We start from the raw sequence: 72,089 nt of genomic DNA on the forward strand, positions 1-72,089 counted from the left end.
GTGAATGGATGTACAGAATATATACTTTATATATAAACCTCTTTGACTCATTAATAAATTCATATACATTTTTAAAAATTCTTTCATTTTTCGTCATTATAATTAGTGATTAAGACATGCAAATTTAGCGGAGAGTTCTCTGGTAACCAGCATAGATTATTAGATAGTTTGATTCGTATATTAGCATAATTAGGACATTACAAAAAGAAGTGATATTTATCTTTCCAGCTTTGCCCCACAGTGACAAGACGGATCTGAAATACTATTGACTCGGATAAGACCACTGTGACAACTCAAAAAGGGAGCTGAGCATGAGTAAATCAATTATGTTGACGGTTTACGATTTCCAAATTCATAATGTTTAGGTACTTGGGCTTTTGGATTCAGTTTAATATTTTTTAATTCGGTTTTAAATTTATCTAAAGAGCCAATGTTGCGTGTTATCTCATTAAAGTTATTCAACAGTCGTACAGTTGAAGGTATAAAAGGATATTTGGGTCAATGACAAAGACCAAAGACATACATAGTGGAGGGTCTGGGTGGGGTTCACAGAATAGAGAATACATGATGGACTAGTACTATAGAAAAATGGGCCAATAAAATAAAGCAAAAAAAAAATAAAAAAGATAAGAAAAAGAATAGAGGACAGTGTAATATCGCAAGCATATGACAGAGCATGTACAATTCTTTAACACTGAACATCTGATAGAATATGATTACCCATGCACATACCTGTTATAAAAAGTATCCTTTTCACTATCGAAAGGAAATATTACGGAGTGCATATTTAACCTCAGTTACTCTGGTAAACTTAACGATTAAATATGTTTCAAACTATAATATTCAGTACGGTTATCTTGAAGTTAAAGATCATATATCTTTGATACAATATAAAGTGAAACAGTAAGCTGCAAGAATATAAGAAGGCCGTTTTTTGTGTAATTTTTAAAATAATGATACTACTTATTTTCACTGCTGTTATACCTTCTCATTTTTTGCTTGATTTAGATGAATGAGTGATTTTCGTCAGTTGATACAATTTAGTTGCGGATGTCAAAATTGTTAATAAGAGAAGCTGTCTACATACTGCTATCTGACGGTTCATAAACAATCATTAGTAGTAAGATAGTTTAAGAGAATAACTGAAATTTTTCATAGGGAAAGGAAGAAAAGTAACGATTTTTTTTGTATTAATCAATTTTTAAGTGTTTTTGACTGTCCATCTAGAGCATATGCACCTTCGATATATGATGTTTTACGATTCAAGATTAGCTATAAGGATCTACCGGCATATACAATACAAGGTTGTCCTATAAATAAAACTATTTTCACCAAATCATTGACATAAACTTATATATCGAATTGAATTTAAATACGTAATATGTACCCGCTATTGTCATACTGAATAAAATGAACGGAAATTAATCGTTGTGAAAGTAAAATATTGAAGATAGGTATTTAATTGCCTTTCAATTTAGTTACCGTAAATTATCTAAGAATCACAAACCAATTCGTGTCGATTACGGGATGTCGGTTGTTCTATCCGACATGTATACCGACTGGGCATTGTCTGCTGCAGACGGATAGAGGCACAGGTACTTGTCTCTGATTTTTTTTCTCCCTATATACCTTAATATAACACTGTGATATATAGGGGAAAAATTCCGAATAATGTATCCTGCGAACCTTGTCAGGGCTAGCGTGTTAGTGTGGTGGTCTAGAACAATGCAGGATTCATATTTATATCACATTAATATATTCTCGTTCTGAATATGGTAAAAGGTCGTTCGCTGGAGGTTTATCAGACACACCCCATCTTTCCATATATAAGCATTCACAATTACTTTGCCTTAAATTTGATAATATTAAACCGATTAACATTTTTCATGAACATTGAAAACACCTGAAGTTGTTAATAAAATATTTAATCAAATAAGATCAAAATCATGTTCAACCCGAATCTGAGACTACTATAACACATAGTAGTCTCGGACCCGAATAAATAAATAAATAGAGATAAGGTTAAATCAAAATCAACTTCATTAACAAACAACCATTTCTATCAACTACATTTATAAACAGCAGTGAATAATTTTATACCAGATGTATGACGTGGCCAGACATTTTCCTCGACATTTTTAGTACAATTGTATGGAAAAACATTGACTTGTTTACAATCGTCATCTTTCATTTATACGATCGAACTTTGTTTACTATTTTGGAACTATTTCCATGAAAAAGAGTGCACTGAATAATTGAGGACTGTTTAAACTTTGATGAGAATGCATATGGAAAATAAACATTTTTCACAAATAACTCAATAATTCCAGTTGTGACATGCTTTAATCAGGTTTAATCACACATTTACGGTAAGCTACTCTTTTGATCGCACGTCAATACAACTGATTAACTCTTTCAAAAAGTTTAAATGGGCTTCTAAATATTTCAATTTAATTTATTATCAACAAAACATACCTATATTCTTAAGCTTCAAGGGTGATTTATAAATGGCCACTGTCGTTGAAAGTCCCGTATCTTATGACAACAGCATGGACGTTTCCCGTATTGGCAATTCTAGTCTACAAGAAGAGTGTCTGTTGAAGTTGTGGAACGAATATATTACTGAAAGTCTAATAGAATCTACACCATGTGAGATCGGGATTTATGAATGGAAAAATAACAGAACTATTGTTACTACTAAAAAGTTTAAAATTTCTGCTGAGGAATTAGACCATATCAAGGATGGAATGGAATGTCCGAACATTGTATACAGGAAAGGTGTAACTGTGGACGGTTATCATTATAACGTACAAGTAGCTGACGGGAAATATGGGATATATGCTCGAACATTAGATAAAGGTTGCACCGTTTGTAAAACATTTAGTATGTTGATTATCGCTACCAATGGGAATGGCGTGAAGTCTTCCGAATGTAATGAAGAAATCATGAAGTTGGGGGACTATTTACAGAGACTAGGACTGTAGAGAGAAACGGAGTATTTCCACTTATTTAAACAGTATTAACCATCATCTTTTGTATTTCTTTTGCTCACACATTTATCAGCTTTTGCATTTAAAATGTGATTTGCCTACCATAGTGAGATTTTGTTCGGCTGATGTGGAATAAACACTGCCGTCTGGATTTAAAGTCTTTCTTTGTATAATGTGATAAATCTATGTGCAATGCCTGGTAACTGTGTTATTTCTATTGTTAAACTTTTATTAAATATTTATTGATAAAAAAGGCTTTATAATTTAAATTCCATGAATATACAACACACGCTGACTACAGATTCTTGTTAAATTTCTGAAATTTCTGTAGATCAATATGTAGTTCTAGATTTTGACAACAACAACATTCCAAACAATGAACAAGACTAATGACTTCTGCAAAGACATCTTAGATGATACTTTTACTTAGTTTTCCCTTATTTTGATTAAACAAAAATTAAATAGTATATACATACAGAATCCAGTCAATTGATATTTTTAAATGTCTGGTATATTATATTGTATAGACTTCATACAAACGAATTTTTGCTGATTTGTAAATTGTTATACAAATGTACCAGTTTACAGAGATTCCGGTCCGTTGAAATTTTGTGGCTATTTATAAAAATAGACCTAATTAGCATCTCTAATAACAACAATGTTTCCCGAAATTTTCTTGAAAAGATTACTCTCAATGGACAGATTCACGGTATAACTTTTATAAATGAAAAGTGAAATAGCCGATGTCAACTTAAATGCATTCGTTTTGCGCTAATATGAACAGATGATGATGTGGAGTAAAAGACAATGAGACAACGACACAACGACACAACAATTATGGAACTATCCCATCGAACTTGAGATAAAGGATACAAAAGATATGATACAGTTACAGCCTCATATCTTGATTTGCATCTAGAAATTGACAATGAGGCTCGGTTTATAAACACAACTTTACGACAAAATAGATGATTTCAGCTTCCCAATTGTGAACTTTCCATTTCTATGTAGCAACATTCCAGCATTGCCTGCATACGGAGTGTATATCTTCCAGTTGATACGATATTCAAGGGCTTGTATTTCCTATCATGATTTCCTTTATAGAGGGTTGCTGCTCACAACAAAGCTATCAAACCAAGAGTTCCAAGTGGTGAAGTTGAAATCATCCCTTCGCAAATTTTACGAACGCCATCACGAGTTGGTTGACCGTTATGGAATAAAATTGAGAATGGAAATAGGAAATGGGTCAAAGAGACAACAACCCGACCAAAGAGCAGAAAACAGCCCAAGGCCACCAATAGGTCTTTAACACAGCGAGAAAATCCCGCACCCGGAGGCGGGCTTCAGCTGGCCCCTTCAACAAAAATGTGTACTAGTTCAGTGAAAATGGACGTCACGCTAAACTCCGAATCATATAAATGAACTAAAATTAAAAAAACATACAAGATTAAAAGGCCAGAGGCTCCTGAATATCTGTTTCACAGATGACAACGGATATGTTCCAATTGTCGTAACTACAATCCCGTCCCCTTTTCCCCGAATGTGACCTACCGAATTAGGCTTATCACCGGGTTTGAACTAACATGGGCAACACGACGGATGCCAGATGTGGAGCAGGATCTGCTTACCCTTCCGGAGCACTGATATCACCCCAGTTTTTGCGGGAGTTCGTGTTGCTCAGGCTAGTTTTCTATGTTGTGTTTTGTGAACTGCTGTTTGTCTGTTTGTCTTTTTCTTTTTTAGCCGTGGCGTTGTCAGTTTATTTTCGACATATGAGTTTGAATGTCCCTTCGGTATCTTTCGCTTCTCTTTTATGATGTTTTCACTGATATATTCCAGTCTAGACATCCTTGTACTGTATTTATATACCTTATGCACGCTTGATTTTTTGTCATGCGCTTAGTAATAAAGTGGAATTTTCTTAATATCATCCTCTTACAAAACTTACAGAAGATTAGAAAATATAAATTGATTAAACCTTACATCTTATATTTATTATATCATTTCTCACACGCAACTCTATATGTCACAATGATTTGACTTATCTATTCATGTGGTATCACCATGACGTAGCACTTTTCAAGTGAAATGATAGTGCGTCACTCCATTTATGATCATTTATAGATTTGAAAAATAAAATGAAAATAAAACTTTAATAGTGATTTTTTTTGCGTCCGAAGCACTTTGTAGTTTTACTTACACGAGGAACGTTCTTATCCATTAAGATGGAAGATGACGTGAAGAGCTATATTGACCAAAAGTGAAAGGTTCACTTCGGTAACCATACCGTTCAGCTATCATGACATAGAATATCCTTCATAATGCATTGTGTAAGTTCCAAGGGAAGAAATAGTCTGTAATATTGTTTCAACTGGAACAAATATTACAGAATTTGTTCCCTACGGAATAAAGGGTATAAAATACTTGTTCCAAAAGAAACAGATATCATTTTATGGCATTGTTTATAACAACATTTCAAGGGTAACATATGTTAGGCAGAGCAAACATACGTTTACAAGCGATTTTACCTGTATATATACACCATTTGAAAAACCATCTGTCAAATTATGCAATTGAAATATACATACGAATGCATATTGTCTTATTTCCACAATCTATCGAGAATATAACTTATCAGTGCTTTTAGTTTTGTCTAGTGTTTGTAGGAATCTGTGTTATGAATTAAAACACCAATCATTACTTTTCCATTAGAAGCTTCGTCCGCTATAAACCAAGTATTATACATTACCCCGAGATCTGCCTTAATATTCAATTGAAAATATAGTGGCAAAAAATTACCTCTCTTACAGTTCGGAAATTGAATTCTTCATACCCCAAACTCCTATATGTTGATTATAAGTTCACAAAAAACATTCAAAATTCTGCAAAGATTAATATTTTTTAAAACACCAGTGTAATAGCAATTCTCTCGATACATAATGAAATAAGACAATATGCATTTTCATGTATATTTCAAATATTTAAAAAAATGAACGATTGTAATTTTTAGCCTTTATCATAAGAAGAGTTACTTTTCCGTATCGATTCGTTTCGCCAGTTCATACAGTCAATCTTCATAGTTAGTCAATCTGAGAATTACTACCTGAGGCGTTTATTCTTATCGAGTATAATTATTTGGGCCCCGCATTAAGGATGCGGTTGCCCTGTAGTTTTCACTGTGTCCGTCTGTCTGTTAACAATTTTTGTAAACGCAAAAACTACAAAAGTATAAGTAGGAGGCCAATAAAATTTTGCGCCCAGTGGTTGTGCATACTATGCAGATGTGCATATTATATTTTGGTGAAACTCAGTTCATTAATTTTGGAAAAAAAACTTATTTCTTATATACAAATCACAAATTTTATCATAAACATATGAAACTTCTTTCTATGCTAGGATTACAATGAAACTTTATAAATAGGTATAGTATACTATACCAAATTGATTTCATGTGTAAACTTTGCAATTAAAACTTGTATTGGGCCAAAATAGAATGGAATTTTATCTGTCAGGCACCATTTTTAAATTTGTGCCAAAGTATATAAATTCAAGGTTCTTGGATTTTGATATTGCAAGCTTATTATTTTTTTTTATCATTTTTTACTATATGCACTGTAACTTGGCTTTGTTAATTTGTTGCTTGCCATCCATTCATGTAAATAGAACAAAGTTGAAAGTGTGTGATGACTCTTGCCTGCATAGCTGGTTAAATGTATCTGAACCATGATACACAAATACCTTGTTAACCTTATTTTTCACGAATTTATTAATTTGTTTATTTTGGAAGTACATTTTTCTTCAACTTTTGTGGTTTATGAAAATGTCATTAGTTCATGGGATTTATAAATCACGATTTTTAGATTAATACATTTGATCTCAAAGGGAAATATGTATTTCGTGAGGTGCTTTACTTCATATCTGCTTCACAACAAATTCTAAGAAATATTGATAACCCACAAACATGCATTGCTTTGTTTGCATCAGTATAAATTATTTGCTTGTGTACCCCACATAAGTATACCAGCGGGGACCTTGCTGACGTGTCAGTTTTCTAGTTTTGAAACCATACAAAAATGAAATTATTCAGATTTCCTGAATCTATACATATAGTCTCCAACTTCAACTCCTAATAGCATGTATTGGCTACCTGGCGTTTTAGCATACTAGTATATCGACTCATTTTTTTTATCTATTAAGAAAAACTGCATTCTCTATTTTAAGTCCGCCCAACATGTAATTTTGATGGGAATATACCGTCTTTGTTTATTCTGGATTGGTCATTAGTTAGTGAGAAGTCTTTGGTATGGGTTCATATAGTTTTCTTCACTAGAATGTGTTTTATCCAATGATGAGATATTGAGATAACTCTGTTATTGTCCTTCTTTTGTAGATGATTTTGATTATGATTTTCAGCTGTAGAGTATAGTTTGTTCTAGTACTATTAAGATAATCGGAGTATGATTTCTTACTTAAAACTAGTTCAACATGGCCACATGATAATTTGTGTGCCGGTCGTGAATCTCAGGGCTTCTCAGCGGTTGCTATTGCTTCTTTCGTTTCTTGTCTATTAGGAAATTTGGTGCTGACGTCGAATCTTTGAAGTTCTTTTACTTTATTCAAATCATTGACAATCTATCTGGATTTGAGACGATTTAAAGGAAAGTCTCATATTTTTTACGGTTCCGTTGTTCAAGGTCGCGTATTGTCCTCTAAATATCCACTTCGATCTTTTCATGAAATTGAGCTGTTGAGTTGCTGTCTGAACAAAATTTTTCAACATCCTGAATACAGACTTATTATGACTAGTTAGTAGCCAATGCTTTGATATTAGCATGATTTCAATGATAAATCTTGTCTGTAAATTTCTAGTAAATACAATTTTGTAATTGATACAAAATGAAGGTTTTAACGTCATCTTGGCCAGTTTGGTCTGTAAGCTCTCAATCCGGATTTAATCCCGACATATGTGTAGTGGTCACGATAATCATTCATATAGGGTTTTTTCCGTTTTCTTTGTCTTTGCCCGGTGAGGCGGAATTGATTTATAAAGATGGTCAAAGATAAACAACCGAAACTTGTATTTCCTGCTTAATCACTTTTATTTTTTTATTTCCTGTCAAATCTTTGATAACTGTTTGCTATATATAGGATATGTTTAAACATGGACAGTAAACAGAATGTTATAATGATAAATATATTTCTTTTATGTAAGTTTTAATTTTATATACTTTGATTTAAAAAAAACATTTGCTAGATATTGCTTTATACATAGAACTATATTGTTCTTGATAGTGGTTTGTAACAGTTGTTATAGGTTGATATGTGTGAGTTTAGTGTAAAACAATATTTTACTAGTATTCAAAATAAATTACTAGAAAATGAATTTAATTGGATTGTGCAAAAGGCTTAACCACACAACAAGGTACACTATATTACATTCCGACGAGACCATTCTTACATTATGATACCACAGAATCAAAACTACCTCATAATTGACTGGTAGAATGCTTCAATTAAAACCTTTTTGGCGCGTTAAAGAGTCATAGATATAAAGTAAGATATGAGTGAGTGTTGCTTATGATGACAAATTAACAAAAATCCGTCATTCTTCCTCGAATATGGCTACCCACAATTGTAACTTATTAAATTATTATATGACATAGACAAAACGACGGACAAATATAGTGGCACAGGAACTACCAACCTTTCCGTTATTCCACTCCAGGTTAATGGTGTTCCTATTGCCCAAATCTTTAGTCATATGTATAGTGTTTTATAAACTTTGTATTTATCTTTTCATCTATTTTCGTTAGAAAATAATGTTCCCTGATTTTTTAAGACAAAGTACCCCTTGGTATCTTCCTGCTTCATTTACAATCTTATAATGAACATGCTAAGAAGTATACAAAGTATCCAGCAGAGTTTTTGCTTCATAATTTCTACAGTTTTTCAACAATAATTAATTTTTCAAAACAAAACAATGAATAATTATATCAACAGTGACAATACCCAATATAAAACTGATACAAGAAAATTATTTATGTATTATGCAGGTTTCCTTTGCTTTGGAAACATACTTTGCAACTATGTATGCAATAACCAGACAGAATGTAACTATAACGCTGGAAATGGCGTGTGTGATGTAAGTACAAAATATCCAGACATTATGTAACATCAAATCTGACAATGGCATATGTAAGGTTAGTACAAAATAACCAGACAGAATGTAACATAAAATCTGGCAATGGCTTATGTGATGTAAGTACAAATAATAAGACAAAATGCTACGGAAATCTGGCAATGGCATATGTGATGTAAATACAAAATAACCAGACAGAATGTAACATAAAATCTAGCAATTGCATATGTAATGTATGTACAAAATAACCAGACAGAATGTAACATAGAATCAGACAATGGCATATGTATTGTACGTACAAAATAACCAGACTAAATGTAACGTGAAATCTGGCAATAGCATATGTAATGTAAGTAAAAAATAACCAGACAGAATATAACGTGGAATCTGGGAGGTACTTATGAAATGTAAGTACAAAATAACCAGACAGTATTTAACGTAAAATCTGGCAAAGACATATGTATTGTAAGTAAAAAATAACAGAATGTAACGTAAAATCTGACAATGGCATATGTAATGTAAATACAAAATAACCAGACAGAATGGAACGTAAAATCTGGCAATGGCATATGTATTGTACGTACAAAATAACCAGACACAATGTAACGTGAAAGTACAAAATAACCAGACAGAATGTAACGCGAAATCTTGCAGTTACATATGTAATGTAAGTACAAAATAACCAGACAGAATTCAACGTAAAATCTGGCAATGATATGTTTTGTAAGAACAAAATAACAGAATGTAACGTAAAATCTGACAATGACATATTAAATGTAAGTACAAAATAACCAGACAGAATGCAACGTAAAATCTGGCAATGGCATATGTATTGTACTTACAAAATAACCAGACAGAATGCAACGTGAAAGTACAAAATAACCAGACAGAATGTAACGCGAAATCTTGCAGTTACATATGTAATGTAAGTACAAAATAACCAGACAGAATTCAACGTAAAATCTGGCAATGACATGTTTTGTAAGTACAAAATAACCGGACAGAATTCTAACGTGAAATCTGACAGAGATATATGTAATGTAAGTACAAAATAACCAAACATAATGTAACATAAAATCTGGCAATCATATATGTAAGGTTAGTACAAAATAAGCAGACATAATGTAACCTAAAATCTGGCAATGACATATGTAAGGTTAGTTCAAAATAACCAGACAGAATGTAACGTAAAATCTGGCAATGGCTTATATGATGTAAGTACAAAATAACAAGACAGAATCTAACGTAAAATCTAGCAATGGCATATGTAATGTAAGTACAAAATAACCAGACAGAATGTAACGTAAAATCTAGCAATGGCATGTGTAATGTAAGTACAAAATAACCAGACAGAATGTAACGTGAAAGTACAAAATAACCAGACAGAATGTAACGCGAAATCTTGCAGTTACATATGTAATGTAAGTACAAAATAACCAGACAGAATTTAATGTAAAATCTGGCAATGACATATGTTTTGTAAGTACAAAATAACAAGACGGAATGTTACATAAAATCTGGCAATGGTTTATTTATGGTTAGTACAAAAAAAAAACAGACAAAAAGTAAACTAAAATCTAGCAATGGCATATGTAATGCAAGTACACAATAACCAGACAGAAATTAACATGAAATCAGGCAGTGACTGATGTAATGTAAGTACAGAATATACAGGCAAAATACATCAATGACAAATTAAACCAGGTGGATAGTTGTCTTAATGGCATTCATACCACATGTTATTTTATAATGAGACAAATAACGATCTTGCTCATTGTTAAAGGCCAAATGGTGATACTAACATCTCCGTAATTTGGTATCTTGTGGATAGTGGCCTCATATGCAATCATACCACATCTCCTTATTTTATATATAACACATCTATAGGGTATCATTAACGTTAAAGCTGGCAATGAAATGTGTGATGATTGTACAAAATATATGTAGATTTAATGACATGTGCGATGCAAGTGCAAACTACTTTCATTAGACATATTAATGTATGCAGTTTCATATTGGTATGAATGCACTTTTTTGAACTAACATAATTAGTTTGCTATAGGTTGAACTTTCGTATCATATAAAATATCAAAATGTTAAATTTGGAAGAACGATTTACATACTTTTTTTGTATGCGTCTTTTACTTGGTAGTTAATTTAAACTGTTATAGGAGCATGCTCTTCTTCATTTCAGTCAAGCTGCAATAATCTGAACTGTAGTTACGACAGTGGTGATTGCGTAACAAATAACAACCCGTGGAGTAAATGTACTGAAGCAGCCAGATGTCAGTCTAGCTTTTATAATGATACATGTGATTCTTCATGTAACAATGAACTGTGTTTATACGACCAGCTAAAATGTAAGCCTTCTTTTACGACTGACTGTTTCGCTACCTGCTTGAATGAATGGGGTAATGGCAATTGTAATAGTTCCTGCAATAATGTAGAGTGTGGATATGACGGTAACGACTGTAATGTTGTCGGCAGTACTGTATCAGGTACCATGTTAGTTTATGCTAAGTCAGATATGCCACGACCAAGCGACACGGCAAGGTTCATCGGATTTAGCTTGAGTCTAGCGACACGGACTATTGTATCTATGAAGTTAAGTGTGAAATACAATGGAACAGTCCCAGAAATTGAATCTTTAGGCGATCCTGGGTAAGTACCGAACATTCATATATTCATACAAGATTGTAGCGTTCTGCATAGGAATCTCGTTTTATCCAATCTTATGTAAATTAAGGCGATAGCAGTTAACTATTGTTCAAATAATGGTTGGTGCCAGAAAAAACGATTTATAGATTTCATAATTCATAATATGTGAATAATATATTCATTTTGAAATGTAGGAAAAGTCTTAAAATTACTTCTAGTAATGAAAACCCCTTTGTCATCGTCCTCATGTTCTACAACACTTACAAATCATTCTATTTAAACTTACAATTTTTTTTGTATTTTGCAGACTACGAGTTTTATACCAAGTCCAGAACATACCAGACTGTAATACAGATAGCCATGCAGTATGTTGGAACAGTATGAATCAGCTGGCAATGTATTGTGCCGCTTTCAGCAAAGTCCTGAACAATTTTGTTCACTCTGTAGGTGTCAACGTGACCATAACAAAAGTTTTAGGTATATGCAATCTCTTAACTTTAAGTAAAATGTATTAAGATATGATGTTTATATTTTTCTTATCGAAATGAAGAGATATAAAAAAAAAATTAATACACAAAGTACAAGAGCAATTAGAAAATAGCCAGTTTTCATATGTTTATTGCGTACAATCATGTTTTTTTTTTGTTTCAGCTTGTCAAGATGGTTTCTATGGAGAGGACTGTAACCTGCCATGTAATATCAACTGTAAATCTGGTTGTTACCTTTTTGATGGATCGTGTATTGGTGGTTGTCTAGGCAACTTCAATGGCGATATGTGTCAGTTCCTGTGCAGTTCTAATTGTAGACTGGGTTGTTCCTCTGGTAGCCTATGTATAAGCGGTGAATGTAATGCGGGATATACTGGCGCTGAATGTACAACAGGTAGATTGATTATGTATAGTAAATTGAGTGCTATTTGGTTTTGTAAAAATGGGTAACAACAGATGTTCTTCACTCTGAAATTTTTTTTAAAAATCACTTATTATTTACAAAGGCAACAAAAAAAATAAACTGTTAACACAGAGATATGTCTCGCCTTTTTTGTAATTTTGATAATGCAAATGTTGAAAGTAAAATAGCAATACTTTAACTTGTAAGTTATGCAAATATTCAAAGTCAATGAACCATGACTGAAGGTACAAGGCTAAACAATCTCCATGGATATGAGTATGCCAATGCTAATACAATTGCATACCAAATACCATTGACTTATCATAAGTCATTCCCTTTAAACAAACTTAAACACAAACAGTAACTTGTAAACTATGTAAAAGTTTCAAAGTCAATGAACCATGATGACGGGGTGGGACTATATAATCTACATGGAAACGAGACTTGCAAATGCAAATACATTTGCATACCAAATATCATTGACTTAACATTAGCGGTTCATCTTCAACTGATCTAATCACAAACTAATACATGTAAACTAAGCCAAAGTTTGAAAGTCAATAGACCATGACTGAGGGGGCGGGGCCAAATATTCTCCATGGAAATGAAATGTCTTAATGCTTATACAACTGCATGCTAATTTTTATTGGCCTAGCACTAATGGTTCCCCTTAAACTGACCTAATCACAAACTAATACTTGTAAACTAAGCTAAAGTTTTAAAGTCAATAGACCATGACTGGGGGAACAAGGCCAATTAATCTTCTTGGAAATGAGAGGTGCCAATGCCAATACTACTGCATACCAAATATCATTGACCTACCACTAGTGGTTCACCATAAACTAGACATAATCACAAACTAATACATGCATTGTTGACGCCGCCGCCGCCGGAAACAGCATACCTATGTCTCACTTTTTGACTCGTCAAGGCGAGAAAAAAATCGGCAATAGAACATTTGTATAAATGTCCGCCACAGAGCTGACTTAAAATAGACACATTGAACGATGCGTATCATACGTGTGTGTGTCTTTCAATACTTCATACGGTCGAGCCCTCTGAAACAAATACAAAACAATACACATAAATACAAAAGTGTATGAAATTTAAAAGCAACAACTTGCGATTCCGAGCTTCGTTCAACCACCAAATGACAAATATAGATAATATTTGGCTTTTAAACTTTTTTTTTGAGTCGAGCGTCCCTGATGAATCTTTTGTCAACGAAACGCGCGTCTGGCGTGCAAAAAAATAAGCCTGGTTTCTATAATGAGTTTATAGATGAAAAGCACCAAACAAATTCTTGCGCAAATATATGCATTATTTAAAAAAAACTGATGTTCAATACTCAAAGGAACAGAGAACTTGTTTTTTTCAAGTACGTTCAACGGCGGACTAGATTTTTTTTACAGTAAAATATTTCCATTTATGCTTTCGAATTGTAGATTCTTGCATGAATAGTCTATGTGGGGACTCATGATGTATTCTCTTTTTTGACATCTGAATGAATGATCTATAGTCTGACACAACAGGAATTCCATAGCAAAATACACAAATAAACAAAATATTAAAACAGAAAACAAACATGTGCCCCTTTAATAGCAGACTTGTTCCTATACTGTAATGAATCACAGTTTATGGCCAAACTCAGTAAAGACCCGTCTAAATTCCATTTAATTGATAAATTCAACAACACTTACCGTTTCTTGATGATATTTTTTTGTTAAATAATCACGAATTCTCGAAATATACTGAAGAAATTTACCCAAAGGAACTTTCTTTAAATAAATCAAATCATGATTAACAGCAATAACTGTCCTTTCCTAGATTTGGACATTTCAGTTTTACACCAGAAACTCTGCACAAAAATTTACGACAAAAGGGACGGTTATTCTTTCCCTATTGTTTATTTCCTTTTTTTGGACGGTGATGTTCCTTTGGCACCGTCTTACGGTGTTTATATATCCCAACTCGTTCGCTATGACCGTGTCTGTAGTGATGAGCGTAATCTATGTATTACTATGTATTACTGGTATATTATTAAGTCAGGGATTTCGTTACCATAAATTACTTAAAACCTTTACTAAATTCTTCCATAGATGTGGATGTTTGGCTGTACCTGTAAAAAACTTATTTCAAACGAAAAAGCACTTCCTAATTTTTATTTCCCAGTTGATACGATATTCCAGGGCTTGTATTTCCTATCATGATTCCTTGATAGAGGATTGCTGCTCACAAGGAAGCTATTAAACCAAAAGTTCCAAGTGGTGAAGTTGAAATCATACCTTCGTAAACTTTACGGACGCCATCACGAGTTGGTTGACCGTTACGGAACATCTGTTTCACAGATGATAGCGGATATGTTCCTAATGTCGTAACTACAATCCCGTCCCCTTTTCCCGAATGTGACCTACCGAATTAGACTTATTACCGAGATTGTACTAACATGAGCAACACGACGGGTGCCACATGTGGAGCAGGATCTGCTTACCCTTCCGGAGCACCTGAGATCACCCCAGTTTTTGGTGGGGTTCGTGTTGCTAATTCTTACGTTTTCTATGTTGTGTTTTGTGTACTATTGTTTGTCTGTTTGTCTGTTTCTTTTTTAGCCATGGCGTTGCCAGTTTATTTTCGACTTATTAGTTTGAATGTCCCTTCGGTATCTTTCGCCTCTCTTTTACGATGATGTTGTTTACCCTTAGTTTTCCCCAATTGAATTGTTTCATATTTTCCATGTCGGCGCCTTTTATAGCCGAATATACGGTATGGGGTTTTCTCATTGTTGAAGGCCATACAGTTGCCTATAATTGCCTATATCCACTTCATTTGAACTTTGGTGGATAGTTGTCTCATTGGCAATCATACCACAGCTCCTTATTTTTATATCAACTATATTATTCCAAAAGGACCAGGGATTACCATGCCCTTTTGTCCTTAATTATTTAATGTTTTCCGTTTTAAGTGTAGTTTAATATCATTTGTTTGTTAAGATAACTCTTAATTCTTTGAGGGAAAAAAAAACCACTTACCTGTAGGATAATGTTGACAAGTTTTCTAAATGTCACTGCATTATGATGTCATTTTTATGTAAGGAAACACAATTACAGGAATATAAATAACATTTATCAAACATCGACTACTTGAATAAAAGTAACTTACAATGTTGAGTTCTTTGAGAACTTCTATAAAAAAGGTCAAAATTGTTTTTTATCTGTTTTTTATTTTACTTAGAATGTAGTAGTGGAACGCATGGATCTAACTGTGAAAGTAACTGTAGTTTAGGATGCTTGGATGGTAATTGTAATGTATTAGATGGATCATGTAACTGTAGAAGTGGATATAATGGTACTCAATGTGAAATAGGTAATTGCTACTTGTAACACCACTATATACGTAATCCCTCCTCTGGAAAACTAATGGGATATTGTAATAGACCAGCTGGGTAAATAGCAGAGACCGAGTAAGGTAATTGAGAATTTAAAAATCTAAACCTAGAGTATATATTTACCCACAATCGATGCAAATAAAAGACAATAAAAGGAGAATATATTTGTAGGGAAGATTAGACCATGGCTTTCGTAAATAGATAAATAATGTTGCGATTTATATGACATAAATTGGACAATTATAGATGACACATGATATAATCTCAGTGTGCATTTTTAAAACTGAATCACAAATTTTTATTTAAAAGTAGTGAGCATTTTTTTCAGCAAGTAAGTATTATTCTAAAATGTGATTTTTTTCTTCTTTATCTATTAACAGAATGTACAGATGACACTTATGGTTTTAACTGCAATGGAACTTGTGGGAACTGTTTGTATGGATCCGCCTGTGACAAAATGAATGGTTCCTGTCTTTATGGTTGCAATGCTGGGTACTATGGAATTTTGTGTACACACGGTATTGGTTATTAACTTAACACATCTCATATTTCATCGTTACGAAGTAACTAATTCGACTTTAATTTTGATTAATGAGTTAAAGTATTTGTAGACATTCTTTGTCACTAAAAGAAAAGTTCACAGTATAAAATTTATGGAAAAAAAGAGGAAACTTATAAAAGTTTCACTTGTACTCATAAAATAGAAGCTCTGCCCAGAACAGTCAGGATTCTGCTTCGTCAAAATCATCTCCCCATTACGCCTCTTAATTTTTTCAATCGCGAAAATGGAAGTCGTTGTAGAGATGACTCGCTGTCAATTTAGCTCTTGAAAACCGATAAATTTATCCACATAGCATCATTACCATTCTTAAATGACAGTTATATTTTAAAAGACAAATGTATCTACTAGCTATTTAGCATCATATCATGTACATTACGTCTTTTGTCAACTTAAATCTATTGTCTCATCGGTTGTCAGGGTTAATTTTCGAAAGTTTAAAAAAACATTAAAAAAATTCTAATTAAATATTTCATGGAAGGGCAGATGAAAAAATATTTGAGGTTGAAAACGAAATACCCTAGCTAATACACACGACAAAAGAGAATTTTTTGAAGATATGCATTTTTTAGATCCACTTGTAAAGTCTGTCGTCAAGGGCTTTTTGTTATTTTGTATTAAAAATTTGTTTTTCAAACACACCTTCTCTGTTGTTATGGCTCATTAGAAAGGTACTTCGCTTGACACATATATATTATTTTTGGTACTGTTAAATTAATAGTGTTGCTTTATACGTTTTCAAGACAAAACAGTCAACTCTAACACGCCGGAACATAAAAAGTTTACCCGACTTTCTCTTTTTGATGAGATTATTGTCTATTTTTAGGATTTAAAAAAAAAAAAAAACTGTTGCTGGGGTTAGAGATGTAAATCAATTCTTTAAAAAGATCAATCTTTTATCTTTCTGTGGAATTTTTTACGGCAGAATTTATGCTTATGCACAAAAAAAGATCCACAAGTATTTTCGCCTACCATAATCGACTGTTAAGAGAAAATTTGTCTTTAATTTAAAATTTCACAAATATCTCGAAGCTCCATACTATAAATTAAGTATAAACACGTATTAAAGATTCAAAACATCATAAATTAAGCACCTACATTAAACTTGTAAAGTCCAAAGAAACAGATGTAAACAATTCAAATATACCAACTTGGCCATTTTTACTTTATCTGATGACCCAAATGGTCAATTTGAGATGCTACAAACTGGAAATTTTGAAAAAAAATCTGATTAAATACATTAATTGGGATACTTTTAATCAGTGTTTGATGGATTACTTTTTGTGTTGCATATGTTTAAACCAAATCAAAGATGAGTGATTTTTTGTATTTTTCAACAAATTTACTTAATATTTTTGCTAATCCCCTCAAAATGCCTGCTTTTCACTGTAAACGCTATCAGTTATAACACCAGTTAAGCAATATAACAGACTCCTTGGAACCCCTTATTTAACTCGAAAATATATATTATTCGTAATTATGGAGTAAATCCATGATAACAAATTCTAAATTTAAGATGACGAATTTATTCCGTTATTCCGATAAATAAAAATCTGATTACAAATCACACAGATTCGTTAACACGAATTTAATTAATGAAAACGAATTATAATTCGTTATGACAAAATTTACAATTCGTCATAACGATTTTAATACATGATCATACGATTTTTTTATATACACGATCTCCAATTGAAATTATATTTTTGGGACTGTGGCTGAATCACACTATTTCTGAAATTAATCTGTGTCTACAAACCTGTTGAATCCGATTTTTGCTGCTTCAGATTATTTCAAATTAATGCTCACAGCAAATGTTGTATGTTTCAACACTACAATGCAAAACAGTATTGCGAAAACTATTTTCTTTTTGTATCTTTCAGTATGCCCTGAGGGAACACATGGTTCTGGTTGTTCCATGAACTGTACAAACTGCGTGAATAACACATGTCTCCCGACAACAGGAAACTGCAGAGCAGGGTGCGTAACTGGTTGGACGGGTGAAGACTGCTCAACGGGTATAACTTAAGTAATATGACAGAGACAATGTTAACTCGTGTCAACTAGGCATATATCATAACTCCTAAGGGACTAGTGCCTTCATTTGATGTATAATTTGCATTTTTATTAAACTTATTCTTTGATCTGATGTTTTGTAAGAAACTTGGTGTCAGTGACAATTTTGAATGATATTTCATTACACAATAATTTATGAATAAAAGTGTGGAATGTCCAAATATTAAAGTGGGTTGAGAACAAGTATTTAGTACAAAGAATTTTTCACGTCAACATAACAATTGTGTTCATGTAGCACAAAGGAAAATATCTATGATTTACAAACTAAATATATGGATATAAAAACTCATCAAGGTATGCAATTATTATTACATAGTGGTAAGAACTATATATATTATCATACAAGTATGAGGTATGGTGCCTTAAAACCCATTGACTGTACCTAGTCACGGTCACAAATATTACCAACGATGAACGTTGGAAGACTTTTGTCCAGAAATTTTTCAGAATAAACGGAAATTACTTTGATCGTTGTAATATGTCTTTACTTTACTATTCCCTTTAATTATTTATGATTTCAGCTATAACAACAATAATATATACAACCAACACTACAACACAAATTACCGTTGCCATCGGGGGTGTGCTAGCTGCCTTGTTTGGATGTGTCATTATTCTTTTTTTCTTCGTCTGGTAAGTGCATGTACCGTTATAAGTTGTCAATTATTTTAAACAAATACTTAACTGCAAACCACGCTCAATCCTATTCGTATTGCTTTTCTGCAAAAACGAAGAAATAAATGACACAGTTTGTGGAATTGTTTTTAGAAATTACAATAATAAACATTCATTAAAGAAGTAAAACTCAGCTCAGGATAGTATACGTGTTATCTGATATGAAGAAACATTGACAAAATATCTTCTTTATTTAAGCATAATCTTGTAGAGTATGACACGACCAGCAACTTTAAGTTGACTGAATTCTTTTTCACGCGAACTTATTGGTCCTTATTTGTGCGAACTGTCGATAGTTTATAATCCTTCCTGAAGCAATTTGAATCTTCTAAAACGACGGTACTTGTTGCTCAAACTTTAGTTTCTGTAAAATAGTAAAATAACAAAAATACCGAACTCCAAGGAAAATTCAAAATGGAAAGTCCCTTATCAATGGCAAAATCAAAAGCTCAAATCATGACATCAAACGAATGGAAAACAACTGTCATATTCCTGACTTCGTACAGACATTTCCTTATGTAGAAAATGGTGATCAAATCTGGTTTTATAGCTAGCTAAACCTCTCACTTGTATGACAGTCTAATGTTTTGTGTGCATTTTTTTGTCAATTCTTCTCATTCTCTGGCCATGACGTTGTCTGTTTTTTCGACAGATTATAATGGTTTTTTTTTAATTCCCCCCTGGGTATCATATCACCATAATCTGAAGTCAATGAAATAACCAGAATTGATGACATATATTAGTATGTAGACCTATAGTTATATTTGTAAACAAATAAGATAGCAGCATTTACAACACTTTTGGTTTGCAGGTTTGGATGGGGGTAGTATTTTTCGTGAAATAACATTTTCAAAATGTGTATCCCTTTTGCGTTCGGTTTTAGAGGTGTTTGCATTTTTTCTTGGCTACAGCTATATAATTGGGAAGTGTGATCTCTCTTACACTTGATGTCTACTAGTATTCAATTTTTATTTTTGAGTAAATTCTGAATGATTAGCTTAACTTTATTATTATACTGATATATTGTACAGGAGAAGAGGCAAGAAAGACAATTACCAATCTCATCTTGATACACAAATTATCATTGGCGAAGGAAAGAAAGCACATCATTCAGATACAGAAAGTCAACAATCTACCTCAGGTATACATGACTATTTGATCAAACAAAAAAGATGCTTCATATTAAACTTTAATGGAGCAGAAAAAGAACAAACAATCATGTAATACTATTTTTAAAGTATGCATGGGTTCCTCAGAGATATATAATTACATCATACTTATCAAAGTGAAAAGGGAGTTAGATAGTTATGATTATGTTGTTCTTTTGTCCAGTTGTAGGATATATAAGGAAATATGTGTTCTTTGAAATGAAAAAGCTTTAATAATCTACTTATCGTCAAGTTTTTTTTTTATCTCGTCTATACGATTCTTTTTTGCTTGAATTTATTTGCTTTATCTTTGTAGATGCTGGCGGAATTAATGAAGCTATAAATGAAACCGGGAACGAAGAAATAACTGAAATAGAATTATAATTAAGTGACTATGAATTTTAATTCAACATAAAAAAAGGAGAAGAAAAAAACCCACAAAAGAATAACAACACAAGTAAAAAAAAAAGATCATGACTATTTACAAAAATGAAATCACAAAACACAACAAAATTTCAACAAGTAGGACAAATGCAAAAGGAAGGATGATCAGAATATTCAACATGTTGAATGTGGGCAGCATATGGAAGAAGAAAAATGGAAACTTGGTTTTTACAGTGTTGTTTCTATTTTGTTTACCCTTGTATTTATATTTACATAATTTTTACTTTTCGAGAAAGTGTATTCTATTTACGGTATGTAATATCTACGACAAAAATGTTTTGTTGACGTCATTGTCAAATTTACCATCTACTACACCTTTTTGGTTGCGTCTTTGTTCAAATTAATTTGTATGTTTGTTTTAAATCATTTTTCAATTGTTTAGTCATTTGTGTTGTTTGTCCATGATGTATGTTTACACAGTTTTTGGCTGCTGGATCCCAATTATTGTCACAGTAACCTATTATGTCTGTTTGGATTGCTCAACCAAATTTTGTTAACATAACGAAACTATAAACAACTATTTAGCTACCTATAAAACCAGAGTTAGTGTGATTAACACATAAACCGATATTTTTTGGGAATTTGTCTGCAGGGATAATTTTCATGTACAGGTGTTTACTAACATATGTTAATCCATGAAAATATAGGTAGAATGGTAGGGGGGAGGGATTATAGACAATTAAGTTTTATGATGACTATTACTGAAGCTACGCCGAGAAGTAGAGATGAAAATATTCATCACATTCAAGCTGCAAGGGGATTTTGAAAGAATATCTATGCCATCAATATCAAGTTATTACAACAATAAGGTACCAGATCCCAGTTACAAATGATTGAGTTACCAAGTTGATTGAAATGCTCTTCCACAATGACATTTTCCTATGTGTTAGAAAAGGTTCTTCGGAAGGGTAAGCACGAAACGTGACATCATTCGTGTTGTATATGGTAGGTATACATTCGGTGTTAAGTCTCATTTGAGAAAAAGAACACGAAAAAATGACTACGACTGTTAGAACATATAAACGGACATCTGTGACACAAGTATTCCATAACGGCCAACCAACTCATGATGGCATCAAAAAACCTACGAAGGGATGACTGCAAAAATAATAATAGACACGACCTTTTTCATAAGTGTGTAACCGGCAACATACATGCAATATTATCGATACAAGATATTTTACTCACGGTCGTTAATATCATTGAATTAAATTTAATTACTACCACCAAAAATCTAAAGTTTTCGCATTAAGATAAATTATTAAAAACACTGTCGTAATGGTACTCTCACTAGATATATAAAAGTTAAATGCATTTTGTTTTTCAGAACGATAAAATCTGTTTTTGATTTTGATGAGCATTTTTTTCCGTTCTTGCAGAAAGTGAAAAAATTAACCAAGTTGTGTCAAATCTTTGAGATGCCCATCTCAAGTTACAACTGTATTCTTTCTACAGTAAAAGATGGCCTTCAGAAATATTGCGATGAGATATATTCAACCAGTGGTGTCAATCAGTAGTGGATTCTTAAAAAAATTATATCATAATCTCTGCAATGTTGCAGCAACATTAAGACCTTTGATTTTTCTACGCTTTACACTACTAATCCCCATGCTCAATTGAAAGATCGACTTCACCATCTCAATAAACAGAGCTTTTTCTATAAAAATTGGAATCGTATATATAAATGTCTTGTTTTTGGTTATAATAATTCTTATTTTGTGAACACTGATTCTATCAGAAAATACACTGAATATGATATTATTAAAATGCTAGACTTTTTGATCGACAATTTATTTGTTGAGTTTGGAGGATTAATATTTCAACAAACAGTCGGTATTCCAATGGGTACTAATTGTGCACCCCTACTGGCCGATTTGTTTTTGTACTCGTATGAAGTAGAATTCATTCAGAACCTTCTAAAAGACAAAAATAAAAAGAACCTTACAAAATTCTTATATTTTACTTTCAGATATATTGATGATGTCCTATCACTGAATAACCAATATTTCAGTCAGTACTTGCATCTCATATATCCCAGTGAACTTAAAATTAAGGATACTACTGATACTAGAAGGACTGCTTCATACCTTGATCTTTTCCTCAATATTGACACAAAAGGACGACTTCAGACTAAAATTTATGACAAACGGGATGATTCTAACTTCCCAATTATCAATTTACCATTTCTCAGCAGTAACATATCCTCTGCCCCGTTGTATGGTGTTTACATATCTCAATTGATACCTTATGCTCGTGCATGTTCACACTACACGAACTTCATATACAGGAGTGTGCTCCTTACGCAGAAACTGCTCCAACAGAGTTTTGAGGAGGAAAGATTGAAAATGACACTCCGTAAATTTTATGGACACCATCACGAATTGGTTCATCTATACGATATGTCTGTGTCTAAGCTAACTAACGACATTTTTACCACGTCTTAGATTGTGTTTTACCATCTACGTCATCTGGTCTGCTTAGTACCGAACGTGACCTATTCCCGAATATGACTGTTTTGTCGAGTGTGAATTCGCATTGCAACATTCATGTATTTAGTTATGATGTTTCGATATTTTGTTATGTCTTATGTTCGCTGTTGGAGACGACGTGGTTCGGTATTTATATATCCCGCTTTCGGGCATTTTCTTGTTACTTTCTTATTCATGTGGGTCCGGTGGGTCATTTTGTGCTTAGTTGTCTGTTTATTTCGTTTGTAGTTTGAATTCTGTGTTTTCGATACATTTCACATATGTCTTATTTGTCAGTATATTTGAGTTACTCGTGGTTTGTCTACAGAGTTTTTGTTATATGTTGTTTGTTTTCATGTGTGTTTACTGTTTGGTCTTACATGATGTTGCCTTATATTACAGTTATTTTATTTCTATTTTCTATATGCATGTAAAAGTTAAGATAAAGAAATCAGCTACTTCATTTATATGATTTTAAGTTTAAAGCAAATGCACAAGATTTTTTTTGTTTATACACAGTTTTGATTTAGAAGAAAAACCGACATGTTTAGAAAATACAAATAATAACACCATTACAAACACATTTCCATTTTGATATTCTTGTCATGGTTAGAAAATACATAAAATAACACCATTACAAACCCAATCCCAATTTAATATTGTTGTACGTGTCTATAAAGAAAAAAAATAAATTTATTTTTAGAAATTTACCTCGAGAAATTTAGCTGTGATAATATAAACGTCACAAAAATACGTCACTTTTTGTGAAGTTGATCCATTTATGTGACGTGCAGTTTATATTTCATTTGTTGTGTCCTAATGTGCTGTCGAAAATTCATCGGAGGTGTCCGTTGTTATTCTGCGGTTTACATGTTGTAATGTACTATTATATTATTTATTTATGTATTTCTCTGTGCTGAGTGTTCTTGCGTTTGTTTGTACTGTATTCCTGTCACGTAGTGTAGTCATTTCAGATGTATTTTTAACATTGCGATATGAGCGGGATGTTTGGCTAGCCATAAAACCATGTTCAGCCTTCCATTTTTTCGTAAAATGTCCTGTACCAAGTCAGGAATATGGCAGTTGTTATCTACAGTCCGTTTCTATGTATGTTGGCGTTTGCTTTTGTTGTAGTTCAGTGTTTCTGTTGTTCCATTGTTTTCCTCTTATAGTTGATATGTTTCCCTCGGTTTTAGTTTGTTACCCGGATTTGATTTTGCTTTATCGAATTATGACTGTAGAATAGCGGTATACTGCCTGTTGCCTTTATTGTATTGCATTGATTGACATGGACAATAGAAAGACAACAAGATATCTACACAACAATAGACGAGTTAAAGGGTGTAACTGAGTTGACAGTATCATATGTAATCAATTGTTTGTTTATTTACACAAACAACAGGAACGAAACAAAATGCCCATCAAGATAGATTTTATCTTTCTGAAACGCAAAATGCTTAAATCTATCTAATGGATGCCTTGAAACTGTATAGGTTAGTATGTACTCAAGTAGTTTTTGAGGTGTAAACAAGCCATTTTGTCCATTTGTTATGATGAACCTTAAGGTCGGTTCATTCTATGTTCAGACCATTCAGTGGTTGTTATTTACCTGTACAAATCAACGACATACTAAGTTATCTGAAATATTACTGAACAGTCATGAATTAACTGCAAACAAACTGTCTGATCAGCACTGGATTTACCGCAGAGGATAAGACTGAAAGTTGACTTAAAGACTGAACGTGACTGAATAATTTATTGTTCAGACTTTTTAGATGATGTTAGATCAAAACTACCGTTAAAGACCGAGATTCATTTACTAGTGGTTGGAAGAGAATAATCTTCGCAACTTGAAAATATCTGAGAAACAATTGCGCTATTCTTGAGACTGAAAAAACATTTCATAGTTGCAAAGTAATTACCTTTTATCTGCATTAAACAATCAGTGTTATGTAAATTATCTAAGGAGGAAATAGGCCAGATCTGTAGTATTGACGTTAACAAATTCTATAATATCAACGTTAACAAATGCTATAGTATATACGTTAACAAATTCCAAGCGAAGGACAATATTGAACAGTAAATAAATCTTTCAAAATTACGTATGTAACTGGTACATTAATTTGGTTTTAGGCGTTGAGTTGAAATTGAAGTGTTCAGACATCATCTTAGGTATAAATCCGTTTTACTATCATTATTGTGTAAAGATACGATAGATTAATATTCATCAATTTTAAAACTAAATATTAACTATTTTTTTTTCAAAAACTCGAAGCCAGTACTTTAGACGCGTGTTCTATCCTAATAAAGGAAATAACTAGTTACCACATTTCCATCTATGATTTAATGTATAGGAAAAAGTAAAGGGTTTGTAAATGTTTATCAAATCTCAAGTATGCATGACTTAGTACATTTCCGAATTTGAAATCACTTCCTATATAGGGAAGGGTTTACTCATCATCAACATGGCGTTACATATCAAATTGTATGTTTATGTATCGTTATTCATACTTCTTCAAAGTAAGTTTTTATCTTCAATGAAATAATATTGTACTCTCTAGAGAAAAGATTACCAATTCAAATGTTACCATCAAATTATTCGACAAACGTTTTATTGAAGTGTACGCCAATTCTCCCTTTCATGCATTATTATTCTTATTCCATATTTGATCAAAGCAGTAAGTTGTTCGGCAGACAGTTCCTGTAAGTGTCCTTATCCAACATATTGTCATGGTGGAAGCTGTATGTGCAGAGATGGGTTCAATACAACAAACTGTACTCAATCTCCTGACATGTGCTGTAAGTTATCTATATATGTATTACTATATGCTATGCTTTTCATCGCTTTCTTCTAATAGAGATATGCATGACTGTCAATGAGAAAACTCTCACCAGAGAACAAATCACGTGGATGTAAGAAAGTATAAGTCGGCGCAATATAAAACAATTAAAAAAAAACCAATACGGTATAGTAAGTTATATAAGGTACCAACACGACAAAACGTAAAACAGGTCAATCGAGAAATCCAACAACCTGATTGATGATTAAACAAAAAAACGAAAAACAAATACTACAGAGAATAATAACCCACTGAATTACAGGCTCCTGATTTATGACAGGCTCATAAAGATTCTAAGAGCATTTTGATATTTTTCTCTTACTATTGCTTGCAGACTGTTCTAGTGGAGAAGAATGTATGTACGGCGGAAACTGTACGTGCGCACAAGACGTCCAATTTTCCTGTATAATGCTTCCATCATGTGACAGCAATGTTAATATTTCATGTAAATATAACGGAACGTGTGTAATAAAGGAAAATCAACCATACTGTATATGTCCATCTAATATAACAGACTGTACTCCAAACCGATGTGATGAACAGCCGTGTCCTGTTGGTGAATGCATACCCAGAGAAAACAATGAATATGATTGCAATTGTCCGAACGGAGGTGTTGGTAAAGATTGCAAACTGAACATACACTGCACAGAAGGGTGAGTACATTCGATTTTAATGCTTTTTGTGAAATATTTTTACACAGGTCTGTCTTGCTTATTTTGTTTTTCTTCGTCAGTCACCATATTGCAGTATTGGTAGGACAACATAACAAATTTTACGGGTAATTGATCGACTTCTCCCTCACAGTTTACATCAAAGACTAATGCAGTGGTTATCGATTTTTATTATAAAATACCACTTAGATCGACAATAGGTCGACTCGATATTATCGTAGGGTATGCAATGTACAGTTAATAGTTATGAACCATTCAGTTACTACTAGTATCAAGATGAAGAACATCAATTAAAGTTTGTGTTATAAGCTTCAGTAAATGACATATATCCTGTGAGTATGTAGATGATTTTTGTTTTAGGTTTTGTACAAATGGTGGAACCTGTTTTGAATTCAAGTATGCTAGATGTAGATGTATGCCAGGTTACTCTGGCCCACGGTGTGAGAACAATTACATGTTAAGCGAGTGTGATAAATTTGCAACAAGAAATGAAACCCTTAATCCCAACACGAATAAAACAGAATGCATATGCAAGCCAAATTTTAAAGGTGATTGTAAATCTATGGATATAAACGCCGATAAAAAAAGCTCTGTGTTATACCTTTAATTTGACTGATGTTTTTTTCTGTAATATTTATATTAAAAAAATGTCCTTTTTCAGATAAATATGCAAGTTAAAACTACGCTAAGAATACGATAATTGAAAATATATCACTATTAGACGCTTTTTATAAAATTCAGTAACACAAACCACATTTAAAACTGTGGGTGAAACTCTGAAATTATTCGCAAAAGAGAAAAGAAGGATGTTTTGCTAGTGCAATAAACTGAACATATTTTTTCTAACCTTTGATAAACATATTGTAGAATTTAAGAAACGTTGTGATTTAAATTTGAATTTAAGCGCTGTTTTTCTTTTAGGTTTATGTTTGACGTGAAGATCTGTTTTGAAATGCATTGATACTCTCTATCCTTCCCTTAAACTTGAATAACTTTTCTTAGTAACCTTCATCAGAAATGGATATGTAGAGATGCGTATCAAATCACAAACGAAGAAATCGTCCAATTGAACCTTTTTTACCTGGGGATTGGAAACTTAGTTTCCATAACATGATTAATGATGTCAATTACTATGATGTGTTTATAACCTTTAACATGTCAAATATAAATTTTCATGATTTATAATTTAGGAAAGACTTGCAGTTTATTGGACTGTACAAAACAGAATGAATGTGTAAATGGTCTGTGCTATTCTGATCCTTCGGCAGCTTTAAGATCTAAGTGTGTCTGTCCATCAGGAATGACTGGTACCTACTGTAATCATGATATTGATGAATGTGAAGAAACACCTTGTTCTAATAACGGGAATTGCACCAATTTGAAAGGTCAGAATTTTAATTACTAGTACGTATCTACAAGTTTTAATTATAATTTCCCAATTTTTGTTTTTATGCCAGGCATGAATGATGCACTGTCCTTAAATTTAAATATAACTTCCCCCTACCGGTACCATTGGTTTGCATTTAAGTTTATACATAAGAAAGAAATGAAAATTATTTCCCCGTTGTTGTCCTAATGTTAAATAAAACATCTGAGTCGTATGGTGTTCAATCCTCACAGAACATCCCCTATTGAATATCAATACAATGAAGTTCTTTAATAAGTGCACCAATAACTAACAATTTAAATTAATACTTGCTTTGTGTTTCAAATTTTATTACTACCATTATTGTATTTTGATACAGTACACTATATCAACTTAGCAATAGTTTGGTTTTAATAAATACTGTTTCTAACGAATGAGTGTAGTTTGTCATTTTTGGAATCGCGAAATGGTAAATTGATAATTGGTAAACATTTTTCATTGTAACTTTGCATAGATGCAGAGTGCCGAGAGATGTGATGCAATATGTTATATGACATTGATTGCTTCGTCGTCTTCGTCCCATTATTTCTCTCTTCTTCAAATTTAAACATAAACTTTTTAAATGTTATGTTTCTATTGATCAGTAAGCATTTGTACGATGTGTGCATGGCAGACCGAGTTTTACCATGTTGTTCTAATGTAAATATGTTCACTCTTTTATTGTTTGTTAAATTGTTGTACTAACACACCCCATGTTGGGGCCGTTTCCCCATAAAGTTGTTAATTTGAAAGTAGAAATCCAAATTACAAAAACGCCTTTCTCGTTCCCGTTTGTTTTTTTTTCTTTTCTGGACGGTGATGTCCCTTGGTCACCATCTTACGGTGTTTTTATATCCCAACTCGTTCGCTATGCTCGTGTCGTTTTGGATTTCAATGAACGTTATCTATTTTATAATTGTTAATTACTAAGTCAATGATTTCGTTACCACAAATTACTTAAGACCTTTACTTAACTCTTTCATAGACACAAAGATTTAGCTTTGACGTTTGACTGTACCTGTAGAAAACGTATTACAGTCAAAAGGAATATCACATCCAAGTTTTTACATTGATGTTGTTTATCTAGACCCGGGTAAACTTACCGATTCTTTAAATAAACTTATTCTAAAAGGTTACCAATTAGACACTGTTATCAGATTTTTTAATATTGTTTTCATCGGTATAAATATTGATTTTTTTTATTAATAGATTAAAACCCAACTAAATATTATTGTTATACACTTCTGTAAATTCACGGTCATACAATCTGTCTGTACCTTTATTTTGGCATTGCACAAGGCCATGTTTTTTCTCTGACTGTTAATGACGTCTTTACGCCAAATGCACTGAAAATTTGATATGAATTGATTGCTATTTAAGTCTTTGATACATTTTTCTTTTAATTCTTTGAACTAGCTTTTGTGTGACTGCGAATACTCTATGATCTGTACTTTGTGTCTTTTGTGTTTTTGTTAGTTGTTCTTGTGCCTTGACATCATGACAGCCTTAGGGAGAATAATACCATTGGGATCAAACTTCAGTTTTTGACTAATATCTTGAAAATTATAGCAGTAAGAGAAAAAATAACAAGATGAAAATGGTCAGCACAAAAAAGCGTTGTCTACCCTAGAAATGTAAGAACAATGTTTCAACCTGTTTTGGAGTTATTGCCCCTAAATGCTGATTTTTAACTTTTTGGCAGTTATTTGCTATTGTTTTGAAAGCTATAGGAGCCAAGTTAAAATGGAATTGCAAAAATTATCAAAATGGCAAGTTCAATCTACCAATGAAAAATTTAAGACATTAAGTCATAAGACGTTTTATTTCACTAACGCCCCAACATGGGGTATGTTAGTACAACAATTTAACAAACAATAAAAGTGTGAACATATTTACATTAGAACAACATGGTAAACAAATGTGCAATAATAGTATATATGATGAACATTGATATGTGACAGGAAGTAAAAGTTATAGTAACTTGATTAAGTACATGTATTAAAAGGTTTTAATAACACTTTTACAAAATTTAGCTTTTCCAGTAAGTGTAAATAAATTTGATGTATTCATCAGTTCTTTAAATATATAACATTCGGGTTATTACATATAATTATGGGTAAAAATTTAGCTCTTACATTGTTGAAAAAGGTACATTTGAATAAGTAATGAAACTCATCACCAAGTTCATTAGCATTACAGAGATTATAATGTCTTTCAGTTCTATCATTATTAAAAAAATCTGCCAGTTTCAATGGGCAATTTATTATTAAGGCAACGGAATTTACATAAATACATTCTTAGATCAGATGGTGACACTGATAGATATTTCTCAAAACAAAAATCAGATTTGTATATTCTATAATTGAGACATTTTGCAGAATTTATAACATTATTACTCCAGTTCAGCATAAATTTATCACTCAAACATTTCTTAACATTCTTACTAATATTATCAGATTTAGCAATTATTTGATCATCCCACATCAAATTAAATCCACATTTATAAAAAGTATTTTTAATTTCTAACAACCATTTAGAGTGGTAGAAACCCCTTTTACTAAGCTGATACAATATAGAATACAGTGTATATGACTTTTTTCTCTCTTTTACCACATATGATACGTTGCCAGAAACCATCCATTCTATCTTTAATAAGAATATGTAATGGTATTCTATTCAATTCTCCATAAATCATGCAATGAGAAGTACTTTTTAAACCTTCAAAATTGTTTTACAAAATTGCATATATTTAAGAAAACAAATCTTTAGATCCTATATGGAGTGATTGCCCCTGAAATGTAAGTGTTTTATCAATTTTCACATTTTCGATTGATATCTCTAATACAATTGGAGCTAGGTTAAAAGTGTTAGTTCAAAAATGATAAGCATGACAAATTAAGATCTAATTACTTAAAAGACAACTGTCAACCTGTTTTGGAGTTATCGCTCCTGAATATTACATTTTTCCAAATTTTGAAGTTTTTTGCTCAACATTACTTTGAAAACTATATGAACTAGGTTGAAAAAGTATAAATCGTAAAAAATGATCAGAATAACAAGGTCTATGTAATCTGAAAATTTAAGAAAATTTTACGAACTGTTTTGTAGTTGTTGCTCCAGAAATTTTTTATTTTACTGCTTTTTGAAAACAATAGGAGCTAGGTTAAACGTGCAAACTGCAAAACTGATCAGCAACAAAACAGGCATAGGTGTGCCACTGGTTTTTATAGACACATAAAACATGGCAATATTTATAAAAAAAAAATACAGTCTTTTAAGGTAAAACAATAGTAATCGGTATTCAAGAAAAGTTTATTGTATTGACTGAAGTGTTTGGAACTAGACACAGCAAAATAGTTTTTGTGATAAATTTTGTAGGAACCTTTGAATGTCACTGTCCAGACAATTCAACTGGAAAATATTGTGACAATAAGCTAAGTGGTTGTCTGAATCCTGAAAAATGTTTAGAGGTGGCTCAAGATGGAACATGTGATGTATGTATGAAACGCATTGTGAAAAAAGCATACCGTTAAATCTTAGAATTCAATTAGCTACTAAGATAAATGTGGTAAAATATTTCTTAAAACTTTTTTCTTTATTTACTTATTCGAAAAAGGATATGCGGCGGAAGTACCCAAGACAAAATTTTAAAGACAAACTTGGAAATATTTATATTCCAAATGAAATTCGATGAGGTGAAGAATACGAAATGTTCGAAAAGATCAATGTGGTCCCTCGCATTAACGCATACTCACCGAAAACGTTACAGATACGTTTATTTATAGATGCATATATGGTAGTTATCAATTAATTATAATACCTACAATGTAATAAATCCTTTCAACAAATACTGTTATTCGTCGCGGAACGACGCAAGAATTACAAGTCATAGTCACATCTTTACATAGACTTTACATCAAACACATTAATACTAAGAAAAATTTGAAGATGTACTCTCCCATTAATACAGGGAAAAGATCAAATATTTTTGCATAAATTACACTAAATTACAAAAAAAAAAGAACATTATCAACACATTCTTGAATGAAGTGCTCAAGTTCCGCGCTTGCTTCGGTCAATGCTTTTACACTCCAATAAAATTACAAAAAGAGGCATTCAAATCGCATTAGTGCATTTTTATGCTATAACCATGATACTAGGAGTTAAATCAAGCATTTTGTTTGTGTTATAATGAATTGTTGTAACTTTGTCATGAATAACACGCATAGTCAAAGATACTTTATTGTGAAATAAAACAAAATTTGACAATACCCCTTGATTGGTTCCTGTCTATCGAAATTATACAATTTTATGAAAATCTGTTTAATGTACTCAGGAAAAGGAATTCAACGTTAGGTCATACAAATGCGAAAATGGTGTAACATTATTCTTTTAATGCCATTATTCTAAACTTGTCTTCTAACAATGCAAGCCGTTTTCCATTAGACTGATTTCTCGGTATTTATACATCCAACATTCATGTATTTAGTTACAATGTTTCTTTTGTAAGTCTGGTTAGATATTGTGTTATGTCTTATCGTTTGTGGTTTGAATTATGTATTTTCGGTACGTTTCACATATGTCTTATTTGTCAGTATAATCGAGTTACTTGTGGTTCGTCTACAGTGTTTTTGTTTTATGTTGTTTGTTTTCACGTGTGTTTACTGTTTGGTCTTACATGATCTTGCCTCATATTACAGTTATTTTATTTTTATTTTCTATATAAAATTGAGAATGGAAATGGGGAATGTGTCAAAGAGACAACAACCCGACCATAGAACAGACAACAGCAGAAGGTCACCAACAGGTCTTCAATGCAGCGAGAAATTCCCGCACCCGGAGGCGTCCTTCAGCTGGCCCCTAAACAAATATATATATACTAGTTCAGTGATAATGAACGCCATACTAAACTCCAAATTGTACACAAGAAACTAAAATTAAAAATAATACAAGACTAACAAAGGCTAGAGGCTCCTGACTTGGGACAGGCACAAAAATGCGGCGGGGTTAAACATGTTTATGAGATCTCAACCCTCCCCCTATACCTCTAGCCAATGTAGAAAAGTAAACGCATAACAATACGTACATTAAAATTCAGTTCAAGAGAAGTCCGAGTCTGATGTCAGAAGATGTAACCAAAGAAAATAAACAAAATGACAATAATACATAAATAACAACAGACTACTAGCAGTTAACTGACATGCCAGCTCCAGACTTCAATTAAACTGATTGAAAGATTATGTCTTCATCATATGAATATCAGGCACAATCCTTCCCGTTAGGGGTTTAGTATCATACCATCATAACATATATGAGAAGAACATAGCCCGTGTCATGCCAACAACTGGTTTTTAAATAAATGTGTTTAGTGCCGATGCAAAGACCCTATAAGTGAATCAATATTAACGCCAAAATATGCAATCTTTAATGACCTGACAACAGTATCGTAACTATATCCCTTCTTAATAAGTCTATTTAAAGGTTTTGTTAGCTTCAGAGGTGAATACTGACATTTTTGTGCTTTATAAAGAATATTTCCATAAAAAATTGGATGTGAAATATATGTAAAAGTTAAGATAATTAACCAGCTATTTCATTTATATGATTTTTAGTTTAAAGCAAATATATGCACAGGATGTTTTTGTTTATACACAGTTTTGATTTTGAAGAAAAACCGATATGGTTAGAAAATACAAATAATAACACAATTACAAACACAATTCCATTTTAATATTCTTGTCATGATTAGAAAATACATAAAATAACACCATTACAAACTCAATCTTATATTCTTGTACGTGTCTACATTAAAACAAATCTATTCTATTTTTAGAAATTTACCTGTGATAATATAAACGTCACAAAAAATACGTCACTTTTTGTGGCGTTGATACATTCGTGTGACACACAGTTTATAATATGTTTGTGGTGTCCTGGTGTGCTGTCATAGATTCATGGGAAGAATCCGTTGTTATTCTGTAGTTTACATGTTGTAATTATATTATTAATTTATATGTTTCTCTGTCTTGAGTGTTCTTACGTTTATTTGTACTGTATTCCTGTCACGTAATGTTGTCATTTTAGCGATATTTTTAACATTGTTATATAAGCGGGAGGTTTGGATAGCCATAAAACCAGGTTCAACCCACAATTTTTCTTAAAATGTCCTGTACCAAGTCAGGAATATGGCAGTTGTTATCAAATAGTCCGTTTTTATGTATGTTGGTGTTTATTTTTGTTGCAGTTCAGTGTTTCTGTTGTTCCGTTGTTTTCCTCTGATAGTTGATGTGTTTCCCATGGTTTTGGTTTGTGACCCGGATTTGTTTTCGCTTAATCGATTTATGACTATTGAACAGCGGTATACTACTGTTGCCTTTATTTGCCAGTGTTCCTTAAGAAAAAAGAGGCAGAAGATACCAAAGGGGAAATTGATAAAATTTTAGTTGACGAAAAACGACAATTACTATAATAGTCAAAAAGAAAAACGACAAAGAGACAAATAATAATCTACAAAACACTACCCGGAAAGCTAAACATTACATTACACTGACGTGTAATGAGAATATGGTGTCTACAGCGATTGAAAATATTGCGAAAATGTACTTTTGTTTTGTTTTGTTTAATCGAGCATTTTTTTCATTCTAAAGACGAAGACGATTTATTGCATTTTCTTGACAAAATCCTATAAGTTTCAAAGAAAATGATTTATTAAAAATAGAAAATGTTAATATAAAAGTAAAGATGAAATGCGTCTAACAACAGTTTTAATATTTTGAAAAGCAAATACCAATGTCATCATGTGTGATAAAGAAAGAACAACAAGAATTTTACGTACTATCTGTGTATGGATATTTTTGCCGGGGTGTTTAAAACATTGAGCTTGCTTTATTACAATGCTTGAACAAATTAAAAAAAATCTAATAACATCGACATTGATTATAGGCTAACTGTAATGTTTTGGCTTGTAAATATGATGGCGGCGATTGTATCTTGAGCACAGATCCCTGGGACAGCTGCACAGAAGAAAAAGGATATTGCAGGTCATTGTCAGGCAATGGACAATGTGACCAAACGTGTAACAATGAAGCTTGTCTATTTGACTTATCAGACTGTAACAAAATGGACAACACGTCTTGTCCGGATAGTTGCACTGAAGTATGGGGCGATGAACAATGTCACCCTCAGTGTAATTCACGTGTATGTGGTTATGATGGTTCCGATTGTATTGGGACAGAATCTTCATCAATAGGAACAATGGTGGTGAATTACATTTCAAGATCAGCGGAGGGATACAGTTCAGTTGGACGTTTATTGAGCAGCTACAGTGGCGCATATTTCATGTTTAAAGCACAGACCAATCCAATTGTAAAGCTAAATACAGAACCATTTAAACTAATGTCTACTTCTGATAGGCAATCAAAGTATGTTTTATGAATTAGACACTTAGATGAATATATCATAAATTCGTTTCGAAACTTTCCTATTTTTTTCTGCAGTCACTGTGAAAAAATTTAAGAAATACTTTTCAATATATTTTATAGAGTGATCGTGTTTTTTCTCAATCAACTAGCAACATATCACTTTATAATGACATTTCTTTTAAGTTTGAGGTTGTAACTGTGACACAACTTAAGATCATTAATTTCTTTGTATTCTTTAGGTATACAGCCTTTTATGCTGTTAGCAATTCAGTGAATTGCACAAAATCTGATGGGTGTTGGAATGACACTGAATCATTGTCCAGATTTTCTGCAGTGATCTATATGAAGAATGAAATGATCTTTCATCATAATATGATACCAATTACGATAAAAAATATAAAAGGTAAGTCAGATAATAGTTTTAAACATATTTCTCTGAATTTTAAATGTGTACAAAGAGCATTGTAAATAGTTATAAAACGAAAAAAAAATTCTGCTTTATTTGCTGCAAAGTTAAAGCGTTCCATATTTAGTGATATGTGGCATAAGCTCTGTCCATTTATTTCTTTTGAATTTGTAAGTAATTATCCTCTCAAATGTATACTCAAAATACTTTTAGGTTCACTGCAAAAAGTTTTAAAGGCCAATAATTTTAAGTTAGAACTTAAGTTATTGCGTAAATTAAAAAACAACATAGTTGATTAAGAGCAGAATAACCGTTTGGTAATATTTCAGCATGTTCGGTTGGTTACTATGGTGAAAATTGTGACCATCCTTGTCCTACGCATTGTAACAAAACTTTAGAGTGTAACATGGCTACTGGTGCATGTCTAACCGGTTGTGTTGAAGGCTACTGGGGATCAAAGTGTACATTTCCGTGTAGTGAGCACTGCGATAAAGGAGGATGTGATGCTATTGATGGGAACTGTACAGATGGCTGTAAAAAAGGATATGTAGGAGCACGATGTGATCAGAGTTAGTTTTTCTGTTAATGCATTGACTTTTGGTGTAATTAATTATTCATTACCGTTCATATTAGTTCATGTTGAAATACGGATATTGACGTTACTTTGATATATCTGATTTCAATTAACGTCATAAATTAATTATTCAAAAACTTTTACAACAGGAATACACATATAATAATAACATAAACGATAGAATCAAACTGCACTAGATGCGCATTTCGACAAAATAAATGTCTCTTCACTGATGCTCGAGGCCAAAATATTTGAAAATCCAAAAATACTTATATGCTTTTTCTCCGCTTCAAAACTGCCCCGTGTCAAACATACCCAACGTGTCGTTCTACGCTTTGATATAGACATTTATTTTGGAAGTTACGAGTAAATCCAGAAAAGTTCTTTGCATGAGTGATATTTTTAAAGTGTTAATATTTTTTTTAAGAACCTGATATATTGCATATACACTTTATTTGCATTGATGACCCGTAGATGTCTCTTGATTTTTGTATTGTTGCGTCTCATTTACGTATACTGAACATTTTCTGTTATTCATATCTATTTTAAAAGAATGCCCGGATCGAACATATGGAATGAACTGTATACAGAACTGTAGTGTTAATTGTGAGAATGATACATGTGACCACGAGAATGGTTCATGTACCTGCATGGCAGGATATAAAGGGGAAGATTGTACAACAGGTAAAAATACTCATCAAAGACACTAGGCTCATATTTTGTACGCCAGACGCGCGTTTCGTTTACAAAAGACTAATCGGTGATGCTCGAGTCAAATAAGTTAAAAGACCAAATAAAGTACGAAGATAAAAAGCCTTGAGGACCAAAATTTCTGAAAAGGTTAACAAAATACAGCTTAGGTAATTTATCGGTATTCCCACTGTCTGTATCACTCTGATCAGCCCTTCATAAAATTGCATATCACGGCTCAGTGACGTTAAAACGTTAACCAGGCCTTAATTACTTTGATCCGGACATCTCACCGACGTCGTAATGAATAAACCGACGTTGACAAGTTTGACACGAACTTATTTAGTAAACTTCCGGTTTGCTAGTGAAACCAAAAAAAAAATAAATACACTTGTTTCTGTCATGCAAAATACACAAATACAATCATACTGTGACTAGCAGCTGATTAGTACACACTATAATAATATATGGCAAAAATATCTCAAACAAATTTTACAATTGCCGATCGCCCACAGGACTAGAGAACTCATAGAAAGGGCTGATTCAAAAATTGATATGTTTATAAACCTTCATTCTTAGAAACTGAAATTCTTTTATCAAATGAATCTGTAATGTAACCGTCGTTACTTGAATCGGACATTTTGTTTCCTCTTATAGTTGATGTGTTTCCCTCAGTTTTGGTTTGTGACCCGGATTTGTTTCAGTTAAATCGATTTATGACTGTTGAACAGCGGTATACTACTATTGCCTTTATTTAGCGGCAGCCGAATCACCACCAGAACGCTATGAGTGTAAACCTTAGTTAAGATTAGGATCAACTGTTTCCAACGGTTTGCAGTATAATTAAGTTTCTTATTTTTATAGATTAACTTAGCTGCACTTGATTAAAATATGGGTATGAAAACAAAGTGATCGGAATTTATATCCAAATCAGATAAGCCCAAATAACGCGTATACATCAAAACAGGACATGCCTGAGAATTCCCTTTAGAAATAAAAATTCCGTTGCCTTGCTATATGTCACAAAACACAGACATGTATTTATCAACTATCTTAATGTCCTACAAGTTAATGAACTTAATTCGCCAAAACGTAAAAATCCAACATAAGCTATAAGTATCATAGTCAAATCCCAAAGCACTAATGATAAGTCACCAATATGCTGATGCATACTACATATTTCTCTAAGCATAACGTTATCAGCTGGATTATTTTTTTCACGACCGGTTGACCGTTCAACATTTTGCAAGATTCTAATAGAGACTTTAAAATAAATTGATTGCTTGCAGGATCTATGTAACCGTTTAATTCATGAGCCCATTTTATAGAGTAGATTGCAAACTCCAAAACACTTGGTGAAGAATGTTTATCAATACGAAAAGTTAAATATAAAGCTACATGTACAGTTTCAGCTGGAAAATCGAAAAAAACCAATGTTCATTGATAAACCACTTCCAACGATTAAAGCCGGCGAAGTACTTCTTTTAGAATCAACTATATAAAAAGCCATTTTTCTGCCAAAGTTCTCAACACATTGTTTGTTTCCAACACCACTGCTCTCCACGGCGTTATCTACGTTCCCTCTCAGTTTTCAACCTAACAAACGAAAGATCCTAACTAAAATCCGATAACTAAAGCAATCATTCTATATTATTTTGATGGTACCCTTTACTACAATTTTTGTTTTTAGGAAATTACATGGCCTCTTTTATAAAATCTCTTAATCTGCCGTTATCATATAAAAGTGGTAAATAAGGAAATTATATCAATTCAGGAATAACCATTTGGCTTTGTCATTTATGATCTTCTTTATAGTCGTGCCAACTAATGACGGAGGTGGCGCTTGCCGATTAGTGTCACCTCCCCAAAATTGATTAAAAACGTTAATTATCGTTTATCATTAGTAACTGGGCACCAAATTCTCGAATTTAAGCGAGATCACTGTGCATTGTAATTAGTACCAAATCTGTAAATAGTAAAAGGACCAAACTGACAACTAAGATTACGGGAAACATTCCTTTCAATACTCAAATCATCAGGATCAGTGTGTCTGCTTAATTGATCAACATGCTTATTTGTAGTTCTTGGTACCCAATGTGTTTGTAAACCTATGCTCTTCTTCGAGCAAGATTTGTGAATATCTGTTACGAACTTCTGTATTTTTTGCTCCTCACCTTGTCACATTCTCATTATCAGAATTCCATTTAACTGTTCTGTTTTCAAGAATAGAACCATATATATTCAAAACTCTTCTTCCCGTCTCTTACTCACACCAGGTAGAACTTTCAAATTGTTTACCGCAAACCAATCCTCATAAATCTCGTGATTTACATTCTGAAAATCCAAAATTGTAGAAAATATCCATCGGAGCCTACATCTGAGGCGTCACAAAATAACGCAAAATGATAAATGTTGGATACATTAACCGAAAAAATATCAACTATACAATACTATAAGTGTTTGCAAGAGGTTTTTTTTACAAAAACAGAGCTCATCAATAGATTCAACTGTTATTTTAACAGGTGCATTCCAGCTAGCATACGCTTGAACACAATCATATAAAAGTTGTGTGCCAAATCTTGCAATATCACCAAAAAGGATTTGCACAAAAAATCAGCTGACCTATAATACTGGCCAATATTCGAGCACTGAAGAAAAGAACCCCCTTTACAAAAATCGCTTAAAATACGATTTGCAGCTTTTTCTGCTTTGTCAATTCTCTCATCACTATCAAAATTTTACTATCTTTGTGTCCCAAATATAACCTAACCATTTCACACTCTGTGAAGGGACCTAGATACATTTTTCATGTGCAATCAAAAATCATGTTAACTACATGTGGAACTTGTTGTACGTGTTAAATACATTTTTTTTCTGTAAATAAAGGCAACAGTAGTATACCGCTGTTCGAAATTCATAAATCGATTGAGAAAAAAACAAATCCGGGTTACAAACTAAAACTGAGGGAAACACATCAAATATAAGAGGAGAACTACGACACAACAGAAACACAACATTAAAATGTAACACACACAGAAACGAATTTTAATATAACAATGGCCATTTTCCTGACTTGGTACAGGACAAATGGTGGGTTGAACCTGGTTTTGTGGCTAACCAAACCTCCCGCTTTTATGGCAATGTTAAATATAACATTAAAATGACAACATTACATGACAGGACTACAATATAAATAAATGTAAAAGATTGCTAATCTCAGCTTGAACAAATATCTTATTGTCTAATGAAGATTTGTTATTTTTTATTACAGCTTGTTGGTGCTCAGTTTTGAATGGTATTTTATTACCATTTCCAATCAAATTAATAATCAATTTCCATAGAGTGACTATATTGACCTTAAGCCCACCAACTGGCGAGACGCACTCCTGCTGAACGATTGTTTGCGTATCAATATACATCAACGTCTGAGCAATTTAACAGTACTCACTTCTGTGTCAAGATTATTACTTGAATTATTAGCTAGAGGCACACAACTGCCATGTTTTACATTAGTATTATCAAAAATTTTAATTTGTGAATAAGTATTAGTTATCTTATTTTTCCAATCTGGACATTCGTCTACTCAATAACCCTATTTCTACATTTAAAACACCGTCCAGATTTGGTTTCTTTCTCTGGGTTCCTGCTATGTTGGTCGTGCTTTGCCTTTCTGAACTTTTTCCGCCTTGCTCTTTCTTTCTGCTCTAGACTGCGCTCTCGTCATTTTGATTTCGTCGACTCAGTCATCAGCGATAGATTTAGCAACGTACTCGGCAACGACGTTCCATCCAAGTTGGGAAGAGTCGGCCTGTTTTATAAATTTTTGCCTTTCATGCACTAAGTCAATACCTTCCATAATCTTCATCTTTGTCTGCACAGATTATATTCCCAATTCTGGAACTTCCAGGTTAGCTTCAGCTTTCTTTAGGTTGGTTAGTACTTTCACGTCGTTTTGATACTGATTTCCATTTCCTTTCCGCTGAAAACTGTAATTGTTAGTCATTGTTTCCTCGATCTTGGCTATCTGAGTTTGGGAAATATCATGTTGTGATTGTTGCAGGTTTGTCTGTATAGATGAAACTGCATTTTTCACCTAGCGTTATATATCAGTTTAAATTCAATTGTCTAACCCGGTGTTCATCTTGTGAAGTTGGAAGTTCGCAAGATAATCGTCTAAATTATGGAAATTAACCCGCGAAAAATTACCAGTCACGAGATATAACATCAAGTATATATGTATAAATGAATGAAGGGTTAGTACAAAATTTTTCCTCTATACTTCGAAACGTGGAAACTTATAAATAACTGATTACAGTTAGACTTGGAATTAAAAAAGAAATACGTACAACTGTCGGACAGGTAAGGTAATAACTCATTGCTGTGAGACTAGTTACAAATATAGCTCAAGTACAACTATAATACAACAGGGTTAATGTGTAACTAGTTGGAGACATAATCTGTCAAAGAATATTAATGCACGATTAGTCATTCAAGGTTTTGGAAATACAACAATGAAAATATTTGATGTTTTCAATAAACAATGTCCATGAAAACAAACTGGATACATTAAACGAAATTGTTTTTCGTTTTCTCATTAATCGAATTCCTGCGAAATTTCTTTGTAGAATGTGAAAGTGGAAAATATGGAAAAAATTGTATGTTTCACTGTGGAATGTGTTTAAATCAAGAAACTTGTGAAAAAGTGAATGGAAAATGTCCATCTGGCTGTGAAACAGGATATAGTGGCGAAACATGCAATCGCAAGTATCATACCATCCCCCTTTCTTTCATTATTGACTGATCCAATCCCTTCATATAAGACTACTAATAGATACTAATAGATATTAGAAGATGTGGTATGAGTGCCAATGAGACAACTCTCCATCCAAGTAACAATTTGTAAAAGTAAACCATTATAGGTCAAAGTACGGCCTTGGCTCACACCGAACAGCAAGCTATAAAGGGCCCCAAAAAGTTATAACGCTAAATAGTTAAGACCATACACTCTTCGCCTCAATTAAGGTGGGTTGGTGGAGCATCATTTAAATCGAGCATTGAAAATTATATACACTGTAAAGAGAAGGAAAGGAAAACAAATTGTCAACTGAAAAAAAAGTATTACATACCGATACTGAAAATGCTATGGCAAAACACGAAAAACGATCAAAAAGACACAAACAGTATATAAAGCACAACAAAGAAACTAAAGACTGAGCGACACGAACCCAACAAATTACTGGGGATTGACTCGGGTGCTCCGGAAGGGTAAGCCGATCCTGCTCCACATTGGCACCAATCGTGTTGCTCATGTAAGTACAAATCATGTGCTCAATCTAATTCGGTACGTCGTATTCGAGGAAAGGAGGACGGGATTGTGGTTACAATTGGAACATATCCGTTGTCATCTGTGAAAATAGATATTCCATAACGGTCAACCAACTCGTGATGTCGTCCTTTAATTTTTTCGAAGGGACGATTTCAACGTAACCATCGGAACTCTTGGTTTAAAAGCTTCCTTGTAAGCAGCAACCGTCTATAAATGAAATCATGATATGAAATGCATGCTGTGGAATATCGTATCATCTTGGAGATATCTACTCCATATGTAGGCGCTGCTAAAATTTTGCTACATAGAAATGTAAAGTTAACAATTGGCAAGCTGAAATCATCTCTTTTGTAGTAAAGTCTTGTTCTCAACCGACCTTCATTGTCAATTTCTAGATAAAATTTAAGAAATAAGGAAGACTTAATTAGCTGTGTCTGTTGTATATTTTACTTGAAGTTCGATGGGATATATTTAGTGAGAGGACATTCTCTGTATAGCGGAACGTGAAGTTAAAGGATAATTCTAGTTTCTTTTCATCCTTGTGAAGAAGCTAATGTGTGAATTTGCCTAATATAAAAATAAAGGACTAAGTCGGCAAGAAGAGGAGCACAGTTGGTTCTAATGGAAATGCCAACTGTTTGTTGAAAAACACGTCATGCAAACATAACAAACAACATAACTGACTATGCGATATTGGCTTTGCTCATTGTTGAAGGCCGTACGGTGATCTATAGTTGTTAATTTCTGACAAAAGAGATGATTTCAGCTTCCCAATTGTGAACTTTCCATTTCTCTGTAGCAACATTGCAGTAGCGCCTGCATACGGAGTATATATCTCCCAATTGATACGATATCCCCGGGCTTGTGTTTCCTATCATGATTTCCTTGATAGATGATTGCTGCTCACAAGGAAGCTATTAAACCACGAGTTCCAAATGGTGAAGTTGAAGTCATCCCTTCGTTAATTTTACGGACGCCATCACGAGTTGGTTGACCGTTATGGAATAACCGTTTCACAGATGATATCGGATATGTTCCTTATGTCGTAACTACAATACCCACCCTTTTCACGAATGTGACTTATCGAATTAGACTATTTACCGGATTTGTAATAACATAAGTAACACGACGGGTGCCACATGTGGAGCAGGATCTGCTTACCCTTCCGGAGCACCTGAGATCACCCCCAGATTTTGGTGGGGTTCGTGTTGCTTAGTCTTTGGTTTTCTATGTTGTGTCATCTGTACTATTATTTGTCTGTTTGTCTTTTTATTTTTGGCCATGGCGTTGTTAGTTTGTTTTCGATCTATGAGTTTGACTGTCCCTCTGGTATCTTTCGTCCCTCTTCTGTGTCATTTGGTCTCTTAAAGAGAGTTGTCTTACTGGCAATCTTACCACGTCTTCTCATTTTTATATCTCGATAATGTCAGTTTCAGTGATCTTTTTGTTTGTATTGAGTGGGTTTTTTTTACAAAGAACGATTTGTCCCTCACTTAGAGAAGATACTTGTACCTACGTTAGCTATTTTTTTTAATGAAACAAAGCAGGACCAATTCTTTTAATGTGTCTTTATGTTTGAAATTGGGAGTACTTGTGTAAACGGTCGAAAAGTCGACTGATTTAATGCTATTGCAAGAAAAAAGAGACTTAGGTTGTATGTTCTCTAACAGATTTTGTGAATTATGGCGGTAAAAAAAATGTGCGACTATAGATTAGACATCAACAACAATGCAAATGACACTATTTATCAACATTTTAATCAGTTTGATCAATAAATCCTTTTAATGCTCTTCAACTTCGTATTTTATTTAGACTTCTTATTTTTTTTATTCGAGTGTCACTGATAAGTCTTTTGTAGACGAAACGCGTGTCTAGCGTACAAAATTTCAATCCTGATATCTATGTTGAGTTTTTTTCTTTGCGAGTTCTCATCACCGAAAAATTATATCACAGGACTAACAATACTCGCCTTGCAGCATCTCTCCATATGCAAAAGGAAAACTACTAGTGCTTGATTTGATAACTGGGAACTGTGACACTCTACGGTTACAATGACAAAATTAATTGTATATGTATACTATTTTGTCTCTCCTGTAGTTCTGTGAATTTGATTTGTGTTTTTCTAATCATTGGCAGTATCCATCATTTACTGTTCATGATGTCTTCATTAATTACCTTCTGCAATTTATGAAGAAGCCATCAAATACTTGAAACTAAATACTTTCTTCGAAACTTCATTCTCTGTACAACTTATGGTTAGAAACCACTGTTTCAAATCCCCATTCAAACCAAAAGCTATCATATCGGATATTACCCTCCATGATATTTTAGACCGCTTAGCATTGGAAACGACATAATCTAGAAACCATCTGGTGTAAAACACTTTCTTTCTTATTTTAATAATCAGTCTGCTCCCATCATTTATACCTAAAGCAAACCTACTCGTACTACAGTTTTAAACTACAAACACGTGTTGCAGGATCTCAGTATTGACGACTTCGGGTCTACCTGGTCAACTCATTGATTGCACATGTGCTAGGCCCCATTTATATATAATGGGACTGGCCATGTTATTACTGGTGAACTAAAATCCATAAATTGAAAACACTATTTTGAAATATTAATGGATTCAGTCGAGTATTATGCCAGCCGAGAGTTAAATGGACGACGTAGATAATCTTTCCGTAGACAAAGTCCAAAACAACATTGTTTTAGTATGTAAATCACATTAAATAAACTGCTTGATAAAAGGATTATCTATTGAGACATCGCCTGGAAACTCATATACTCCTTGACACTTATCAATGAGGAAATCATGACCTGTTATATGATCCTTTGGAATTTCAACCAAAGATGAAAAAAAAACTGTGTCTTCCTTCACTGTACTAGAACAAAATTTGTCTATACAATAAAACGTTATGTATCTGAAAAAAGCTACACGAAACCTCTTTCCAAATAATGATCATCTATGTTACTAGCAGTCAGGTTGGACTTCAGCAATATCTTTAAGCTTCTACACACTCTATGTTTTTTTTCCTCTTGCAAAAGTATACAAGACATTCAACTTCTGTGCCATTTACACTGGTATTCCTAAATCTAGTCTTAAACAGATTTAAAGAATGAGTCCGAATTTGTTTCATAAAAGAGAATACATAACCACAATAATGTCTGTGAGTGCATGGCTTAGGCATTTAATGTATAACATTTTTTGTTTTAGATTGTGAACAAGGAAAATATGGTAAAGACTGTAAACTTTCTTGTCCTAATTGTGAAAAACAAATGTGTAATCCTGATACTGGAGCCTGCACTCACGGATGTACACCGGCGTATACTGGACTCGACTGTAAAACAGGTATAATCTGATTTGATATGTATGTTATCGCTGTGTTTCTTTCGGCAGTGTCGAAAAGCTTCTTTTATAAAGACTGGAACGATTATAAGTACCCGATTTGTAAACTTCAAGGAGCGTAACACTATCCATATACCAGGCCTTTGATTTAACGCCGGAATCCGTCACTAGTTTAATATGCAATTTATTCATCACTCCCGCCTATGTCCCTTCCAGTTATAAGAATACATTAACGATGAATATTGATTGGGGTGGTTTGTTGAAAATAAACCTCAAGAGGGTGACATGCAAGTTTTTTGCATATCCTCGTAATATTCAACTAAATTTCTAAATCTATTGTCTATAAACATACATACATGTATACCTATGCGTCCATGATCGTATATCACACACCTTGCCATGTAGTACCGTCCCTTTTTGCCTTTTGCAGTTAAGATACATATTATCATTGTTTTTATTTTGTCTAAAATGTCTAATATTGTAGAATGCTCATTTAATGGAAATCAAAGATCTTCTTATTTTACTATACAATATGGAGGTTTTGGCATTTTTTTGGCATGCAATATCCACAGGACACAATTTTACCCCTCTCTATATTTTAGTATGGGAGTGTTACATAATTTATAACTTTATCTTTACTATGATTAACATAATGCATACATCAAAAGAGAGTCAAATTATAAGAAAATCTAGTACCACTATAAACTCAAGAACGGTCTACAGTAAAACAGATTGTCTCCAAAATATACTTTATAGATACCAGTGACCCTATAAACAAGTTCTGTTTGTGGACGAAATGTTAGGTACATGTATAATAAGTTATATCCTTAACTCGCTCTGTTCAAACGAACATAACTTATTTATGTGCTAAACACGTCAAAATTTTTGTATAATATACATATATGAGAACGTCCAGATGTGTATACTTTTATTGATAAGACATGATAACGAACTAAATTACTTATTTTGTGTACTGTTAGGCGCAATGATAATCACATTTTAATTACAACTAGATCATGAGATAATTTACAATATATATATATGTAAATTGCAAAACTGTACTCATATGAACCAAACAACAACTGATATACATAAATGTCTCTAATAATAAACATTGCATCTCCGATCCGATATAAAAGACTGCAATCAATAAATCTACAAAATATATACAAATATATTAAATCTTTGTATAATCAAATAAAAATCATAATACAACGTTACAAAAACTAAACTTCAAAACATTCTGTAGTAAATGTTTTTACGAATTTAAACTTCAAACTACAAAAACGATAGATGTGCAACACTGGTCACTACCCAAACATCGATAATAAATTTCGTGCATATTTTCTTTATATACGGACCGACTAAACCGATTTACTTTTACCTTGAAAACATAATCGGCTAAACTCTTTCAAAAATTATTACGCTAACTGCACATAAATTGATAGTTGCTTAGGTTATTTTCTTTGCTTTTTGATAATAGATGTGATGACATATGAATAAAAAAATGAAACAAGATACCATTTGCCCGAAAAAAAAGTCTTCTCAGTTTTAACGTCTGGACAGCAGCAAGAAAATATAATGTTTCAGAATAATTCTATTTCAGTTTTAAAGTCTGGACAGAAGCAAGCCAATGCCAATAGTTCAACCATCATAGCAGTGATAATAGTACTTGTTATACTTATAGTAGTTGGACTAGCAGTGGCATGCATATTATGGTATCGTATACATTTCTAACAGAATGTCTTATGACATGTTGTTTTACCACTCGCTAAATAAGTAGGGTGAAATTTTGAATTTTATTTTCAATATTAATTGCGTCAGTTGTCAGGTTGATGCAATTGCATCCTGAAGGAGCACTTCTTAAATTTGATCTAGCTTTTTTGCTGTGGTAGGACAATTCGCAATTAAACAGAAATACTACTGTCCAAGAAATATATTAGTCTTTGAACTTAATCCTTTACAAATAAAACGTTTTCACGTGAAAGGAAAAGTTTACCGAAAACTTTTATTTTCTGTTCCTCCAAAGATATTTTTATTGTTTTTTTAGGTTGGAGTATCGTTTGATCCCTAAAATTGCTCCCGAGTAGTGAGGCTTGCCGTGTTTTTATCCTGTTTTGTAGTGACTACTGATAAAATAATTTTTTTTCCGACAATGTTTTTATATTGCTTTTATCCTGCATTAAATGTTCAATTTTTAACATTCCATGTCGTTCAGTAAATAGTTCGACTTATTGCTCAGTCGCAGAATGCGAAAAGGCCACCAAAATGAACTGTGACATACTCATTAATTTGAATGTAACCATTCGCTCGTAACAGAAGAAGGACACCAATCCAGGATACTATCGCTTCATGTTATTCGTGTTAAAATAGAAAATAGTCGATTACAGAATGAATTATTTCGACGCTGTGATGTCAAAAATACAAAATTGTGCCTCTAGCGATATATTATATAGAATTGAAAAGTTGTTTCATTGGTTTGTTTTAGTTTTAGTAGTCTTTTTTGTGTTTTTGTGTTTGTATTTTATTTTGTTATACATTTTTTTTATTCATTGGTATTTTTTTGTTATTTTTTAACTTGATTGAAATGAATCAGTCATTGACAACCATTAATAAATAACCCAAAACTTCTGTAAAATACATATGTTGGTGAACCATTTAAAATATTGTTTAAATACTGTATAAAGAGTCCTGAAATTTAGTCTGACAGTCCGACACAAATAAAAAGGTCAGTGTTTTTTACATAAGTAATAAAAAAACGTGAACTTAAATAGACAGATAGCTCGAGAATGGAGACAGTTACCTCGAAAAAAATAGACAGATACCTACACAAATTTGACAGATACCTAAACAAATTAGACAGAAACCTCGAAAAAACTAAAATTACGTAGAGATATATAGTCATCGTAATAATCTTTTATATAATCATCTCATTCTTTAATACAGATATTCCCATGCTAACTTTTTAGCTGTGAAAAGATAAATTTTGACCAGAAAATTAAATATCTATTTCGAAGAAAACAAAACTTTTCGAATAGAGAAAATCTTATCCCCGGTTCATTGTATTTAATATTTACTGTTAATTCCACACTATTATACGGAATTTATATCTTTACATCTTTTGTGTTATTTGGTAAACTATAACGAGAATGATTAAAATATCTATGGCATACATTATTCATTGCATTGTCCTATTTCTACAATAGGAAAAGGAATCAGGAAGGTTCTTATGTTATGGACGAAAAAAATGCAGACCAAAACAATATATCTGAATTGGAACTACAGGCGGTTCATGCAGAAGATGAACCTTTAGTTGCTGTAACACCTACTGGTAAATTAGATGTTGATACAAAGCTTAGCAAAAATAAACCATTTTTCCAATACTTCTGGTCTTTCATACACATTCTAACAAAACAAATATAAGATACGAATGTCATATACGTGTATATTAATGTATGATTAATAAAAAAGGTACAAAAATATCATTATTTTTTTTTATTATAAAGGGTTAATTCATACACCTGATATGGTAGCGAATATTTGAATAACATTGCACTCAAATGTGCATTTATTCAGTTCAATTATAATATGAAATGCATTATAACTAAAACAAAATTTGAAGGCCTGTACGACTAAATTTTAGAACAAATAAATTCGATGGTGGTATCTATTTCAGTTAGAAAAGTTTACTAATAAAAACAATTGTAATAGGATAAATTATTAAGATGTAAAAACAAATGTTGTCTCATGTGGTCATATACATATTATTTACAAAAGCTCTTGAAAGAGAAACATAAGATACCAAAGGGATATTTAAACATAAGTTGAAGATACACTGTCAATGTCATGGCAAAAAAAAAAAACGACGAAAAGAGAAGTAATCTACCAAACACAACATAGAAAACTAACGATTGGGCAACACAAACCAGGGGTTTCAGAAAGGTAAGCAGATCCTGCTCCACATGCGGCACCCGTATTTTTGCTCATGTAAATACGAATTCGGTGATAAGTCTCATTTGGTAATTTAATATAATTTGAGCTGTAGATATCAAAATGGCTGAAACAGAACCATGATATTGTCAACTAAGCTATTTAAGTTGAACGATTTTATTTCCAGAGGCTATTCTATTAAGCTTATGTAAAAAGAATTCACAACATGCAAAAAGGTGACCACGTTAATAGTTTATGATATAAGCCTACTCTTTAATATTTTCTCACATCAAAATAATAACTGTATTAAAGATAATTCTTAGGTTAACTCTTTGTAGATAAGAACTTCCCGGACGCGAAGCTTGTCATTGAAAGTGAAGGTGGTAACCAAGAAGAAGATGACAAACAGCAGAGTGATACCACAAGGTCAAGTAAGGCTAGTGACTTCCGTCCAGAGAGTATTCATGGTAACGGTCCAGGAGGCGTTTATGTCGGCACAGCCGAAAACGGTGCTACTCAAATTGAAACTAACGACAGTTCGGAAATATCGGAATGTGAGACCACTGAAGACAGCTCCGAAAAAGATAGACAGCAATCTGAACCAATAAGCATTCAGGAATCTAGAAAGGAAGATACAACGCAGTCTGGCGAAAATAGTGCCCAAGGTATTTCAGCAAGCGACAACCAACAATCTTTAGATGACCAGAATGAAAATACTTCAAAGGCAAGTGAAAAAGGCCAGGATTCAAATGAACGATATGAAACTGTCGAGAAACTAGACATGAATAAAGAAGAACCTGTAACCACAGTAGATAATAACGGTGTAGTAAATACCGATCAGTTGTAACATTGTTAATATTTTCTTTATACATATGTAAATAAGCATAAATTAAAAAAAAGAAATAGACATGCTGTGGTCCCTTTTAGTCATATAACTCGTATTCATGCATCCCTGGTTTACAAATGTTTAGTTTTGAACTTTCCTGGTAATGGTAAATCTAGAAAAGCGTTTCGGATACATTAAACTAATTAAGTTTTATTTTCATTTACCACCATTTGGTCGATACCGCTGCTGGTGGAATGATGGTATCGACAGTATCATCAGCTATGACTCAGTGCTTTGGCACTTATATGATTTATATCAACTATTTGATATTTCCATGTTGATGAATTTTAAATTATATCAAGAAATAATGTTCAAGCTCCATCAAGAAAATTTGACTTATTAAAGATGAAATTAACTAATATATGTATGTCCCTTTAGGTTGTAAAGCAATCCCTGGTTTTCAATATTCCAGTTTGAGTGTTGCTGATGAAGGTGTATCCAGAAACGCGCACAGACGCTGGAAATATATGGGCATGTTGCGGTACCTTTTGGTCATAAAACACCTAACGTTTTTACGTCTTTTTATGAATCTTTAATTTTCAAATGATTAGTTTTGAGCGCTCCTGGTGAAAATGAATCCAAACACGCGCTTCTGACGCTAGAAATTTATAAAGTGTCATTTTGGTTGAACAACATAATCAATCAGGTTTTTGTGTTCTTTTTCTTAAACTTTAATCTGATGTGTGCTTTATAATAACAAACTATTGCTAGTTTTATTACTGATTTGAATTCAACCTTGTACTGTACTTTAGTATATCCGATTATTTCAAATCTATATCAATGGATATCGAATTCCAACCATGCAAAACCATCCAGAAACAATAATGACAATCACATAAACAATTTGACGATTCCCGTCGCAAAATGTCATGGTTTTAACGACTGCAACTTCATATCCTCTCGGTCTAATTGATATGAACATATACAAAATTTCCTTTGTTGACATTATGAAAGTTGCGGATAATTAAATAAAATTCGAGAATGGAAATAGGGAATATGTCAAAGAGACAACAACCCGACCAAAGAGCAGACAACAGCCGAAGGCCACCAATGGGTCTTCAACGCAGCGAGAAAATCCCGCACCCGGAGGTGGTCCTCAGCTGGCTCCTAAATAAAATTGTGTACTAGTTCAGTGAAAATGGACGTCACACTAAACTCCGAAACATATAAATAAATTGACAACGTAATAATTGATCTAATGACAAACGTATCAGTCGAAATCAACGAGTTAAAAATCTATAAATTATACACTAAATATTCGCTTTTCTATATTCAAAAACAATGGATGACCCTAATTATTATGCAGCTTGTTCAAATACCGATTCATGTTACATGTATTTTGAGTGTGATACAGTTTTACTTTTTTTTCAACTCTATGAATGTACGTAAATTGTTGCAACTTTTTTCATCATAGGCTGTTCCCGCGTGTCGATAACCCTGAAGATCATGAACGGTATTTTTCTTAAAATTAAGTATATTAACATAGGTATTGATTTTATTAACTAGTCTATTTCATTTAATGACTTTTTCATCAATAACAAAATCCAGCATCTTGATAATGTCAGTTTCAGAGAACATTTTGTTTGATTACGATTAATTTTTACAAGTTACGATTTATCCCTCCCTAAAACAAGATATTTGAATCTGCGTTGGCCATTCCTTTTTATAAAACGAAGCAGGAACTGTTCTTTTAATTTGTCTATTAGTTTTGAATGAGGAATACTTGTATAAAGTGTAGATAAGTCAAACGTTTTAATACTTTTGAAAGATGGAATAGATTTAGATTGTATGTACTCCAACAGATCTTATGAGTTTTTTTTATTATCAACTTCTGATTCATGCAGTCCCTAGAGTACAATAACTTTAAAAGCCCGACTTTAATTGCTGATACAATTGATGTTAATAAGATAGAAAAAGGATTTGTGGAGCACTTGGAAGACCCAGCAATGTAACGTTGTTTTTGAGGACACTTTTATGTCATTTATGTACGGTGACCTATAGTTGTTATCTTCTATGTCGTTTGGACTCTGGTGGAGAGTTGTCTCATTTACAATCATACCAAATCTCCTTTTTTATATTCAATACAGTGAAGGAGGATCCAGTTTTTCATCTTTGTTCGAAATTCCAAAGAAACATAGACCAGACCTGTGATTATTCAGGGTTTCTCCCGTGGTAAGTTTCGTGGGGTTATACATGTATATGTTGAGGTTCCGAGTGAAATGTCAATACCTTATTCCATTATCAAGCAGTTTAAGTGAGGGCTTTATCTTCGGGGACATTGGGTCATTACAGTTTGATGTAGCATGTGTTTTCATAGACCCATTCAGTTTTTAAATACTAATTTGAATCAACGACCTCACTGCCATAACCCATTCGGAAAGAGTATATACGTCTTCTTTTTTGAGTTCAGCCCATTTCCTGGCATCGATCTCGACTGAATCCATCAGTATTTTGAAGTTGTGTTTCCAATTGAAGGCTTGAGGCTTACAGTATTTCGGGCCTACTATATTTCGCATAGAAGTGTTATTGCAAATGTTTCGGTCATTGATAAAACCATGGCCAGCCGGATTATAAATGAATGGGGAACTAGCACAGGTGTAATGAGGTTTAGACTTGAAGTCGTTTTTATTGAGATCCTGCAAAACGTGTTTTTAATCGAAGATTTTACTTGCAATTGGTTTGATATAGATGTTAGAGATGATAGTCACAGAATGATCTTTTAAGTAGGAGGGTATTTTCGAGTGAACTGATTTATGATGAAAGATATTGACCTGATTGATGGCATCGAGACTTTTGTTGGCAATGCAAAGTTTTAGAATGGATGTTTTCACCTTTTCATATTTTTCAATGCGAACCGGTCTGAAAAGTCTGAGACTGGCAATATCCGAGAAGATACATGTAAGTTTGTATTGGTTTGAATGAGGGTTTGTATAACAGTGGTTTCCAGACATACATTGTACAGAGAATGAAATTTTTAAAGTGGTAGTGAATAAATCATCGTGCGAATGTGATGAATACTAACTCATCATAGATACAATTTTGTACGCCTGTCTTTTATTTTTGCTCACACATTGCTGTCAATATAAGACTCATCAGCGACGTTTGAATCAAATGGTTAAAAAGGCCAAATAAAGTTTAAAGTCTGCGTCGAAGAGCAAAGTTGAAAATATTTATCCCATTTACCGCGTTACAGGAAGAAATAGATTGAGTACCAATATCATCAATTTTGTCATTGAAACCTTATGGTGTCGCAGTTTCCAAATCTCTAATCCAGTAGTCTTTGTTTTGTCTACGGAGAGGTGTTGCAAGAAAAGGGTTGTTAGTCCTATTGTATATTTTTTTCGATGATGCAAAGTCGCAAAGAAAATATTTGATGATCAGACTGATTAAAATTCTGGTAAAAATGTCATGTGCATGGCTGTTGATGTCTAATCTATGGCCGCACATACGTTCATTAAGCATTCCTTTCGTTTCACTGACACATACCAATCTGTAAAGGTAACAAATTAAACCGGAGACGAGATGTTTTGATTTACAATTCAAACCATCGTAGCTTTTAGTGAAGTCAGATTTATTTGTTAAATTGCTGGTAAACTGAGCATCTGTTATTAAAATGTTATTGGTTTTGAAGTTTTTATTCACATTTAGAAAGGAGACAGTGTTGTTCAAAGTAATTAAAATCTTAAACATCTTGTAGGAGAACCGTACACAGCCGTGTGTAGAGCTTTGAAAACCGTAATTTCCGAAAAGTTGTGCCTATTACATTTAAGGCAATCTATATCTGATGGTAGAAAACCCTCTGTTTCGAATAGTTCAACATTTTAGATAAAGTAAATTTACAGAAAATAAACATGTCTATGATACTTCCTGTCAAAACTAAAGTGAGTACTACTGGACTAGTGATACCTTCGTGGACGAAACGTCCAACAGCAGTGGCATCGACCCACTGGTTGTAAAAGCGGATTAATGATACCAAACTGTAAACTTTGTACGCCAGACGTGCGTTTCGTCTACATAAGAGACTCCCGAATTGAAAAAATTGGAAAGTCAAATAGGATTCGAAGTTGTACAGATTTAAAATTCGAAAATTCCGAAAAACAGAAAAAAAAAACAGAAAACAGAAACATAGTATTAAAGGAATGACAAATCGAAAATAGCTTTGAAAAAACCTGCATAAATTTCTGAGAAAGGTGTGATAATCCCGGTTTGTTCACTACGCGGTGATCTATGTTAGTGTTTCAAGGTTACATTTTCAGCTCACCGGGGCCCGATAGGGGCCCCATGTGAGCTTATGCCATCACTTGGCGTCCGTCGTCGCCCGTCGTCGTCGTCCGTCGTCGTCGTAAACTATTTTAAGAATCTTCTCTGAAAGTACTGTGCCAAATACCTTCAAACTTAAGCTGAATGTTCCTTAGGGTATCTAGTTTATAAATGTATCCGAAGTTTTGATCCATCAACAAACATTGCCGCCATGGCTAAAAATAGAACATAGGGGTCAATGCAGTTTTTCGCTTATATCTCAAAAACTAAAGCATTTAGAGCAAATCTGACAGGGATAAAAATGTTCAATAGGTCAAGATCTATCAGCCCTTAAATTTTCAGACAAACCGAACAACCCATTGTTTGGTTGCTGCCACTGAATTGGTAATTTAAAAGTTATTTTGCAGTTTTTGGTTATTATCTTGAATATTATTGAAGATAAAGATAAACTGTAAACAGCAAAACTGGTCAGCAAAGTAAGATCTACAAAAAAGTTTAATGACCAAAATTGTCAATTGAGTCTTTAAGGAGTTATTGCCCTTCAAAGACAATTTTACACTATTTGTTCATCATGTTTGCTAACATTTAAAAATTTTCTCCGAAAATACAGGGCCTAATACTTCTAAACTTTAACTGAATGTTCCTTAGGGTAAATGGTTTATAAATTGTATCCGAAGTTTTGATCCATAAACAAACATGGCCGCCATGGCTATAAATAGAACATAGGGGTCAAATGCAGTTTTTGGCTTTTATCTCAAAAACTATAGCAGTTAGAGCAAAAGTGACATAAGTTAAAGTGATGAATAAGGCAAAATCTATCTGCTATGAAATTTTCAGACCAATTGGACCACCCATTGTAGGGTTACTGTCCTGTTTATTTTTATGAAATTTTACTGTTTTTGGTTATTTTTTTTAATATTATAATAGATAGAGAGAAGTATATATGGCAATAAATGTTCAGCTAAGTAAGATCTACAAATAAGTCAACATGATCAAAATAGTCAATTTACCCCTTAATGAGTTATTGCCCTTGAAACGTATATTTTTTACATTTTTTCGTGCAAGTCTATTACTTTTTCAAAAATCTTCTTCTCTGAAACTACTTGTCCAAATACTTCCAAACTTTAATTGAATATTTCTTAGGGTATCTAGTTTATATATTGTATTTAGGGATTTGATCCATTCAAACACATGGCGACAGTTTCTTAAAATAGAACATAGGGGTCAAATGAAGTTTTTGGCTTTTATCTCAAAAACTAAAGCAGTAAGAGCAAAACTGACATAGGTGAAAGTGTTAAGCAGGTTTAGATCTACCTGTGAAGTAATCTTCAGACCAATAGGACAACTTATTGTTGGGTTACTGTCCAGAAAAAGATAATTTTTAGGAAATTTTACAGTTTTGGGTTATGTATTATCTTTAATATTATTATAGAAAGAGAGAAAGTGTAAATGACAAAATTTTTCAGCAATGTAAGATCTGCAAATAAGTCAAATGCCTGAAACTGAAATTACAAGTGAGCGATATCAGGCTCTCATGAGCCTCTTGTCATATCGTGTAATGTTGTTTTAAAGAATGTCAAAAAGTCTGAAAATTTCTACACATCATTTGCATACGAAAACATCATTCATAAAAATTTCACAATTTACTTAACTGGTTCAGCACAGATTTTAATTATTTAACTGAAACAGGTATTAGTATCCAACTAATGTCACCATTTACTGTCGTAAGATGAGTATATCTTCTACAACAAAGCAAAAAAAAAAAAACGAAACGAGCTGCCCAATCTGTACGACAGCAATACATGGAAAATACCTTTTACACCCAATTAAAACACCATAGTTACTTACACTCAAAAACATTTAATCATACATTGCATAAAGATTCGTTTTGTTTAATGTCCAGGAAATCCGAAAAAAAAACGGCGGAGACTTGTTTCCAACTATTGATTAGCGAATATATGTGTATCAATATTATGAGTATAGCCTTAACTAATAAAGAAACTCATCATAAATACTATGCTTACAATTTCTTACGCCAGACGCGCATTTCGTCTACAAAAAAATTCATCAGTGACGATCGAATCAAAATAATTAAAAGGCCAAATAAAGTACGAAGTCGAAGTGCATTGCGAAGTTCCAAAAGGTTTTGCCCAATACAGCTAAGGTAATCTATTCCTGGGGTACAAAATCCTTAGTATTTCGAATAATTAAACAGTAAATTTATAATTATGACTATATCAGTGATAATTCATGTCAACAGAAGTGCTGACTTCTATATAATAAGTCTATCAACCCAAACACCAATTTTTAAAGAACAATGTCTAAACTTTACGGCTTTATACATCTATTTAAGATAATCTATTCCTGGGGTAGAAACTCCTTAGTGTTAAGAAAAAATTCTAAATTTTGTAAACACTTAATTTATTAATATGACCATAGCAATGATATTTCTTGTCAACAAGTGCAGCTGACTACTTTACAAATGCAGAGGAAACTTGAACTGTTTATAAAATAATTTGATATGCAGATTCACTAAGAAGTTATTATATCAAGATCTAAAGGGGACGATTGTCGTTAGTATCATTTGATTAAGTATGACTGTATGTTTTCTTGATATTCAGTGGCATAACGATGCATTTAGAAATAAATGATTTTGTCAATATTGATCGAGGTTGGTAATTTCATTTTTATCTAAAATTAAGGTAAATCTGGATTGTTTGCAGACAATAATTTATCCATATATTTGCAAGTTTTGTTTAATTTACTTATAATTATTTTTCATAATGTTCCTACATTATCAATGTTTTCATCCTAACTAATATATACTTGAAAAAGATAAACTTGAGTATTATGTTTAAGTATTTCCTCCATCGCGTCATATCATTTCCTACATTCAAGCAATAATGGCTTCAATTATGAGAACGTGTATGTTTGTTTTAGTTGTCGTAATCGTTCAAGTTAAGAATTTTCAAATTGAAAATAATATTCAGGTCAACATTCACTATTCTTGTATCGTCCTGAACATGCATGAAACATTTACCGCTGGACGTGAATCAACCAACAATCAATCAATCTTTAATCTTATGTCATTAATGTTTTTTTCGCACTCCCTCTGCAACCTAGTAGTGTTGGCCCAAGTTTACGAGATTCTCAACTTACACGAATTTAAGTTTTCAGCATTGAATGCAAATATTTAATCAAAACTGAATATAAAATATCAATAAAACTGTTAGGCCTGACACCTCATGGTAAGATGACTGAAGTTTATTTTTTTAAGAAAGCGGTCATGGAATTAATTTCAGAATTAGAAAATTAAATAGAAATACCATACAGTAATGAAAAATAATACGAATTCATACAGACAACTTACTTCATTAATGTCAGTTGTCAGTTAAAAGATAGTACACGCTGTATTAATTAATACGTTAGATATTTTATTGTAAGTTGTATAATATTGGTTAACACACAACAAGGAACGTTCATTATTCTTATTTCTTCATTGCTTGCGCTCGCACTCGCTTTGTAACGAACCTTGTAACGTTTGGTTGACCCAAGCTAATGAAGCGTAACCCACACAAAAAAGACTTTCCATACCAGATATATATTTACTACGTGTTATGTGAAAACCGTAGTTTTTAGTATTGAATCCATTTTTTAAACACTTTGAATACTGCTGCAATTTTCTTTTAATTTCCAAATGTTGTCAGTCAAATTCAAAATGTCATAAAAACCGATAAAGTCGGACACCTCAAAGTAGAATTTTAAGATAATTATGCGATAGTTATTGTAACAAAACGTATAATGATCATAATTTCAGGAAGACTGAAGTTCTCTTCGGGGAAAGCAGGCCATGGAATTTATTTCCGAACAACAAAATTAGATAAACATATCCTACAGAAGTAAAAATACAATGCGAATACACACGATGAACTAAACCAGATTTGAAGCCCAACAGAAGAAGGTTGGAAAATTCAGGAATTGGCAAACAATCTTTATCTTTCTGAATATTTTTAAAAGCTTTTTTTTAAATCTGTTCCAGGTATTTATGTTTCAAGCGCAGATGTAAGTAACAACATGCAGTGTCCTTATCCAACTTACTGCATAACGGCAGTTGTCTATGCATAGATGGTTATAATCTAACAAGTTGCCCTAGTACATCAGATATTTGTTGTAAGTAATACAAGTACAGCAGAATTTGTTTACATTGAGCTCATGTTTACCGGCTATAAAGTGGTAAAAGAAAGCCAATTAACTATCAAATGTATTTTAAATAGGCGTCTGCTGGCTATAACCAAATATGTTGTTTCAGTCATTTGTGTCTAGTCAATTTACAGGTAAACTAACCTGTTAAAATCTAAGTAAATATCATAATTCATATAAAATTAGTGGTTAAACTACAATAATATAATTTAATTTGTTTTAGGGAAAACTTATTTGAATTTATGTAAAATTAATGATAAAAGGATGGATATGTTTTATGTTTTTGGGAAAACACAGCTATCAAAATGCAATCATTTTACCAATTCATCTAATAGTAACTAAACTATCACCTTGAGCATAAAACAGTATAATTTGATTACTATATAAGTAAGATATTATAATTTCAAAAGGGATTTCAATATTAAAGATGATCAACTATCAATTACAAATCATAAATATTCTAACTATAAATTGTGCAGTAGTACGATGACTTGTATAAGCCAAGCCAAAAAACTTTGAGCACAGTGACTATGATTATGTGAATTCTCTGTATGTTCAAGAAATAGCAAGAATCAATCTGTTATATTGAATTATGCAATTTTTGAGAGAGTGGTGTAATTCATGTATATGACTTTACAAAAATCACAACAGTTTTTTTTGTGATCCCTTTTTTTCCAAATAAGAAATATTTCTGGTTTCTAAATTTTTCTTTGTAGGATTGCGAAGAACTAAGAATCAATTTGTAGTTGCCTAATTTCATTCTACCGTGAAAACCAATCGTACGATTTTTCTATTAAAATTAACCGTTGCTACGATGTAAGATTTCTTTTCGATTAAAGCGTACATTGACCGAGAAATATTTCAATTTTCCCCCTAAAATAAAGACTGTTCAAAGGAAGAAAACTCATGACCTATGAAGTTTCTTAAATTCATGCAGAATAGGATAAAAAGTAAAACAACAAAAATACCGAACTCCAAGGAAAATTCAAAACGGAAAGTCCCTTAACAATTGGCAAAATCAAAAGCTCAAACACATCAAACGAATGGAAAGCAACATGTTCCTGACTTGGTACATGCATTTTTTTATGTAGAAAATGGTGGATTAAACCTGGTTTTAAAGCTAGCTAAACCTCTCACTTTTATGACAGTCGCATAAAATTCCGTTACATTGACAATAATGTGTGAACAAAACAAACAGACATAATAGGTAAAAATGTGTAAAAATAGGGGTACAGCAATCAGCATTGTGTTATAATCTCGATAAAGTTTCAGAATTCCTTGTAATACCAAAGTTTGGTGAAAAAATAAGAATACAAAAATCAACCACACAGTTTCTGGACACACCAACACGGAATAAGGCAATGTTTTAATTAAGAAAATGCACAATTCTGACTTGAAACGCAGAAACTGCTCCAACAGAGTTATGAGGAGGAAAGATTGAAAATGACACTGCGTAAATTTTATGGACACAATCACGATTTGGTTGATCTATACGACGTGTCTGTGTCTAAACTAACTAACGACATTTTTACCACGTCTTAGATTGTGGTTTACCATCTACGTCGTCTAGTCTTCTAAGTACCGAACGTGAACTCTTCCCGAATATGACTGTTTTGCTGAGTGTAAATTCGCATTGCTATTAGACGTGTCTCTGTATTTGTACATTCAACATTCATGTATTTAGTTATAATGTTCCATTTGTAATTCTGATTGGATGTTGTTTTATGTCTTATCGTTAGTGGTTTTAATTCTATTTTTATTTTTATTTATTTATGTAAAAGTAAAGATATGAATCACCTAGTTCATTTATATGATTTTTAGGTTAAAGGGAACTATATATTTTTTTCACAGTTTGATTAAGAAGAAAAACCGACATGGTTAGAAAATACAAATAATTAAACCATTACTAACACAATTCTATATTAATATTCTTGTAATGGTTAGAAAATACATCAAATAACACCATTACAAACTTAATCCCAATTTCATATTGTATTTTTAGAAATTTACCTGTGACGTCACTTTTTGTGGCGTTGATGCATTTGGGTGACGCACAGTTCATTATTCTATTGTGCTGTCTTTACATGTTGAAATGGACTATTATATTATTCATTTATGTATTTCTCTGTCCTGAATGTTCTTGCATTTATTTGTACTTTATTCCTGTCACGTAATGTTGTCATTTTAGCGGCATTTTGAAAATTGCTATATAAACGGGAGGTTTAGTTAGCCATAAACCAGGTTCAACCCAACATTTTTTCTTAAAATGTCATGTACCAAGTCAGGAATATGGCAAATGTTATCACATAGTCCGTTTTTATGTATGTTGACGTTTGTTTTTGTAGCAGTTCAGTGTTTCTGTTGTTCCGTTTTGTTTCCTCTTATAGTTGATGTGTTTCCATCAGTTTTGGTTTGTGACCCGGATTTGTTTCAGTTAAATCGATTTATGACTATTGAACAGCGGTATACTACTATTACCTTTACTGATAAATTTCTATGGTTTTTTCACAAGACAATTATCTAGTGCGGACTCGGGTATAGAGCGCGAAGTCCTTGCAGAAACATTTTTTTTCTCGTTGCAGAATTTAAAAAAAATTAATACTTTTATTTTTCGCATACTGAAACAGTATGGAGGACCAACGTTTAATTGCTTTCATTTAAACCCTTAACAACTATTGTTATCTGTTATTCGAAAGAACGTAAAAAATCATAATTTTCGTCATTGTTTATATATTTTTAATGATAGTCAGCACCGATCAGGACCAAATCACTAGCACGGACCACTCTCGTATGACAACCATTACCACAGTGTATTAGTACATCCCAAAATGAAAAGCTGCAACCAAACAAATTATAAATGCATCTAATTATATCTCTAATGATTACATCTTGATTAATAAATAGCCATTTGTTTCTGCTAATATCATATCTCATAACTTTTATGAGAAATCTTATTACTTAGCTGTATTTGGCAAACACTTTCAGAATTTAAGTGTTCTTCAACTCGGTGTTCTTCACCTTCAGCTTTAAAACTGTTAAATCCATATTAAACAATACTGGATTAAGTTTTATATGCAATCTTCAATTAAAGATAGATCTAATTCAGATAAAAATGAATGTTAAGCAAAGATTAACAGATGACTTACCCAACAAAAAATTGAAAACAACACGTTTAATAATTTCATGCGTCCGAAGCGCTTTTCTGGATTTACCTTCAAATCCAAAACTCATCGAAGGGGGGATATTATGGTCTTTTCAAAATCGACTTTGGCTTAGAAAAATATTTAGTAAGACTCCATTTGCAGATCGTAAAAATATTATTAACTGCGATGCTGCAACCTTAAAATACCAATAGAAATAGGAAGATGGAATGGAATTCCTAGAGATGAAAAACAGTGTCATCTCTATTTGAGTGCCACTCTGTTATTGTTAAAAATATAAGAAATAAGCATATTTCAAAATATTACCACAGGTATCCATGTGTCGATAAAATGAAAGGGCTTCTTTCATTTTGCAATATTAAAGTTATGAAGAACTTATCATTAACAAATTAGTTAAACTATTGTAATTATACTCTCTTTGATATATATTTCAAACAACACAAATAACTAGAAGACACATAGAGTGCAACATTGCAATATGTGAAGCTCTACATAGCACCGAATCAAACAACGTGAAAATTATAACAGGAAATTTCAACTAATGCGGAAATCATTGTTTACATTTTTTTTTCATACAATGTAATTTTACAACAATTGTAGGACATACATTCAAACAAAGCAAACCAAATGACGGAAACACAATCGAAATTATGAGATGGTACCTATAGACGGAAATGTTAAATGAATGACAGAAATAAATACCAATAATGATACATAAAAGTCAAGTATTGAGTACAAATGTATTAACTTAAACTTTAATCAATGAAGAAAAGAAAGCTTTAATCTACTATCTGAAAAAATGAAGAGCTTATTATTTTTTTTATGTCCGTCTACGATAGAGGGGGCCTTATGTTTTCTATTCTGTTAGTCCGTCTCATATTTTAAGGTTTTGGTAGTTTATCATGAAAATGTGGTCTCATCAACTTGAAATTAAGGACAATTGTTCATTATAATGTGAACTTTTCATATTATATAGCAGATTACGGTTTTGGCCACGATTACACGGTTAACAAATTACGGGGCTTTCAAATAAAGGAAATATAAACCAGTAATAGTTTAATTTTGGCAGCTTCAGTTATACCTGCATACATAAATAAGTATAATATAAACATACAGATATTCGTATAATACGATACAAAAGACTACACATACAAATAAACTAAATGAAGTGGGTCCAAATGAAAAAAACAAAATCATCCTGATTGTAAAGTTTTTCGGTTTCCATCGGGCCGGGGTCGAACTCACTACCACCTTCCCCTACTCGCGGAAAATAACAATTTTTTAATCCCGAATTGGCTGAAGGCGAATGCAAGTCATGAAAGTTATCTTCATCGTTCATATACATGGATTCGGGGTTTTTATAGAGAAAACTATCAATATACAAGGTCCACGTTTTGTCTCGTCAATTTCTTAAAGTACATAAAACGACGATAATTGTAAACGACAAAAATAAAGAACCAGAAAAATGTAAAAAAAAAAAATTGCTTAATTCATAAACAAACAAAGCAAGTAAAGGTGTTTTCCTTATACTAAATAAACTAACATTAAAATGATTTTTTTTTTTTTGGTTTTCATATTTTACATCTTGGAAATTCCATGTAGTTGACAGATATTAACCACTTTTTCGGAATCTGGTCGATTTAGAATTTCACATATAGGATAGAATTATGTCTACTGTTGAAGACCTTTTGTCGAACTCTAATTGTCTTTTGTGTCGTTATGTTGATGTCTCATTTACGCATAACTTCATTCTCCTTTTATTCATATAGAAATATAAAAAAACATAAAACATTTTCATAGTTTTCATTTAAGAAAACAACACCATAGAAGTACAATATCATGTCACAGTTAAACCTAGTAGCCTCACTAGGAATAGCTTTGCTGACTTCATACATATCAATGAACGGATTACAATACAATGATTTGATAGCAAAGTCAGTAGAATTTATGTCTTTAACGGTGCTATCATTTCTGTATTACAGAATCTGGGCTATTAAATTAAAGATATATATAGCATAAGACATTGAAAAGTAAGGGATTTCTATAGGGAGTTCTAAGACCTCACAGTTGTTTTAATACCTTCATTAATCATTTTTCTTAATAATAGCATGAAAAGTCACAATTCGTTTTTCGGTCCTCCTGAGTTACATGCTGTTCATATTATTACTACATTATGGATTAATTTATTTTAAGATGAATAAGTCTTAAAATCTAATTCTGGACCTAAACAAGTTAACGCAATCTTGAAATGTCCGTAGAGATAATATACAGAATATTTTGACTGACATTACTTAACTAGAGCTTGTTCGATGTAAAAACAAATTGGACACCACTTATATGCTTTTGAACAGGCAAGTCGAATTAGGAATTTTTTCGCCAAACATCTTCCATCTTACCAAAGCTGTCAGTCATTATCAGAGGCCATGCTTTGCTATTTCTAACAGATGTAGTATACTATTTTGTTTGTTGAAGACTACATGACTTAAGATCAGTGTTTAAAGGATATTTGATATGTTTAATCTACTTGTTTTCATGACAATGCTGCAATTAAGTCATGTTAAAATAGTGGCAGATAAAAATTTTATATTTAGGCTTTTTCGATTTATTCCAAAATGACGACATAAAATTCCAAAATAGCTGTAAAGTGGCAAATTAATACACTTGAAAGTTTTCACATACTTCCCTTGACCTCCACGGTAAATATTAACATAATGTGTTTATTTTAGTTTGTTCAGATGGAAGTGAATGCAATATTAAAAACTGTACATGTGGAAATGAGTACGGTTTTTACTGCGCCAAGCTGCAAAGTTGTGGAAATGAAAATATGACATGTAAAAACAATGGCACATGTGTAATCAAAGATAACCAGCCATATTATATATGTCCATCTAACACAACGGACTGTACCCAAAGCCGATGTGATGACCACCCATGTCCTGCTGGTAAATGTATACTAAGAGATCACAATAATTATGATTGCATTTGTCCAGACGGAGGTGTTGGTAAATATTGTGGTTTAAACAGAAAATGTACAAATAAGTAAGCATGAAAAAAGTGACATTCATTCGTAGAAATATTAAGATTGCATACAGTTATGTGCATATTAAACTTTGAAGAAATTTACAATTTTGTGATGATTTAACAAAGCACACTAGAATTACAGCCAGACCAGAAGATTGCATAAACTGGTATAAATTTAAGAAATTTTGGGGACTCAAAAAAGTTAAAAAGAACAATATAAGTAATTATAACCAATGAAAATGAGGTGAATATCTCAGACAGCTGTAATGGAGAGGGATCTTCCTTGTGGTTGCCAGTCCTGCATGACACTACAATAAAAAAGTAAAAAACAAAAATACCAAAGGATATTACCAAAAATGGACTAAACAGATTCTACGCTTGAAAATAAATAGAATAAGAGAAGTTGAAGAATACAATAGCACTGTTGAAAAAAACATCAATCAATTCGAGGTAGACAATATACCAATTTACACATGAACACAAAAATAGTTGGATAAATAAACTTTCGTAGGAATGGGTTGCTAAGAAGTCCATAAAAGTATCAAAAACGATTGATATATTTTACGTTTGAGTAAAATCTTTTACAAACATAATGAAGTTATTGGTGTTTTTTAATTATTTAAAACAGGTTTTTCAGTAATGGAGGAGCCTGTTATGAAAGTGAATATGCCAGATGTAAATGTATGATGGGATATTCTGGTTCACGATGTAAGGAGAAAGCATTTACGGAGACATGCGACAAATTAGGGACTAAATCAATAGCTCACGATAATGTGACCAATGCAACTCAGTGTATTTGTAAAATGAATTTTCGCGGTGAATATTTCAAATAAGACTTTATGAATAAATGGTTTTATATTCAGAATTGAACATGGTAAAACGAATACACCAATAAAATAAAACGAGCATTAAAAGATTTAGCACAATAAAAATGTAACTGTTTTAATCATCGAAAAACTACTTAAATTTGAAAATTTATCAGCATCAAGGAGAGAATGTACCTGTTAACTTAAAAAGGAAAATAACAAAATCATTTACAAGTCATTTTATGGTCTCCATATGTGGAGCAGGATCTGATCATCCTTTTGGAGCACCTGAGATCAGCCCCGGTTTTTGGAGTGGTTCGTGTTGCTTGTTCTTTAGTTTTCTATGTTGTGTTATGTTTACTGCTGTTGTCTTTTGGTCGTTTTTGGCGTTGTCAGTTTGTTTTCGACTTATGAGTTTAAATTTCCCTTTTGTATCTTTCGCCTCTCTTTTTAACAATATGTTCATCAATAAAAATAAAACAAAATATATAATTATTGGAACAAAGCAAAAAGCAATGCCACATTACAATGAGATTTGTTTAACTAGTAACAATCAAGTGATACAATCTTCCACATGCGAAAGTCTCTTAGGCATTAAAATTGACCCTTCCCTCACATGGACAAACCAAATTGATGTGATCTGCTCCAAAAATTTTATCTAGGCTATATCTACTATTAAAGATTAAGAAATTTCTAAATCTAGACTGCAGAAAATTATTCTATAATGGTTATATCTTGCCACTAATTGATTATTGTTGTATAGTGTGGAGTAGTTGTAGCAGTTAGGGTTTAAATAGGATATTAAAATTACAAAATAGAGCTGCTAGATTAATACTAGAAACAGACCCTTTCGCTCCATCGTCCTTTTTATGATTTATTGATACCATAGGAGAGAAGGACTGATCTGTGATTTGTTTTAAATCTCCTCTTTCGTGAATGATGTAGTGGTATATGTGGGATTACAAGTTTTGCTGTGAATTCAAAAGTCTTTGTAAGAGATTTTTTGCATAAAAAACGATATGTTATGATAGGATATTCAGGTGAAACATTTGATCATAAGTGTTTATAAAACAATCTTTAATCAATATAGTGGTGTTTGCATGTTGGTATTTATTACATTTCTTTCATATTTCTATTTCGTCTTATTTAATTCACCATTGTTTTCTTCATGTCTTTTTAAGACGTTGATAAGTTGAGGGAAAAAAAACGTTAAAATGTAGATTCAATAATTTGACAATTTTGTTAATCTTTAATATACAAACATTTACTCGGGATCTATACAGGGTTCAGCAAAGAATGTCCATCAACCGGTGACAGAGAACGAATTAAACTTGCAATGAGGGTAGAAAATGTCTTTGTGAAGAAGAGCAACAATTAAAATAAATAAGAAGATGTGGTATGAATGCCAATGAGACAAATCTCCATCCAAGTCATAATGTATAAAAAGTTAACAATTATAGGTCAAAGTACGGCCTTCAACACGGAGCCTTGGCTCACACGTACCGAACAGCAAGATATAAAGGGCCCCAAAATGACTAAAACACTGTTCCTTTGTTGTTTTGTTTCATTTGCCTTTAGTGATTTTGTGTCATAAATTGATGCATCATATCCTGTCTTTTCCATTACCTTACTTGCTCTTAGGATATTTATCTATAGATAATTACTTCAATGATTGTTATAAATGTTAATCAAAGATAATCAAGTAAGTAATATGCATGACATGTAGTATAAAGAAATCCGAGTTCTATATTTTGATTAGATTGAAATGTTCATTTGTGCTTTAGAACTGATACTTAACTGTGTACTGTTTTTCAGCTGTGATATAGGACTGATATCTAAGTATATACTGGTTTTAGTTGTGCTTTTATAACTGATGTCGAACTATGTATTGTTCTTAGATATGATAGACTGATATTTAAGTATATAATTGTTTCAGTTGTGCCATATGACTGATATCTAACTTTGCACCGTCTTTCTCCGTTTACAACTTTTGTTTGTAAAACTATAAAGAAAACAATTTAGCACATGATAGTTCACAATTACATTTTCATTGTTAGCATGGTTTTGAAATTCATGTTGTTGGGTTGTTGTCTTCTTGACGTTTATCCAACCTCTCCTATCAATCATTGTAATATGCCGTATTTTTTATTTTATTCTTTAGGATGCGAGAAAGTAAAATATGGAAAAGATTGCAATAACACGTGTACATACTGTGATAAAGATAAATGTTCGGATTCTGGAATGTGTACTCATCGATGTAAAGACGGATCCACTGGTAACATTTGTATCAAATGTAAGGAAAACTTACTCGGCATAAATTCAATTTCTTCTTGGACACACGTAAAAAGGCTTCAGATTTTCGGTATTTTACTGTCGTTTTCCTAATACACAGACAATAATAGAAAAAGGAGTTTGGGAGAAGGGGGAGATTTATTATCCCAAATTCCCGGAAAATAAACGTTGAATACTAAATTCCCCAAAAAAGCAATCTTTCCTGTATTCCGAAAAATTAATCATTAATTTCCGAATACGGATAACTGGAAATCCCGAATTTCGGCAAAAATAACGGCCAAATCCCAACGACCCGAAAAGGGTCCTTACGTCCTTACTAATTGAAAGGGAATGCAAACAATGCATTACAAAGAACAGCCACTTAAATGTGGCAAAATTCAATAAGGCGTGTGAAGTTGAAACTTAGAAAAAATCCTTTTCTTTGAAGTTTCAATCCTACACAAGTCTTGGTTTCAGTAGGTACTAATTAAACCCCCATTAACAGTCAACATGCTTTAACAATTGTTAGAGTTTTATTTCTTGTACAAACTTATATTTACAAATTGTGCCATTACGCTTTATAATGCACAAATATAAATGCAAAATTTAGAGTAAAACCTACAGTTCTACAAGATTCAGATTGTTTTAGCACGATTATGCAGTTTACTTTGTATCTTTCAGTATTAGGACATTGGAAATTACTGACCAGCGAGACGATAATTTGGGTGCCAATAACAGTAAAACAGATTCGGTAAATACATCTTTTCATATTATTCATTTTTCCAATACCACCAGCCCTAGCTAGGAAGCCAACAGGCTGAAAAAGATTTTATACAGATTGGTGCATGTTAAAGAGTTTCTGATACACAAGCATATTACTTACTTGATTATCTTTATTCAATGGCAAGTTCTATTCTTACAACAAAAATAAAAGACAATTAAGAGAAGCTTTTTTAACTTAATTTGTTTTGCTGATTGATTACTTCAAAGATAAAACTACACCTGTCATTTCATATACCTACACTAAACATATTGCTTCCACCATTTTCAACCACAAGAGGGTAGTAGAGACATTTGCCATCAAAACGTAAAATCCGAACCTCCTGATTGCTGTTGTGTATAGTCAACATATACATATAGACCCGTTGGTCATGTTATAACTGAAGACCTTGGCACCTTTACATCGTAAACAATCAACAACTTGGAGAGTTTTAGTCAAAGACTCGAAATATCGAATTCCACAGCCCATCAACTGGCAGAAGAACTCCAGTTAACTGATGGATGCAGTTGAGGACTAAACATTGGGTTAACGCCAGCCAGAGGAGACAAAACTGGACAATTAATCTGAATGGATGAAAGCTGTTCGTTTGTGAATTCAGAAGTCCTTTCAATATCTACGATACACAAAAAGCTCACGGTATTTGTACCCTTTGGACGCCGGAGGTTGTGAATGCGTTACCCTCCCTTCACGACAAATATGATGTTGTTCCAACAGACAAAGCCTCTAACTGGACTTTTTGATCGAAAACACATTTGTTAAGTTTGTTGGACTGATACTTTAGCAGAAGTCGGTATTCAAATGGGTACTTGTTTTTGTACTCAAATGAAGCAGAATTCAAATAGACTCTTCTCATAAACAAAAACAAAAAGCATCTGGCAAAGTTCTTTTTAAAATTCCACTTTCAGATATATAGATGATTTACTGTCACTCGATAACCTGCATTTCAATGAGTGCTAACATCTCATATATCTCAGCGAACTTGAAATTAAGGACACTACTGAAAATAGAGATCTGCTTCATATCTTAATAAATTCCTCGATATTGACACAGTTAGACCACTTCGAACTAGAATCTATGACAAACGTGAGGTTTCAACTTTCAAATGGTTAACTTTTAAACAAAAACTGCTCCAACGGAGTTATGATGCAGAACGACTAAAATCGACATACATAAGTTCTACGGTCGCCATCACGATCTGTCGGTTTCTCAACTCAATGGCCAAACGTTTTTGCGCTCTTAGATCTTTAAAAACCAGTATAGTAGTCTAATCTGTATTTTACAGACTGTGTCCTATTCTCGATCGTGATATTTTAACTTAAGAGTGAATTCGAATGGTGGGTTATGCAGCATCGCAGGAAAGGCTTACCCTGTCAACGCACCCGGTCTCACTCCTTTATTATGTCCATGTATTCCCCCATTTTTTTTTGGTAACCTTGGTTGTATCTTCTTAATCGATTTACGAGATTTGAACATAGGTAAACTATTCGCCTTAATGTATGCCCTCATTTCTTATTCTTATTTCAAGTATAGAAACAGTATCAGAGTTTTTACTGAGAGAAAAGCCACATTTTGTAGTGAAGAAAACACCGAGCCTTATCTTGTCTCTGGTAAGAGTTCAACAAAATTCGTTGAATACGTTTAGCATGTCATAGTTTCTGAATAAAATCGCTATTTACCTCAATACATAAAGTATGTGCAATCCTTCTTCAGTCAACAGTATTGAGAGAGATTAAATATTCAATATATTTAAATCTCAAATCTAATTAAGCATAGTTAATAACAAAATCTATATTACAACATTCCAGGATAAGAAATCAGGAAATAGAGAAATCTAAAATGATACCCTTGATAACAAAAGAAGATCCCGATAGTGGAACATGTAATGTCCGATGGTAAGTCTATTTTCTATAGTATAATGACCTTGGTTTGTAAAGAATATAAAAATAAGAAAATGTGGTATAATTTCCAATGAGACAACTCTCCACTAGAAACCAAATGACATACAAGTTAACAACTTTAGGTCACCGTGTGTCCTTCAACAATGAGCAAAACCCATACTGCAAATAAGCTATAAAAGGCTCCGAAATGACAAATGTAAAACAATTCAAACTAGAAAACATACGGTCTGGTTTATGTGCAATACAATAAACGAAAAAAAAAATATGGTATAAAGCAAAAAACGACAACCACTGAATTACAAGCTCATAATAGTTTGTTATGAAATACATATTTTATACTGCTATTCAGATTAAAAAGTTGACTTTCAATGGTCATGAACACAGGAGAATCTTTCGTAAGGCAACCTTTTTGGTCTCTTGAATTCAAAATTCAAAAACAGTATCACAAATAAATCAAATGACATTCTTCATATGATAATTCACCAGGCATTAGCCTGTCAGACACTCATCAGTATTTAGATTGTTTAATGTTGTCTTACAAGTTTTAGTTAGGAAAAATATGCGCACACTGACTGTGTTACAAAATTTTATGTTTGGTGTCTATGATGAGTTCAATTAGATCAAATATGTTCTAATTGTGTAGGACTACTTGCAAACTTCATTATGTATTCACATTAAGCCGAATCCATACAAGACCTTCCTAAAAACAAATGAGAAAAGATTTCTTGCGAAGTTTTTTTACTTTCACTTTCAGATATAT

General features: G+C 32.6%; 1 protein-coding gene across 1 annotated transcript; it reads left to right on the plus strand.

Annotated features, from left to right (window-relative positions):
- The first annotated feature begins 8,112 nt into the window (after positions 1 to 8,112).
- On the plus strand, positions 8,113 to 50,952 carry LOC127738930 (protein draper-like). The gene is made up of 26 exons (XM_052250425.1): positions 8,113 to 8,197; positions 9,044 to 9,132; positions 11,324 to 11,790; positions 12,095 to 12,264; positions 12,439 to 12,669; positions 15,910 to 16,041; positions 16,444 to 16,581; positions 18,506 to 18,640; positions 19,220 to 19,331; positions 20,405 to 20,514; positions 20,838 to 20,900; positions 25,876 to 25,953; positions 26,110 to 26,232; positions 26,608 to 26,926; positions 27,305 to 27,492; positions 28,135 to 28,329; positions 31,728 to 31,843; positions 35,292 to 35,770; positions 36,010 to 36,173; positions 36,506 to 36,745; positions 37,303 to 37,434; positions 42,066 to 42,200; positions 45,984 to 46,118; positions 47,722 to 47,833; positions 49,322 to 49,446; positions 50,384 to 50,952. The coding sequence occupies exons 1-26, from the start codon at positions 8,152 to 8,154 to the stop codon at positions 50,890 to 50,892; spliced, it is 4,743 nt and encodes a 1,580-aa protein (XP_052106385.1). The 5' UTR covers positions 8,113 to 8,151; the 3' UTR covers positions 50,893 to 50,952.
- Positions 50,953 to 72,089: the final 21,137 nt, after the last annotated feature.

The sequence above is a fragment of the Mytilus californianus genome, unplaced genomic scaffold, assembly GCF_021869535.1.
Source record: "Mytilus californianus isolate M0D057914Y unplaced genomic scaffold, xbMytCali1.0.p SCAF_1, whole genome shotgun sequence".
NCBI classification, from domain to species: Eukaryota; Metazoa; Mollusca; class Bivalvia; order Mytilida; family Mytilidae; genus Mytilus; species Mytilus californianus.

Excerpts from the sequence above, each read along its gene's own strand:
- LOC127738930 (XM_052250425.1), top strand. The coding sequence starts at position 8,152 with ATGGACAGTAAACAGAATGTTATAATGATAAATATATTTCTTTTAT. Across the intron at positions 16,582-18,505 it reads TGGAATTTTGTGTACACACG|TATGCCCTGAGGGAACACAT; the intron begins GTATTGGTTATT and ends TGTATCTTTCAG. Across the intron at positions 35,771-36,009 it reads ACTTCTGATAGGCAATCAAA|GTATACAGCCTTTTATGCTG; the intron begins GTATGTTTTATG and ends TGTATTCTTTAG.